The 56,432-nt window shown below is 38.4% G+C and overlaps 11 protein-coding genes across 21 annotated transcripts; 6 read left to right on the forward strand and 5 right to left on the reverse strand.

The window, feature by feature from the left end:
* Positions 1 to 1,031: 1,031 nt before the first annotated feature.
* LOC125203672 (PLASMODESMATA CALLOSE-BINDING PROTEIN 4-like) lies at positions 1,032 to 1,949 on the reverse strand. Its single transcript, XM_048102074.2, has 4 exons — positions 1,838 to 1,949; positions 1,518 to 1,760; positions 1,391 to 1,418; positions 1,032 to 1,253 (listed from the first exon to the last, which is right to left on the reverse strand). Exons 1-4 carry the CDS (start codon positions 1,893 to 1,895, stop codon positions 1,109 to 1,111), a joined length of 474 nt encoding a protein of 157 aa, XP_047958031.1. The 5' UTR covers positions 1,896 to 1,949; the 3' UTR covers positions 1,032 to 1,108.
* Positions 1,950 to 7,836: 5,887 nt separating this feature from the next.
* On the forward strand, positions 7,837 to 11,827 carry LOC125205951 (pentatricopeptide repeat-containing protein At1g26460, mitochondrial-like). The gene is made up of 7 exons (XM_048105175.2): positions 7,837 to 8,638; positions 9,165 to 9,396; positions 9,490 to 9,972; positions 10,206 to 10,412; positions 10,800 to 10,937; positions 11,048 to 11,238; positions 11,433 to 11,827. The coding sequence occupies exons 1-7, from the start codon at positions 8,040 to 8,042 to the stop codon at positions 11,452 to 11,454; spliced, it is 1,872 nt and encodes a 623-aa protein (XP_047961132.1). The 5' UTR covers positions 7,837 to 8,039; the 3' UTR covers positions 11,455 to 11,827.
* A 436-nt stretch (positions 11,828 to 12,263) lies between these two features.
* On the reverse strand, positions 12,264 to 14,679 carry GRF12 (general regulatory factor 12). Its single transcript, XM_048105181.2, has 9 exons — positions 14,548 to 14,679; positions 14,290 to 14,402; positions 14,077 to 14,167; positions 13,498 to 13,804; positions 13,273 to 13,360; positions 13,088 to 13,197; positions 12,847 to 12,995; positions 12,718 to 12,764; positions 12,264 to 12,636 (listed from the first exon to the last, which is right to left on the reverse strand). Exons 3-9 carry the CDS (start codon positions 14,147 to 14,149, stop codon positions 12,631 to 12,633), a joined length of 780 nt encoding a protein of 259 aa, XP_047961138.1. The 5' UTR covers positions 14,150 to 14,167; positions 14,290 to 14,402; positions 14,548 to 14,679; the 3' UTR covers positions 12,264 to 12,630.
* Positions 14,446 to 19,716, reverse strand: LOC125205952 (putative methyltransferase PMT5). Of its 3 annotated transcripts, none has more exons than XM_048105176.2 (9): positions 19,495 to 19,716; positions 18,531 to 19,156; positions 18,320 to 18,455; positions 17,920 to 18,160; positions 17,276 to 17,501; positions 17,009 to 17,151; positions 16,636 to 16,939; positions 16,414 to 16,546; positions 14,446 to 16,333 (listed from the first exon to the last, which is right to left on the reverse strand). In XM_048105176.2, the coding sequence occupies exons 2-9, from the start codon at positions 19,061 to 19,063 to the stop codon at positions 16,184 to 16,186; spliced, it is 1,866 nt and encodes a 621-aa protein (XP_047961133.1). In that variant the 5' UTR covers positions 19,064 to 19,156; positions 19,495 to 19,716; the 3' UTR covers positions 14,446 to 16,183. The 3 variants fall into 3 exon arrangements, with proteins under 3 accessions (XP_047961133.1, XP_047961134.1, XP_088916687.1); XM_048105177.2 differs by having other exon boundaries at positions 18,531 to 19,159; XM_089060561.1 differs by having other exon boundaries at positions 19,247 to 19,716.
* On the forward strand, positions 14,600 to 17,743 carry LOC125205953 (Pentatricopeptide repeat (PPR) superfamily protein). Of its 3 annotated transcripts, none has more exons than XM_048105178.2 (2): positions 14,600 to 16,538; positions 16,620 to 17,743. In XM_048105178.2, exon 1 carries the CDS (start codon positions 14,600 to 14,602, stop codon positions 16,160 to 16,162), a length of 1,563 nt encoding a protein of 520 aa, XP_047961135.1. In that variant the 3' UTR covers positions 16,163 to 16,538; positions 16,620 to 17,743. The 3 variants fall into 3 exon arrangements, with proteins under 3 accessions (XP_047961135.1, XP_047961137.1, XP_047961136.1); XM_048105180.2 differs by having other exon boundaries at positions 14,600 to 16,528; XM_048105179.2 differs by having other exon boundaries at positions 14,600 to 16,479.
* A 2,403-nt stretch (positions 19,717 to 22,119) lies between the features above and the next one.
* LOC125199667 (Cobalamin biosynthesis CobW-like protein) lies at positions 22,120 to 24,962 on the reverse strand. The gene is made up of 9 exons (XM_048097608.2): positions 24,687 to 24,962; positions 24,082 to 24,299; positions 23,544 to 23,658; positions 23,364 to 23,453; positions 23,055 to 23,228; positions 22,831 to 22,950; positions 22,521 to 22,631; positions 22,352 to 22,433; positions 22,120 to 22,252 (listed from the first exon to the last, which is right to left on the reverse strand). The coding sequence occupies exons 1-9, from the start codon at positions 24,927 to 24,929 to the stop codon at positions 22,191 to 22,193; spliced, it is 1,215 nt and encodes a 404-aa protein (XP_047953565.1). The 5' UTR covers positions 24,930 to 24,962; the 3' UTR covers positions 22,120 to 22,190.
* A 1,179-nt stretch (positions 24,963 to 26,141) lies between these two features.
* On the forward strand, positions 26,142 to 28,462 carry LOC125208237 (ELM2 domain protein). Of its 4 annotated transcripts, none has more exons than XM_048107820.2 (3): positions 26,142 to 26,611; positions 26,699 to 26,839; positions 27,139 to 28,462. In XM_048107820.2, exons 2-3 carry the CDS (start codon positions 26,707 to 26,709, stop codon positions 28,221 to 28,223), a joined length of 1,218 nt encoding a protein of 405 aa, XP_047963777.1. In that variant the 5' UTR covers positions 26,142 to 26,611; positions 26,699 to 26,706; the 3' UTR covers positions 28,224 to 28,462. The 4 variants fall into 4 exon arrangements, with proteins under 4 accessions (XP_047963777.1, XP_047963775.1, XP_047963778.1 ...); XM_048107821.2 differs by having other exon boundaries at positions 26,144 to 26,611; positions 26,732 to 26,839; XM_048107818.2 differs by having other exon boundaries at positions 26,142 to 26,839.
* Positions 28,463 to 33,600: 5,138 nt separating this feature from the next.
* Positions 33,601 to 36,330, forward strand: LOC125207587 (uncharacterized). The gene has a single exon (XM_048106987.2). It carries the CDS (start codon positions 34,339 to 34,341, stop codon positions 35,902 to 35,904), a length of 1,566 nt encoding a protein of 521 aa, XP_047962944.1. The 5' UTR covers positions 33,601 to 34,338; the 3' UTR covers positions 35,905 to 36,330.
* Positions 36,331 to 38,164: 1,834 nt separating this feature from the next.
* On the forward strand, positions 38,165 to 40,784 carry LOC125207588 (heparanase-like protein 2). The gene is made up of 9 exons (XM_048106988.2): positions 38,165 to 38,407; positions 38,541 to 38,577; positions 38,773 to 38,959; positions 39,041 to 39,198; positions 39,293 to 39,526; positions 39,596 to 39,785; positions 39,868 to 39,993; positions 40,076 to 40,175; positions 40,262 to 40,784. The coding sequence occupies exons 1-9, from the start codon at positions 38,201 to 38,203 to the stop codon at positions 40,583 to 40,585; spliced, it is 1,563 nt and encodes a 520-aa protein (XP_047962945.1). The 5' UTR covers positions 38,165 to 38,200; the 3' UTR covers positions 40,586 to 40,784.
* A 4,247-nt stretch (positions 40,785 to 45,031) lies between these two features.
* LOC125207470 (appr-1-p processing enzyme family protein) lies at positions 45,032 to 50,578 on the forward strand. Of its 3 annotated transcripts, none has more exons than XM_048106835.2 (15): positions 45,032 to 45,190; positions 45,627 to 45,982; positions 46,526 to 46,603; positions 47,143 to 47,198; positions 47,513 to 47,632; positions 47,738 to 47,808; positions 47,965 to 48,058; positions 48,151 to 48,360; positions 48,714 to 48,965; positions 49,191 to 49,299; positions 49,444 to 49,511; positions 49,628 to 49,697; positions 49,791 to 49,865; positions 49,976 to 50,067; positions 50,291 to 50,578. In XM_048106835.2, exons 2-15 carry the CDS (start codon positions 45,671 to 45,673, stop codon positions 50,364 to 50,366), a joined length of 1,683 nt encoding a protein of 560 aa, XP_047962792.1. In that variant the 5' UTR covers positions 45,032 to 45,190; positions 45,627 to 45,670; the 3' UTR covers positions 50,367 to 50,578. The 3 variants fall into 3 exon arrangements, with proteins under 3 accessions (XP_047962792.1, XP_088916116.1, XP_088916115.1); XM_089059990.1 differs by having other exon boundaries at positions 50,218 to 50,350; XM_089059989.1 differs by lacking the exon at positions 45,032 to 45,190 and adding an exon at positions 45,236 to 45,309.
* A 538-nt stretch (positions 50,579 to 51,116) lies between these two features.
* On the reverse strand, positions 51,117 to 55,899 carry LOC125205745 (uncharacterized). 2 transcript variants are annotated; one of them, XM_048104843.2, is made up of 5 exons: positions 55,760 to 55,899; positions 55,521 to 55,620; positions 54,793 to 54,959; positions 53,842 to 54,673; positions 51,117 to 53,387 (listed from the first exon to the last, which is right to left on the reverse strand). In XM_048104843.2, the coding sequence occupies exons 3-5, from the start codon at positions 54,955 to 54,957 to the stop codon at positions 51,322 to 51,324; spliced, it is 3,063 nt and encodes a 1,020-aa protein (XP_047960800.1). In that variant the 5' UTR covers positions 54,958 to 54,959; positions 55,521 to 55,620; positions 55,760 to 55,899; the 3' UTR covers positions 51,117 to 51,321. The 2 variants fall into 2 exon arrangements, with proteins under 2 accessions (XP_047960800.1, XP_047960799.1); XM_048104842.2 differs by having other exon boundaries at positions 55,521 to 55,881.
* Positions 55,900 to 56,432: the final 533 nt, after the last annotated feature.

The raw sequence follows: 56,432 nt of genomic DNA on the forward strand, positions 1-56,432 counted from the left end.
TGACATAGCTTGATGACTTACTTACATAGCATTATCAGACGTCAACCAAAGTGGCGTAACATTATATGCAACGAAGCGACATTGTATTAGACTAAATTAATTTTTTTGCTAAATTAATATCTATATTAAAAAAGAATGAGATTGAATGGAGAGATTGAGAAACATGATGGGAGAAAGTTCAAAAAATGAATTATAATTAAGCATAACACGGCTTTGTTTTGCAATTTACAATATGACATTGTTTTGGTTGACGTCCGATAGTGTCACATAAGTAATCCATCAAACAATAGTAGTGTCAGAATTTTGATTGATTGCAAAATCAGAATAAATTAAGTTTGATGATTTACAAATAAATTTTTAAGTTGATACGTAGATATTTTGGCGAAAGTTTAGAAATTTATAGACAAATCCCCCACCTTTTCAAAACCATGTACTCCATATTGTTATAATTTACTTTCTCTAGAAAATAAACTTTCCATTGCCCCTATTACATTGAGAGGTGGAGTAGATTAATAATTTGTTTTAAAGTGCAATAGACATTGCATTTTCAAGCTAAATCAACTTACTTAGAGATTTATTAAAACGAAAGCATTCTTATCATTAAATCACTACAAAAGGACATAAAAATTGATATGCAACTACTAGCATTTGAATTTTTTTAAAATAATCATAATTTGAAACGCAAAAGAAAGTGTCCCTCAGTTGAAGGCAATTAATTTATCTTAATCTTTTGCTTTTTCAGACGCTTTTATTTGTGTCCCATAACTTTAGCTGAGACACTAACAATAAAGACAATTTATAAAGTGTTGGTTGTATAATTTGACACACAAATTAGCATTTTTAATAGCATTAAAAAGTGTCGTTATCCCATTTTTTTTTCCAGTGAATCTTTCATCAAAATTGGATCTTATGCCTAATGTATTTTACCAAAAATGACATTTTATTACTACTGCATTCAATCACGATACACAACCAATATAAATACAACACCACATTTAGTATTATTCTATTTAAATAAAACTGTACACCGGGTCATTATTAAACGAAAATAATTGAAAAAACGTAAAATGGTCCAAACTCTTACAAATTTTGCTGCTTAGAATCTTGGCTAAATAACCCTAGATATTTCAAGAGATAGGAAGAGAGACACAACAAGCATTATTCCTGAACTTATGAGTGTCACACTATTATTCTTGGGAGTATATGCATATACCACACCGGCCCCCGGGTCAAATCCCCCGCCGCCACCCGTGCTGCACAATATTTGAACAAAGAGGAGTGAGAAATGTGACATTTTAACAGCAAAATTGCATAACCAAAACTAAATTCAATAATGATGCTGAAGGACTAGATATGAGTATCAATTAAGGTGAAAATGTGAAGTTCAAACCTTGGAGTAGCCTGGGACCCACATGCACCTGCAAATATATATATATTACAAAAATAAATAAATAAATCAATTAAACAAAAAAAAAGTACTATACTAGTATATAATTTTGATGAAAATGGGGAATTACTAAAGGGGGCAGATTGAGAAGGTGCAGCAGCTCCTTGAAAATCACAAGTTGCACCAAGTTGCAATTTCAGCTGATAATAGCTATTAACAGCATAACTGCAGTGATCTTGGAGGGTGTTTGGATTGAAACACCTCCCAGTTGGGAGGATTGCCGAGCAATCAGCTCCGTTTCCGCAAGCGTAATCGAGGGTTTTCTGCAGCACGCTGTCGCTCAGCCCTGATTTGCACACGCAATAGGCTGCAACTGCAAGACAAGAGAGATGATGAATTGAAGAAGAAGATTCATTTCAAAGTTAACAAAAACTTTTACTTTGTTTTTACCTGAAGAGGCAGCAAAGGCTGAGAAAATCACAAAGCTAAACACAAAAGCAGCCATCATTATTCTCTAATATAAATTAAACAAGCTCAAAAGATATTTTCTACTAGTAAAAAATCTTGAACCGATGTGCATGGGAAAAAGATAGTGGTATTGTCCGTATTTATAAGTGTGTGAAGTTGGACTTATTTGGGTTACTAGCTATCTTTTTGCATTTTATTTAATTTACTTTATATTTCTTCTATATTTTGGTAATTTGTCTACGGATAAATCTGACGTACCTTATTTTTGGACATAATATCATAGAAACAAACGAAATTATCATTATAATTATATTTTTTAATAATTTGTATGGTAGGAGTTTTCTTTGCTGACGTTAGAACACGAATTGAAGTGTAATGAATCTAATTTCATATTTACTGGATTATATATATTTTTTTTATTGTAGTGATGTTGCTAGTATGACATTTGAACTATCGCATTCCAAATTGTTGGTTGGGTTAGAATTTGCATTCAGATTTGGGTAATTATATCGCTCTAGATTTTCGTTTAGTTCGAATTTTGGTAACTATATAAACGTCGATAGTTGGATTATTATTAGATTGACATGATCGCGATCTGAATTGTTAATGCCAAACTTGAACACGATTTATTGAGGAAATTTTTAATCTGAATAGGAATTCGACCGGATATATTCAAATCAAAACACGATCCGCACACGAAACAAAGCCGTTAGCGACACATCCTATTTGTGCTGACACGACATGATATGTAGTAATTACACGAACTTGACAACTAGACGAAACGTGTCAAACAAGGGAAGAGAATCACACACAGAAGGAAAGATGTATATATTATAGAATGTCATGACTTGGAGAGAATAAGAAGAAATACATAACTCAATAACCTTCTCCAATTCTATGTTCATATTCAAGTAGATAGTATCAAAGCACATTCGATCACATGGAACGATTGTTGCCTAGGTGCAAACAAAAAGTCCCAACAAATCTAACCATGGAGGACAAACGAAAATATAGTTTTAAATCCTGATTGAACATGTCTCAAGCCTATTCGAACTATGCACATCAAACACGGGAATCGAAAAATCGGAGTCACATTCACCTCCCTCTGATGCAACGACTGGAGACGCTACTCAAAGTGCAGCGCCATTGCCCGAGACTTGGCACCAAAGATACTCTCCCCCGCTACAAGAGACGATGGAGCACAAAGCCGAAGAGTTACTGAATCGTGTGGAGGAAGAGAGACTGACGACATGAGAACAAATCTTCGACAAGAAAAAAGAGGCAATGCTGTCAATGTCACGACCAAACCTTCTAAGGATGGCAAGGTCTGTGGAATCGCGACTAGGTGCGGTAATTAAGAAGATGAAAAAAAGAAAGAGGAATAAAATCAAGAATCGAACAATAATTCATTTTAGATATGTCAAATGATACAACTTAGGATAAATTTAGTAAATCATGAAGACTGAAGCCGGATGTCAGTACTCCTTTAAATTATCGGAGTCTGTACACTGTTAAATAATTATCGGAGGTCGCGGTCCATTGTGTACTCTAGTCAGAGTAGGGTTTATTACCCTAGGACCTGTCAATTCATAACATTTTGTCATAGCCAAATAGATAAACATCATAAAAAAAATTATTTACGACAAACAATATCCTTTAAATAAACAATACGTGTTCGGTTTTTGAGAAATGTCATATAAAAAAGTTCACCTCGTTCTTTTTCCACAATTTCCCGATAACAATTCTCCATCTTTGATGCTACCTTCTTCACGATTTCTCTTTGGAAGAAAAAGTAATAATCTATTTAGCTTTGAAAAATATGCTAAAACTTCGTTATTTGCACTTATCCTATTGCGCATATGCATTTTATATTTCGATTCGGCTTCTTCCAAGCGTTTAACTTTTTTGCGTCAACTAAATCAAAAGATTTAATTTATTATATAATTAATCTGAATATTAATTTCGTAAGGTTCGTATTCAACTCAAAAGATTCACCCATCCTCAACCTTCTTGATTTGGAGATTGGGCTCTCTCTAATTAAATCGAAAGAATTTATTTACTTGGAATTATAAATTCATACCATTAAGGAATAAATTAATTCCAAGCAAGGCTTTTCTTTAAACTAAACCGGATTAAATCTTATACCTCTTAAATTAATGACGATTAATTCCTCTTGTGGTCCAAAATTTAATTTTGATTATGCATTTAAAATTGGTCTAGTATTGATCACAATTCTATGTATATATATACAGACATTACATTCTTCAAACTCAATCAGCTTATATAGCCATTGCATTATTCAAACTAAATCAGCTTACTTTAGAAAAAAATAGCTAAATGCAAGCATTCTTATCAATAAATCTTTGGATTGTAAATATGGATCTTATTAATAGCACACAAAACAAATAATATAAATTCAATACCACATTTAGAATATCATTCTATTTTATTTTTAAAACAATTGTAATTCGAAGGTAACAATGTACGTAGAACTGATCAGAAGTCAGAACCACTCCCTACCCAACATGGACGACATGCTCTCATATAGATATATAGGAAAATGATTCAATCATAAATCAACCGCTTCCCCAAAAATAATTACTACTATAAACGAAAATGAATGAAAATAAAAAAAGGGTCCAAATTCTTAAAATTTAGCTGCTTCGAATCTTGGCTAAATAACCCAAGACATTACAAGAAATTGGAAGAGAGACGCAGCAACAAGCATTATTGAACTTATGAGTGTCACACTACTAGCACTTTTATCATTGACGCCGGTATATATCATATGGGCTGTCGGGCCAAGGCTCCCGCCAGGGATGGTGGTGGCTTGGCCCTCGCTGGGGGTGGTACCCGCCGCAAGGCCAGGGCTCCCGCCAGGGATGGTACCCACTGGCGGACCAAGGCTCCTACCCGGAGTGGAGGTGCCTTGGCCCCCGCCGGGAGTGGTACCAGCTGGCGGGCCAAGGCTCCTTCCTGGGATGGTGGTGCCTTGGCCCCCGCCGGGGGTGGTGGTGTTGCCGCCATCCGCGCTGCATAATATTTCAACAAATTAAAAGGTGTGAGAATGACATTTTTAAGAGCAAAATTGCATAACCAAACCCAAATTCAATAATGATGTTGAAGGACGAGAATATTGATTGAGGTTTATAAAAAATATTTTCTCTAATTACAAATAAATTAAAATAACTATTTTCTAATTAAGGTTTCTACACATTGTTTTAGTAGCTACGTTAAAACAATTACTACCTCCGTCCTTGAAAATTTGACCCAGTTTACCATTTCGATCCGTCCCTGAAAGTTTAAAAGTAGAAACCACATCCCACCAACTTTTTCAACTCACTTTTCATTACATTTCTTAAAACTCGTGTCTGGTCAAAGTGTGTCAATATTTGTGGGACGAAGATAGTATTGATTTACTGCACATCACAATATATATGTTGGTTTATCTGATAATCATATACGTAAATCCATTGAATGTAGAGGGAAACATGATGAGCATTTAAGTGAATGATCACAACATCTATGGAAAAAAAAGTCATATATATGAAATAGATCAGAATTGGTTTCGACTTAGGAGGTAATAGAAACATGTTCTACCAATGAATTTCATTCATAAAAAGTCATTAGCGAGTAGTAGAATTTTGTTTCCCTAAAGAAATACTACTAAAAAACCTTGTATGTATTCCAACAAAGCTTCTGCAAATATTAAAAATCCACAAAATCAAACTCTGAATAAGGAAAAAGTGAAGTTGAAACCTGGGAGTAGACTGGTAGACACATGCACCGAGCATAGCTGCAAATATTAATAAAAATCAAATAAACCAAAAAAACAAAAGAAATTTGATGAAGATAGGAAGTTACCATTGGTGATATTTTGAGAGAGAGCAGCAGCTCCTTGGAAATTACAAGTTGTACCAAGGTGAGATTTCTTATGATATAAACTATTAACAACGTAATTGCAGTGATCTTGGAGGGTGTTTGGATTGTAACAGTTCCCACTTTGGCTGATTTCTGAGCAATCAGCTCCGTTTCTGCAAGCGTAATCGATGGTTTTCTGCAGCACGATGTCGCCCAGCCCTGAGTTGCACAAGCAAAAGGTTGCATCTGCAAGAGAAGACAGCTGTTTTAATAAGTTGAAGAAGATATATTAAAACTAGTAGTACATAGTTTTTACCTGAAGAGGCAGCCAAGGCTGAGAAAATCACTAAGCTAATCACAAAAGCAGACATCATCATTATTCTCTAATGAATTTAACAAGCTCAAACCAAAATTTTTTACTAGGAAAAATTCTTGGACCAACAGGAGAAGAGATAGTGGAATTGTGCGTGTATATAAGTGTACATGTGTGAAGTTGGAGTCAGGCTCAGCATTATTATTTGGGTTACTATCTTCTTACATTTTACTTACTATTTAATTTACTCTATTTTCTTTTCTTTTTTTTTTGGAAAAAATACTATGATGATTTTCCTTATTTTTGGACATAATATCGTACCAACTAACTAAATAATCAATTTGAAACACCAATTGAAGTTCGGCGAGTCTTATTTCATATTTACTGCATACTATATTTTCTTATTGCAGTGATGTTACTAAAATGACATTTAAACTATCGCATTTTCGTAATTGGTTGGTTGGATCATGGATGATCAGGATTTGCGTTCATATATGGGTAACTATAGCACTCAGGATTTTCTTTTAATTAACGCGACGGGTTGGGTTATTATTGAATTGATATAATAACGATCATAATTGTTAAAATTAAACGTAAACGTGATTTGTTAAGAAAATTCTTAATTCGAACATAAACCTGACCTGCTACATTTAAACTTGAATACGATGGGCACACGACAAGAATGCGTTAGTGAAATGTAGTAGTATTTGTTTAGACACAACATGAGAACAGTATATAACAACGACACGGACTCCGCATCACACAATTAACATAATATTTTGGAGAAAAAATATCGCAAAATAGTCATATGTTTAAGATATAGAAATGTAAGATTATCATATGCTTAAGACAACAAAAATAGACTTTAGTCTAATGTTTAAGTGCTTAATTAATACTCCGTCCCTCCGCTATTTAAAGTTCCATTTTGACTTGACACAGATCTAAAGAAATTGTTTGAATTTGTAAAATGAAATGCATGAAAAAAGTTAATAAAATATGAATTTTATATATTAATTTTATAATAAAATATAATTATACTGATGTAATGGAGTTTTAGGCTCACTTACCAAAACTAAAAATAAGTAAATGAGAATTTTAATTGCAGACGTACTGAAATAACAAAATGAGATATTATTTCATAAACGAAGGAATAATATTTAATTTATTAATCAGGTCAAAATTGCTTTCACCGTTGAATTTAACAACACTGTCATTTTAGAACTAAATATTCTAATTCATAATGTTAAGAACTCGAAGCTATCAAACAGTGAAGCTGAAAATTAAAAAGGAAAAAAAAAAAAAAAAACTTGAACCTATCAAACAAATACTTCCTCCGTCCCACAAAGATTATCCCATTTTTCCATTTCCGTCTGTCCCACAAAGTTTCCGTCTGTCTCATTTCACTTTTACCGTTTTTTGGTAGTAGACCTCATATTCCACTAACTCATTCCTACTCACATTTTATTATAAAACTAATACTTTAAAAATATGACCCACATCCCATCAACCTTTTCAACTCACTTTTCATTACATTTTTTAAAACTCGTGCCGGATCAAAGTGGGATTATCTTTGTGGGATGAAGGGAGTAATAAAATGATTATATATAAATCAGACAAAATATTTCAATTTTATGTGAAGACATATTTTAAACCCCAAAGAGGAAAAAGAATCCAAATACCGGTTATACTGGATCGAAAGCCCATTAACTTATGTAACGCTAAAGCCCAAATTAACTTCCAGAAATGACCCTAACAATATGGATAATCTCGGACAACCCAGTTTTAAATTCCTAAATTGACCCTTCTCTTTTCAGATCCATGAACAGAATCCACAGTCGATTCGTACAGCAAATCCATTCATAAACCCTAAATCCCCACTGAAATCCTACTCTTCTTTTACTATTTTTTCAAAAATTAGCTCTCATTTCGTTTACAAATAACAAAATTCCAAATCGCATGAAATTGAATTTATAGATACAATTTCCATACGTAATTCTGTATCCATCCGCCATGGCGCCGATCGCGTTTCTGGCGAAGTCGCGGCCTTACCTCCACCGCCAGAACCTCAAATTCATATCCACATTTGTTCACCTCCAGGCGGAGCCGCAGCTGGCGGATTCGCCGGCCTCGATTCCGCCGCCGCTCCCGCCGAATCCTGCTTCCGGCAGTCCTCGCTACAGTGAGAACTGGCGGAATCCTTCCGCAGCGATGGGGGGAGACGGTGCGCTCGTCCCAATCGGGTTAGGGATTCTGCAGCAGACGCAGGGATCGCGGATGCAGATGCTCTCGCAATCGCTTGATGCGGAGAGTCTGATGAATAAGTTCGCGGATTGGATGACGACGCAGCGGTGGGAGGACATGAAGCAGCTCTTTGAGTTCTGGATTAAGTCGTTGGATAAGAATGGGAAGCCTAACACGCCTGATGTTAATCTGTGTAATCATTATTTGCGTGCAAATGTGATGATTGGGGCATCCGTTGAGGAATTGCTTGATATTGTGGCGCGGATGGATGATTTTGCCGTCGTGCCTAATGCTGCTTCGTATAATCTTGTGCTTAAAGCGATGCAGAGGAATGGTGAAGCACTCGCTGCTGTGAAATTGATTGAAAGGTTGGATATTTATCTGAAAATTAAGGGTGAACAATAAATATGCTGCTTCTGTTATATCGCAAAATCTGTATGAAATGTATGTTAGTCTGTTGGTAAATTCTGGGAGGGAGAAATTTTTTATAGGGCAATTGGTATGATATCTAGAGGTTCTTGCAGAATTTCCATGAAATGTATGTTACTTATGATGGAAAGCTATTTCCTCTTGTAGTAATACACCATGTAACGGTTCTGTTTGTACTTGTTCGTAAGCTTCTTTAGTTCTTCAATTTTGGTGCTTTATGGTTTTGTATTTGTCTATCTTATTATATGGTAGTAAATTTATCTACAAGCATGGACGTTGTGTACTTTTTTCTCAATTTCTCAGTTCTGGCCATGGTCGAGGCTATAGGTAGTGGGAAGGAATAAAGGGGTGTGTGGATTGACTAACATCATTGGACCGTATTGGTATCTTTTCTGTTTGAGGGTTCTGGGGGCACAAAATTCAGTCTACTGTTTGATGGTTAACTCTTTATCTTGTTGACATCAGGATGCTGGAGATGGGAAAAATACATAAGGAATCTTTGCCCGATGGCGAATCATTTGACTTAGTTATTGAGATTCTACTCTCAAAAAATAAAATTGATTCTGCCCTGAAGTATGTAGATCTAACATTGAAATCTGGCTATATGTTATCTATGAAAGCATTTGTGGACTGCGTGCAACGTTGTGTTAGTAACCAGAGGCTGGATACGTTGGTCTCAATTATTGAGAGATGCAAGGTGCACACTTTTGCTGGCTATTTGACGTTTGATATGATGTAGAGTTCTTTCATGTACTTCGACTACTGACTCTTGTCTTATGGATGGCATCAGAAAATGGATCAAAACAAATCCTTATGTCCTCCTTGGCGCGTATGCATGTCTATTGCTAATGTCGCAATGCAATCGGATAACAGTGAGCTAACTTATTATGCTCTCGAGTTCATGGCTAAATGGATTGCACGAGGGGAGGTTGCGAGGCCTCCTATGTATCTTTCTGTAGAAGAAGGATTAGTTGTGACAGCCCTAGGCACAGCTGGTAGAACTTTCAATTCTAGACTCCTGGATGGTGCATGGGCTATCCTTAAGCGCTCATTACGCCAAAATAGCCTTCCCAATCCTGAATCATACCTTGCGAAAATATATGGACTTGCTAATTTGGGAAACCTGCCAAAGGCTTTTGGTACTCTTCGTGAGTTTGAGGCAGCTTATGGAAATGCGGACCGTGAAGATACTGAGGATCTGTTCTCTCCTTTCCATTCTCTAGAGCCTCTAGTTAGGGCATGCTGCAAGGATGGTTTTACGAGTCTAGATTCAGTAAGTTTTTTTTATGCATTTTCTTTCCAATTGATCTTATGATGTGTGAAATTTGATGAAATTTCTATACATCAAAATGATGCTTCCTTTGATAATTTGATTTAATAGTAGTATTTATCTTTACATGATACTCAGCGTGCATGTAATTTCCTTATGTGTTGGCTTGTTGAAGTGTATAGTGCTGCAGTTGCAATTTCGTGTGGTTGATTTGTACTTTTGAAGTGTTTTCTCAGGTTTATTTTCAGCTGGAGAATTTAAGCAAAGCTGACCCTCCATACAAGTCTATTGCTGCTCTCAATTGTGTTATTCTTGGCTGTGCAAATATATGGGATGTTGATCGTGCCTATCAGACATTTAGTGCCATTGAAGAATCTTTTGGACTTAGCCCAGATGTTCATTCATACAATGCCCTGATTTGTGCTTTTGGGAAGCTTGGCAAGGTAACTCAGTTGCATAGACCTTTCTTTCTTTCCCTTTCTTTGAAATATGCAATTACTAATAACTATTCCCAGTAAATATATCCGAACCTCATAGTTTTGTTGCTCAAACCTATGAAGTTTTAGTGTCCACATACCCATATCAAATTGCTTCTGTATGCCGGTCCTTCTATCTACTTGATAAAAGCCATGTACACATAAGTCGCCGACGTGTAGTCTTCATGAAGGTGCAGAGGTGTGATGTTCAATGGAACTGCTTAATTAGTTACTCACAGAAGAGCTTCCTGTATATTGATGGTTTTTAAGGGATTGTCTTTCAGTGCAGCAAACGTGCAAGTCTTTCTTTTTGCATACTTCTGCCACATAATAAAAGACTGTTTTCTGTGGCAGAGAGATGAAGCGGTAAAAGTATTTGAGCACTTTGTTGGAAAAGGTCTGAAACCAAATGCTACCACATATTCACTGCTTATTGATGCTCATCTTGTTAAGCGGGATCCTAAAGCTGCGCTCTCTGTGGTGGATGAAATGGTATATATTAATGTGTCCCCTTATTAAATTTCAGTATGTTTGACCATTATGTTTGTCACTTTCCAGACTCATGCAGTCTGGCTAAACCTGAAATTTGACTTCTTGAGCAGGTCATTGCAGGGTATAAACCATCCAAGGATATACTACAAAAGGTTCGAAGGCGTTGTTTCCGGGAGCTGGATTATGAATCTGATGACAAGGTGGAAGCCATTACAAAACAGCTCAAAATTAGAATGAGAACGGCAAATGATATTCGCAGAAATATGCTCTTCAATCTCCAATACAGAGAGAACGCCCAACCGTAAGTTCTCTAGTACCATCAACACATTTCATCCATCCGCAATTATTTTTGTTATTCTTTCAGTATATAGTTGAGGTCAACTTATTGTTTTGAGAATCACACTTAAACACATAATTTCATGTGGAATCTCTGCAGTGCTCTGTGTTTTGCAGTTTGTCAAATCTTAACTCTTGCTATTACTCATGTCTGAGCAGGATAAATGGACAACAAATGTAGCTTTTTTCATGCTACTTACTTATGTGTCTTGACCCCAATCTACAAAAGAGCTTCAGAGGGTCAGTTGCTGATTCGAAACATCGTGATGATGGGGCTCAACACTTACCAGAAATAAATAAAAAAGTTTGGCTGTAGCTTTACATTTTTGGTCACATCTCCTACATGTTCCTTGCTTCGATTTCATTAGGTTTCTTGCCTACCTGTATTCTGGTTCTGGATTTACAGGATAATATGATTTGTTACTATTGATTTTGAGTTGGGAGATGGTACAGCTTCCACAACATTTACCCAAGGTGGATATGGCCTTGGTCTTATCTTGGAGCTGATTGTATTTATTAACAGTGTTTTAATCATCAGTTTTTAGCTTCAGAAATCTGAGTTGTTTCACCTTATAATTTAGGAAAATGTTAGCAAATTTTGGGGAATTTGTTTGGATGCAGGTGCTGAATGCTTCCTATTTCTCTTTTTGGCATTTTTTGATTTGATGTAATAGCTCGCTTTTGTTAATGAGTGCGAATAGAGCAAAACAAACCTGTTTATTATAAGTATATGCTTTATGTGTTAAAATCCCAAAAATTACTGTGGAAGAGACTGAATGATGCGCAAACAAAAGGAGGCAAAATGGATTGTTGCTTAGTTTGCTAAAAAGTGAAATTATTCATCATTACAAAATAACCTTTCATTACATTATTACATGAATACTTTCTTTACTCAAAAAATACTACTACTACTACTTCTATAAGAGTATAATTTTTGTTTGCAAAACAATCCTGCTAGTGTTATTGAAATGAACTCCACGGAACAAAACATGACAAAAAGATACGACATCTACGCCATAAATTTCTTAAGAAAAAAAGAAGCCATGTTTGCGAATACACAGAACTCATAACAAAAGCCTCGGTACACAATCCAGACGAGGGCGACGAGATAACCATCGTAGCCTTAGTCTGCTAACAACTTACAATAACGAAAAACTAATGGGGTGTGAGAAACACAGCGGGCAGAGACTAATCCCACAGATCTCATCTTTGTTTTTGTTTCTTGATGACAATAACTTGGCACTGCAAACTATCTCAAGCTGCCAACAGCCTTGCTCTGTGCGGAAGCTTCTTTCAATGACAACAACATCCTCGAACCAACATCTACCTGCGTTGCTTGGATACTGTCGCCCCGTTGTTACTCCTGCAAAAAAAAAACCAAACACACTAGTCGTTAGTGTCTGAAAACGACGTTGGTGCAGGAGAAAAACTTCAGCTTTTCCACCTCTGCCTTTTCTTCCTTTGCCTCCTCGCCCTTGGAGCTCTCCTCTCCTGCACACACAAAGGAAAACACTGTCTCATTAGAAGTCGAGAGCATGAGCTTAAACCCTCAGAATGACTCGATTTTGTTTACCTCCATCTTCAGGCAAATCAGAGGTCCAGAGAGTGAGGTTGTCCCGCAACAGCTGCATAATCAAGGTGCTGTCTTTGTAAGACTCCTCGCTCAATGTATCCAGCTCCGAGATGGCCTCATCAAAAGCTTGCTTCGCCAAATGGCAGGCCCTGCCCATCATCATTAAACAGCCATGTACCTTTTTCTTATCTGGATCCAAAATGTTCGACAAAAAAAGTAAAGGATCGTGCAAAACTAGTACCTCTCAGGGGAATTCATAATCTCGTAGAAGAACACCGAGAAGTTCAAAGCTAGACCAAGGCGAATCGGGTGGGTTGAGGGGAGCTCAGTACTTGCTGTGGCTGATGCCGCCTACATAAACACGGAAAAATTGATTAATAGGAAGATATGACTGGAATTTTCGAGCTGGGATGTCAAAAAACTTGCCTCATAGCCCTTAAGCGACTGCTCAGCTGTCTCTTTTCGTTCCTCGTCTGTCTTAAACTCAGCAAGGTAACGGTAGTAGTCGCCTTTCCTGCATCCAAAAGAACCAAAAAACTCCATTACACCAGAATGAATGACAACTATGCATTATCTTCTCAATCAAACAAACTTTTTTCAGACATTCATATTTTTTGTATATAACCAACAACAGATCTTGATTAGTCTTACATCTTGTAGTAGAAAACTGTAGCTTCACCGGAGCCAGATGAGGGGATGAGATGCTTGTCGATGACAGAGAGAATGTCTTGGCAGATTTTGGCAAGCTCGTCCTCCACCTTCTGGCGATAGCCCTTGATCAGCTTCACGTTGTTCTCGTTCCCCTTGGACTCCTCCTTCTGCTCGATCGAGGACATGATCCTCCATGAAGCTCTACGGGCGCCAATCACGTTCTTGTAACCAACCGAAAGGAGGTTTCTCTCGTCCACCGACAGCTCAACATCTAGTTTCGCCACTTGCTTCATACATTCAACCATCTCTGAGAAATGAAAAAACACAATGTGGATCACAAAAAACATCATTTTTTCATCATGTAATGATGCAATGATGATAAATGGAAAATTCATAACACAGAGATGTTATTTTAACGTATTTCTAATAGATTTGAAAAAAATATTCACGAAATTTAACACGACGAATGAATCCAACACACCTTCTCAAAAATACACATCGGTGTGTTGAAAATTTGCGAATTCCAAACATACACATTACGAGTAATTCCAGAAAATAAAAACATGAAAAAGATGATACCATCATAACGCTCGGCTTGTTCTGAAAGCTTAGCCATGTAAACATGAGTCTCTCTCTCCTTCTCCGTCGACATTTTCTACTCTCTCCTTTTCTGAAAAATCAAATTTTGTCGAAAATTATAAAAAGGTAAGTTGTTGTTGTGTTGGTGAAAATTTCGCGGAGCTTGAATGAATGAGGGAGATGGTTATTATGTAGGAGAGATAAGGGAGGCACCATGTAATCTAAGCCGTTGAATTCATGGGAGTTGAGCCGCAATTTATGGAATTTGAACAACTCGTCATTACACACGTGTGTCAAGTTGTTCAATCTCTTCCATCGTTCACTCGCTACACATGATTATGTAAGATAAACTACTGATTAAAATTAATATTTTAATCTAAAAAATATAATCAAAATAGTTAAAATGTTAAATGATTGGTATCAAAGTTAAATAAGTCCCCATATAAAAAAACGATTATTTAAATATAAAACCTAGTTTAAACTAGCAGATTGCGTTCCCATATTCCTTCAACAAATCAGAGCAATGCTTCGAGTTCGACCTACAAAATTCACCAGACCTTCCCTAGCCCTCCTCCACTTCCACTTCCACTTCCAGTCCTTAACCACCACCACCGCCGCCGCCGCCGCCGCTGTTGCGCCGCCAAATACTCGAACCCAGATCGACGAAGCCCACCTCCTTCGAGTCTGCACAATCCTCTACCAACAGCAAAATTCTCCCGACGCAAAGCTGCACACCAATCTCAACAAAACCCAATTCCATCTAACCCACGAATTCTTTCTTCAAGTCTGCAACAAGTTCCCATATTCATGGCGGCCCGTCTACAAATTCCACCAATTTTCCACCTCCCACCCGCACTTCGCCCACACCGCCACCACCTTCAACAAGATCCTCGACGTCGTCGGAAAATCAAGAAACCTCGATCTCTTCTGGCCCCTCTGCAGAGAAGCCGGCGAGCGCCGCCTCGTCAATGTCAAGACCTACATAATCGCGCTGCGCACTTTAGCCGCCGCGAGGGAGTTGAAGAAATGCGTCGAGTTCTTCCATTTGATGAATGGTTTTGGGTATGAGTATAAAGTCGAGATCTTTAACGCTGTGATCGAGGTTTTGTGTAGGAACAAGCTTGCTGATGAGGCAAAGCATGTTGTGGTGAAGTTGAGGGATTGGATTAGGCCGGATTCGGATACCTATAGGTGGTTGATTCATGGGTTTTGTGACGTGGGAGATTTGATTGAGGCGTCGAAGCTGTGGAATTCGATGGTGGAGGAGGGTTTGGAGCCTTGTGTTGAAGTGGTAGAGTTGATGTTGGAGGGTTTGTTCAAGAGCAATAAGTTTGGTGAAGGGTTGAAGCTTTTTCAATCGATGAGGGTGAGGAGGGTGGAGAGTTTGGGGCTGTCGACGTATCGCCTTGTGATTGAGTGGCTGTGTAGGAAGGGGAAAATGGGGGAGAGTTATGTGGTTTTTGAGGAGATGAAGACGAGGGGGATTGAGCCAGACAATGAGATACTAGGATGGATAGTGTATGGGCTTATGAGTAGGGGGAGAGTGAGGGAGGCTTATGGAGTGTATCAAAGTGTGGAGAATGGGGATGTGTGTGTGTACCATGGGATGATCAAGGGGCTGTTGAAGTTGAAGAAGGCGGGGGAGGCGACAGAGGTGTTTAGGGAGATGGTGAGGCGGGGGTGTGAGCCCACGATGCACACCTACGTGATGCTGCTGCAGGGGCATTTGGGGAGGCGGGGGCGGAGAGGGGAGGATCCATTGGTGAACTTTGATACAATCTTCGTTGGGGGGTTAATCAAAGCAGGGAAATCATTGGAGGCGACTAAGTATGTGGAGAGAGCTATTAATAGAGGTGTTGAGGTTCCGAGGTTTGATTACAACAAGTTCTTGCATTACTTCTCTAATGAGGAAGGTGCAGCGATGTTTGAGGCTATGGCTGTGAAGTTGAGGGAAGTTGGCTTGTTTGATTTGGCTGATATATTAGCTAGGTATGGGGAGAAGATGGCCACGAGAGATCGAAGAAGGAACAGAGCAAATCAGTCTGTTGAAGAAGACCTTTCAATTGCATCATCTTCTCCTCAGTAATATTAATGGTACGAAAATGTGTCAGTTTGTGAAGAATGGTTTTTGGCAGAGGAGTAGGCGCTGGTCGGTCCCGTTATCTACGTCGATAACCCTTGCTTCCCAGTGAAGACGAGCAGCAACAGTTCTTGCCTTCTCTATCAGATCGATCTTGTCGGAAATGACAACCCACCCCTGTCACGATTATCACCAGATTTAATTAAAAAAAAATTTGAATGTGAATATTTGAAGCATATAAAACTCTTACACATTACCTCAGGCCGGAGAATTCGATCCATGTCGAAGATCAGATCGGTAATGCTGCACTTATCTGAAGCCAGGTGGGATAACAGACCCTTTGCATGAAGCATATCGTATGTCCGAGAATATGTAGGGAAAGGTTCACACCTTTGTCACAAGTAGTAATATTTTATTTCAGTATCGCCACATTTTAAGGAGACGTTATGTTTTTGGGTGACAGAAGCATTGGATCTTACCAGTTATGTACAACACCTGCAAAGCCTTGATCAAGAATGAAAGGGAGGGTGCTGCTTTCACCCATAGGAACAACATTCATCACCCACACTGAGTGCCCACCTTCCAGTAGGGCAGCGTTCAAGCCTCCGTAGTTCGCGTTCATGTCCATCACATTCCGGACCATGTTGTGAGGCGGGACCGGGTCTTCATCACTGGGCCTCTTGGGGTGGTCTGAGAAGATCAAAGGAGATAGCAATGGCCAGTAGTTTCTCAGAGAGGATCTCCAGAACTCCAGATCTTGAGAAAATTCTTGAGGATGAATTCCTGTAAAGCAAAGTTAAATAATGTATTGATATGATGTGATTTAAGCAACTAATTTATGGCATTACATACCATGGATTTGAAAGTCCAGAGAAGCAGAAGATCTGTTCTGAATTGGTGTCCAATGTTTGCTGGTGGTTCCACTTATGCATTTCACAAGTGGTTTGTAGTATGATAGGCCATCCTCTCTCTCACATAGAGGGAAAAGATCCTTGCTAATAATTGGGAATCAAAATCACAAATAATCAAGTACAGTACTATTTGATTTCATTTGGGAGAGTGAAACAGGAGGGATGAGAGAGAATGGGGGTAGACATTGCATAAGAGGAGATAGATTACATGGAAGCATAGCAATGAGAATCTGTAGTTTTCTGCCAGATGAAAGTCCCGTCTTGCTCAGACAAAAGATTCCAACAAAGCGTTTTGATGAATTGTTCAAAAGGACTTGAAGCACTTCCCCTTTTGGAGCCCGGAGAACTTCTGCGTCCTCTGCTCCGAGGCGAGGTCAAAACAAGGTAGCCTCCAGGCTTAAGTACTCTGTCAACTTCAATAAGAAACATGCCATCTGATGACAGACAAACTTATCATGAGTCCAAAGAAAGTATCTACTCAAAATCCGATTTGCATGCTTCAAGGAGAATGAGGTAGCGAGTGTGTCTTTGTGTATCCATTGTCTATTTACAGTTTTTAAACGAGATATGATGTAATAAAGGTGTCATTTTGTTGGGAGAACTGTCAACTGCAAGCCGCAAAAAGGTCTGTAACTGATAACTACTTCTAAATATAGCATTAAGTTATTTTGCTTTCTTTTCCACAAATATAAGTACTTCTGATTTCCTTTTCACCTGTAACAACTCCAAACAGTCTCCAATCGTTTCACAGTGCTAAAAGCCACCATGACTAAACACAGCCTTTGATTTTTTTTCTTAGATTATAACTTAAGGGCATATCACAATATCTTAGAGCAAACATTGATATAGTACCTTTGTCATCCCAGAAAATGCCACACTGGGCACAGTGAACCATATCATATGATAAAGACGGAAAAGGTAGCTGTCTCGAGAAGAAGTTGCCAATAATTGCTGGGAGACCTCTCTCGAGAGCTAGCTGAACTTGGCTTCCAGTTGATTCATATGCCGCCATACAAACAGCCATCAATTTAAGTGAAAGCAGATGCGCACCAAAGCTACCAAACCCACAGCCAATGTCTAAAACATTGCGCACCTGTAATTGATCAGACCAAAAAAAGAAAGACAGACTTCAAATACCACAATATGAAGTTATAAAATGCACTAGCTAACTGCAGAACGAATTTGACAACCTATGGATTCAGCTGAAAATTACATGCTACGATAAAACTGTTTATTGCAAGGGAAATCTTACACCAGCTTGATGAAACTCATTGTCACTCCCCAGTCCTATCATCTTGGCAATCTGGTTAGAATAATCTCTGACATCATCAGCAGTCATTCCATCATTTGAATGAAAAGCAATTTGGTTCTCTTCTAGCAACATAAGTCTGATAGAAGTTGCAAAAAATGAGCAAGTTATGCTAAAATAACACACCAAAAATGTCATTTAAAATCAAGAATACCTTTTCATCTTGCTTCCAGACGAAAGGAACTGATCCTTGCTCAGCTTCACATTTCCGCTCCATATAACATCTCTACCACCAGGCCAGGTCAATGGGATCTTATAATCCTTAGGCGAACGAGTCAGACAATGCTGCGTGTTTCTCAATACTTCACAATGACGATCAAACTCCTCGCCATCTTTGAAACCAGCTAGCAAATTGGCAGATACATTGTAGCAAGGAACACCATTCTCCATTTCCTTCCCACACGGACCGTAGTCATTCACACGATTAGCTCCCAAATTTCTCAACTCCAAATAATTATTCACTGCTTGTGCTCTCAACCTTCTATAACTTGAATAAATATTAGGTCTCGCTGAGGCAGTAGCAGAATCAAATTTACCATACAAATAAGATCTGGAGAGGGCAATCAAGCCAAAGACGGTGATTACACACAACATTAACCAGTTAATCTGCGGTCTCTGGCTCATAACAAATGGTAGGTTATTGTGCGAAGAAGTTCTCATCTCCAATTTCTGCCTTGTCTTCAACATCAAATCACAGAACTTATCTCTGCTCTAATTTTCCATTCAAGCATCTAGCGCACCATGAAATCTAGCAATTTCTTCAACATAGGATCCACAATTCTGCTGAAAACAACCAAAATACCAGATCATGAAAATCCACCAGCTGAAATTAGCACTAATACTGTAATACATCGACTGGCGCAACAGTACCAATTGAACCAACAATGCCTTCTACTTAAATGAACAATAACGAACTGAACTCATATCAATTACTCTGCCGATGAATCAAAGTGCACAGCTCAAACTTGAACTGTTCACCAAAAAAATAAATAAAAGGAAGAGCGATCCATGAAAGAATAATGATCAAAATTGAGTGTATAGTAGTGAAAAAACAGTAAATGAAGATGCAAGCACAGATCTGATCCAAAACGCACGAAAATTATAATGGAACTGTTTACCGGCACATTAAAGAAGCAGTGTGAAAGAGGTATGGGTGCAGACAGTGGAGGTTGAGTAGCAGAGTAATTCACCACTGGATTCAAGAGAGAGAAATTCTGAGCAGCCTTTTATTGTGTAAATTTATAGTATTTAGTGAGTGATTGTGTGTGTGCACTGTGCACTGACAGAGATAGAGTCGTGGGAGCGGGAATCAAGAGTTAAAGATAGAATATTTGTTCCTGGAAGGAGGAGTAGTTTTACTCAAAGTAGCACCCCTCACCCGTTCATTATGTTTTAACTTAAATTTTAATTTTTTGAATTTCTTGATATTTGGCTGATAAATAATGTGACCCTCAACTAATTAGCTCCTTCAAGCCTAAAACGGTATAAGAGCATCTCCAATGGTCGGCTAGCGACCGGCTAGCCGAACCATTGAAGTCGGTGAGCGTGAAATCGGCCAGCGGACCGGCGTGGGCTGGCCGATCGGCTAGTCGCCATTGTGGCGGCCCGATCGGCCAGCGCCGATTTTTGTTTTTTTTTTTGTTTTTTTTTAAAAAACCTATATAAACGCGATTTTCGTTTCATTTTCATTTGCACCACTTGTTTTAACGAGTTTTCTCTCTCTCTACCTTTCTGTACAAAAGCATCATCGAGCGATGGATCACAACAACGAGTCCAATCCAGCGACGAGTGGATCTCAGATTCCCACGGTACCTGTGGGATCTGGATGGGGGCAGATGGGCCCGGGGTTTAACATCCCTTAGAATCAGATGATGGGGATGATGGCCGGTGCGCCGGGGGGGGTGCAGGGGGGGAACCCGGGGGGATGCCAGGCGGGGGGCAGGGGAGCGGCGGGCAGTCAGCGCCTGGGTGGGGGGTATGCCCCAGATGCAGCAGCAGATGATGCTGCAACAGATGATGGGGATGATGTGGCAGGGCGGGATGCAGGGGTCACCGGGAGGGGACACGGTATATCGTCCCTCGCTTGATTTTTTGACGGCTTCGTCTCACACGTCGACCCCAGTGGAGACGCAGTTCACTGGCGATGACCTTCTGTCATTGCATGATATGGGGATCGATCTCGGGGATCCGGATACTCCCGTTCCGGCGAGGCGCGCCGCGCCGAAGAAGAAGACGGGGGGAAGGCCAAGGCGGTCGGCGAGTCATCGCAGCCCGCTGTTGACGACACCCCTGGCCGGAGGAAGTGGACGGAGGATGAGTACGCCGGGGTGGCCAGGGGGTGGTTGGAGGTGTGCGACGATCCGCTGGTTGCGAACAACCAGCGGGTCGTCAACATGTGGGCGAAGATCAGAGCTGCCTATAGGAGGCACTGCCCGCACGGGAAGGACTTCAGCGGGGAGGAGGTCCGGAAGGGGTGGGAGTGCACCAGGGCCGCGGTGGGCCGTTTTGCGAATTTGTACGCCAACGCCCTCCGTCAGCTCAGTAGTGGGCAGAATGAGGACGACGCCCGGAGGATAGCCGAGAGTCAGTTCCCCTTGCAGGGGAAGTATAAGGAGTTCACCTTCTGGGAGTGCTTCTTGTTGCTGAAGGACTCCGAGAAGTTCCGGGCGGGGTGCGACGCTGGGTGGCCGAAGAAGCAGCGACTGAACTATAGCGGCGACTACAGCGGCAGCAGCGGCGGATCCCACGACCTCCCCCCGGATGCTGAGAAGTTTCCATCCCCTCCTTCATTTACTGGTCGCCCCCGCCCGGTTGGACAGAAGCGGGCGCAACGGGCTGCGAGGCCCTATCGCCCCGCGAGGTCCAGTCCTCCGCCCTCCCACCCGCCCCACTCGAGTACACTCTCCATTCGCGTAACCATACGCGGGATCAGACGTACAAGGTCTTGCAAGAGTGGAGGGCCGCCACTGACCCCACGGAGAAGATGTTTCTTCACGAGATGCTCGAGAGCATGCGGGTTGATTTGAAAATCGCGAGGGCACGGCTAGCGGGTTCCGACGTGGGCTCAGATACCACGGGTGGCGGCGGCAGCGGCGACGGCGATGAGGAGTAGAGAGTGGCGACGGCGACGGCGATGCGGGGCTCGTGTGTTGAAGCCCTTTTTTTAAAAAAAAAAATCATGTATTTTTTTTTAAAAATCTTTGTATTTTTTTTAATGGAATGGATTATTTTTCCCGTATATGTCTCGTAAATTTAATTCCGTATTTTAATCGTAATTTTAATTCCGTAAATGTAGTATATTTTGAATTATTTTTATTGCGGCTGGCCTATGGCTGGCCTAAATCTGATGTGGCAGATGAATTTTTTAGTGTTGCTGACGTGGCAGGGGAGAGAATGGCTGGCCTATTGCTGGCCTATGCACCATTGGAGATGCTCTAATGTAAAATGGGCTGGAAACTCCCATCTCTCATTAATTATGGTTGGATTTTCAAACACTTACATTGATAAATCAAATTTAGGGACTTAGCTCTTTAGTTCTTTAAAAAGATTGCAACTTAAATTTACAGGAATAATACTAGTAGTATATAATTTCTCAGAAGTAAAGAATACTTCAGATTACTTTATTAAAATAATTTTACCGTGCATGTCACTGTAAAGTCTCTTTTTCTAAAAAGCTTATTCTTCGGGTTTGTGAATTCCTCTATTTCCAGAAGTATTTCTATCTGCCGAATACCATGTGTGTCTGTGATGTAATACCAAAAACTCAAATTGGAAATGGGGAATATAATTGATCTTGTTACAAGAAAGATGGGCACTACGGATTACAGAGAGCAGCTTTGATGGTATTAACTAGAATCTCTTCATTTAAAGATCGACCTGAAAAAAAAAAAAAAAAAAAAAAAAAAAAAACATTTTCATCTGCACTGCATCCATTTATGTTCTCTCTAAAATGGCTTGATTTGGGAAAATGCATACCTATAAAAACAATTTTGTTCACTCTGTCATCTTCATTTCTCCAGTTTCGAGTTGGAACAATCTCATATACTTCCCTCACAGCCTGCAAATGTACCAGTGGACAGGTTGCAGTTGCAATCTTATATGTCGATCATAAGTAATTTTATCATAAAAATACTGCATGCTTCACCTGTAGGGTATGCAGCTGATCTGAATTTGCAATATTCAAAACCCCTTTGCATCGATAAACGTCCATTCCATATTTTTTGTCCCAAAGGAGCTCCTCTATCCACACCCTGGCCTGGAAAATGAGTGCATGAACGTTTGTGGAGTGATGGAAAAGAGAGCCGAGATCCATGGATAGAATATCAGACGGCATGATTATTCACCACCAGAATACACAAAATATGTGGTTTTTATGACATTAGTGAAAAATGATGTTAACAAAAGAATTACGAGATGTTATAGTTGTTATGACTACTATCAAATTTAATATGTACCTTCTCTAGATGTAGTTCCTTAGGCTCAGAAATGCACAAGGTTCTAACACCACTGTCGTGAAGATCACTAGTAGATAGATTTTGATTCTCTCTCAATAGTGCTTCCAAATGAGTGGCATGCTGAAATGAAAAGTGCAAATATATTGTTTATTTTTCCTTAATCACAAACAAGAATGCCACGACACACAGTCAAAAGCGAAGATGATTTTGACAAAGAAACTTACTGTGGCGTCATATGCTCGGCGGTCCAGTATCATGGACAAGTCAACTTGGCAGCGAACAGAACGGATAATAGTAGCAAGGGAATTAATGTTATGAATGTCCTTTTCAAGACCTTCAAGAGCTACTCCGGAATCATCAGATGACACTAGATCAACCTTATTAAGAATCACAACATCCTGTAGAAACAGAAAGAAACAAACGTCGCAATGGATTTGACCCGACATTGCTAGAATTACTGGATGAAGCAGCAAATAGGTTTCATATTTGGACCTATGAAGTGGAGAACAATCACAACCAAATGAAACAATTACCGCAAATGCTATTTGATTGTAAGCTTCAGGAAATGACGATGAGTTGTGATTTGCTTCAAGCTGATAACGGAGGTTTTTAGCATCTACAACCTTAAAAGAAACAATATTCATTGGATGGGGACTGGAAAATATTTTTTGATGAGAAATCTAAAATTAGGTGACAATGAGAAGGAAGCTCACAGTGATAATAGAATCGAGCCTGACATCTGACTCCAGTTGATCATCCAACCAGAGCACAGATGCCAGAGGTGCAGGGTTTGCCAGCCCTGTAGTCTCAAGTAGTATATGATCAAGCCTGTGTGTAACAGAAACTTTAATCAAATAATCCAGACATATCTCATCATATAAGATAAATATACCTAAAAGTTCAAGAGGAATTTTGTATCATGTAGTTAAAATTACACAAGTTTCCACTACGAATCATCAAGCATATTGCATGATTCTTAAAAGCTTATGGAACCTTATAGAAGGTTTAAAGGTTCACATGCTGATATACCCTGACATAGCGAAACATTTGTTTACCTATCAAGATACTTGCAAGGTTAGCTATTCATCCTTGCTATTCAAAGTTTCAAACTACAATCAAACTTTGCCGATACGAAAAAATGCCTTTAAAGCCAAGCGCATGGTGCTTAACAATAAAATCAGCATCTTAAAATATAAGAGTGGTCAATTTGTCACGCATTTTCATCCAAACAATACTGCATTTAGATCTAACCTTTCTTTCCTCTCTATAAGTTGCTCCAGTGCCTGAACCAAGCTGTGCTTAACAGTACAACATATGCATCCATTCGCAAGTTCAACCCACTCCTCCACTAATGCTCCACCTTCTCCTTCATTAATCATTGCTCTCTCCACTCCTATCTCTTCCCCAAACTCATTCAATATTACAGCTATTTTCTTCCCATGTTGTCCATTCAATATAGAACTCACCAACTACACAGATAAAAAAAACCTCATTTGCTAGATCTTTACAAGAAAAACTATCAAACGACTGCATTTTTACATAATCACTGAATTTGAAAAACAATTATAAGTGCACTTTTTTTTATACAATCATGCACAGGCAACTCAACTAGCCTCCAACTAAAGAGTTTATGCAGGTTTACATAATCGGCTTTTCAATTTTAAAATTTCGAGTAAACGAAACTTATTACACTTCATTTCAGCTCAGACTTCCGCCAAATTCTCTGAAAATTCACACATTCATCTAAAAATCACATTCAGCAAAATTCACTCTAACTCCGGGAAATTTGGCTAAAGCAAACCAATCAGTATACAGAAGCAAACTGAAGCTGCGAATTTATTATAATCGTTTCTTACCGTCGATTTCCCTGCACCGAGATATCCTGTGATGACGGTGACGCCAACCGGCTGAGCTTCTGGAAGATCTGGCTGTAGATTATCACGCTGCTCGACGAGTGAAGGCAGCGGAGTCTTATCTTCAACGATGTCGTCGATTGCGATGGCCATCGGCGGTTCTTCGTCGTCGTAGGGTTCCATTTTCGCTTCGGTCGGGTTTCTCCTGTGAGGTTTTTCCAGCTGAAAGAGTGATTCGCATACCATTGAGAGTTGAATTTCAGATTAAAAGTAGGATACTAGGATTCCTTTCAAAAATGGATTAAAATATTGAAAATTGTTATTTATATATTAGGGTAAAAATTGCAGCAAATGTGAAATGTCATTGTTTAACTTTTTTAATTTTTTCCATGAATTTCAAATGGATTAAAATATTGAAAATTGTTATTTATATATTAGGGTAAAAATTGCAGTGAAATGTCATTGTTTAACTTTTTAAATTTTTTCCATGAATTTCAAATGTTGTGCCGAATGTCAAAAACTCTTTTGGCTTGGTTTGTGATGATTAATATCGGGTTAATTACATGCTATATACAAAATGTTTCACCAATATTTCAAATTAATAAAAAAAAATTATGTTTACATATTTCATAACAAAAGTTTATTTATTATTTCAAATTAATACATTCCATCAAATCCCTCTAACACTGTTAATTGCCATTTTTTAATACATTTTTTTCTTTCTATTTACTCCCAAATCTCCATCCATTTTAATATTAGAATCAGAATTCCCCAAATCTTCCTCCATTTTATATCTATAAACAAAAAAGGCAAAAAAGTACAACCATGTTCAAGGCTCAATATCTTTTTTTTATAATAGAAAAGTAGTACTCCCCGAATATATAGTATGAAAACTCTATTCCTCTAGTGTGTGAAAAGTACTACTACTAATTATACAAGATATTCGTATAAAAAGCACTCTATCATAACATTTTTGCCATTTGCACTATCACTACAACACTCCCTCCTCTATTGCTCACTCACATACAATCCAATCTCTACCTCTCCATTTTTTCCAGACAAAATATTTAATCACACCTAATTAAGTTTTTGCACAGCTTTTGTAAATTTTTTATAACTATGCATTAACAGATGGTGCGCAATAAAAAGAAAGGGAAGAATCATGAGTCCAGAGAGAGAAAAGAATGATATTGAGTTATTCGGAGTGATTTCTAGCAATATACAGTTAATCTTCTTCTTCTGGCTCCTCACATTGATAATTTACAGTAAAATCCTAATTTCTTAATTTGGGAATGAATAGGGGAAAAAAACTAAAAAAAACTCGTAATATATTAATTTTGTACGTAACATTTAATTACCCCGATTAATGTCATATGACAAAAAGCAAAAGTTATCGCAAATAAAAGGGGAGTTCTAATTCAGCTACAGAGCACATGTTATTAACACCTCTTTTACGTGCGGGTTAAAACCCGGACCATCTTATTTGGATCCTCATTATCTGATTCATCTTTACAAAAAAACGCGGTTCATATCAAAATTTTCTCCCAATTTCCTGCAATTCCATTCACTCTCATTATTGTGGGAGTCTCCAAATTTGTTTTAGTTTTGTGTTTGATATTCAATTTCGATATTTTTTTTCCATTCAATTTGTTCTTTTCTCTTTCGATTGACCTCTCTCTCCGAAAATCTGTTAATTCCTAAAATTCTAGGTTTTCCTGTTAATCCTGAGATCCATTAGATATATTCATCGATTTTATTTTTAGTTTTATAATTTATTATTTAGATATTTTCTTTCTTGTTTCCTCTTTGTAAATTGATTTGAAACCCTAATATTTTTCTGGAGATCTTTGGACACCTAGGGTTTGCATATTTGTGGTGATTGCTCAATCTCAAGGCTCATCGGATCTGTGAATTGATTTAGGATTTTGGTACGTCTATTTCCAAGCTTCCAAGATTACTTGTGTATCTTCTTTCTTTGATATGAATTAAAATATCTATTATATTTATCCTTATAGTACATATAATGGGAATGAAACGTCCTTTGGAAGAGGGAGATTTTCTTGATTTCAGGCAACCTAAACAACGGGAATACCATGGGAAGTTAACCTTAAATGCAAAAGAATATCTCATAACGACTCTTGCAGTTCAATCTCCTGGTAATATTTGTGTTTGGTCCACTATGTATTTATGAATGTGTGGGGTTATCTATATGTTTTGTGCATTGATGAGCTCTTTGATACTCATTAATGTGATGCATGGTGTAGAAAAAGTTGATTTAACTACATATGTGATTTATCTTTACATTGTACAATGTCACACATATAATGTTGCTTATTTAATTAAAAAGATGGAGATTGAAAGCAACTCATCATGCATGTGCTATTTTGTTACATATTGCACAATCTCTGGTCAATTTGGCATTGTTCCCCCAATTGATACAAGTATTTTATTTCAGGTGAACCAAAGAACAGTTTTCAGTTACATTTTGAGCAGCTTGAAGATGGTGAGGCTGATAATGCTTCTGTACCTGACGAAGAAGGGGAAGCAAATGCACCCATGTCTTTGGTCACTAGCAGAACTGAGGATTATTCTGTTATTGGGGCAACCTCTGACTGGTCTTGTTTTCCTGAATATATTGATATTAATATTCCAAGCCCTCTCATGAATCAAATTGAAGAGCCCTACATGGATTTGTTTAACTCTCCTCCTAGGAAAGAAGTTCCACTTGGATCAGATCATCAAGTCGAAGTCCCACTGTGGGATCCAAATACCATTTACTTTTGTGATGATTTTAGGGAGGAAAGACTAACCGGGACCTGCATCATTGCAATGCCTAACTTAAACAATTCAACAATGGAAGGAGTTGGAGTTGGGCGTGGCAGAACAGATTGTTGTTGCCTGGATATGGGATCCATGAGATGTGTGCAACAACATGTGAATGAAGCAAGAGAAAAACTACAAGAGACTATTGGGTATGAGAATTTTTTGGACTTGGGTTTCTGTAATATGGGTCATGAGGTTGCATATCAATGGACCCCTCATGAGGAAGAAGTCTTTCATGACATTGTTTACTCTAATCCTGAATCACATGGTAGAAAATTTTGGAAGCACTTAAATTTTGCGTTCCCGACCCGAACCAAAAACGAACTTGTCAGCTACTATTTTAATGTCTTCATGCTCCGGAGACGGGCTGTTCAAAATAGATCTTATTTGTTGGAGATAGACAGTGATGATGATGAGGAGCTGAGAGGTGTTCATGGAGGCTCCCATCAGGAGAGATTTTATTCGTCTGATCAAGAAACTGATATTGAAGATCATCAAGGTCACAAGGGGCAGTTCTATCTTGTCGAAGGAGAAGAAGAGGAATCCACCGTCTATTCCTTCGGCGACCAAGATTTAGATACAAGTTGGGTGGACAGCTTCTGGTCCGAGCCTCAAAATAGCAGCGAAGGACATGAGGTGAGCAATATAAAGGACGATGTATCTGATGGTCAAGTTGAGAAGCTAGATGTTGTCGAGATGAAATCCCTGAGAAGATGATGAGATGTTGCCTGATGCCCCAGGTTGTATACTCAATTTTTTTCTGGCCTTGAAATTTGTTGTACAAAAACATAGATATCGATAGGGGCAGAGGATAGTAAAGGCTAAAGTATTGTTTGGCCTCGACGCCCAATATAATTAATTGAACCTATTTATTTACATAGAAAAATCTCTCGCTGTAATTTTAATAACGATTATTTATCTGATTACAATTAAGTAATCAGTATTTAATTTGGCTACATGAATGTTAGATTAGTTTGGAATATACAATCTTCTTGTTTATCAGGCTTTGTGAGCGTTGCAATTTGCAAAATTTGGCCATGTTAAATTGTGGAGTAGTATTTTATTCTTTGTAATCTTCAAAAGGCCAACAACTACAACTGCAAAGATTAGGACAATAGAGTCCTAAATCGACTGTTGTGGTTGTGAAGAAACACGACCGAAACTTTTAGGCAAGATAATTGTACATAGTATAATGGAGTGATAATGGCTTCTAGAATACATTTTAAATCCCTAGAAATACTATATAAAAATGAGCATGAACTTAATCTAGAATAGAAATAAAATCAATTTGAACTAAACAATAAAGATCAGAATACCTAAACTGAAGAAAACCATTAACCGCTGCAACACACTAAAGCGAGCCTGGTGAAGCAAGCGAACAGCAGCAGTGCGCAAAGAAATCTGGCGACGCAGGCGAGCGGCAATGGGACAAGGTATAGCGGTGGAGTAGCGAGAAAGGCTGATAATAAGGTGGTGAGACAGGGAAAGAGGGGTGGAGGTGCGGCAAGAGAGACAATCTTTATAACTTTGAAGTGGTAGCATACATTTGAGTGATAAACCTTCTTAAATTTATATGCTTTTGGAAACCTACTTAATCTACAATTTTTATTTTTTATATTTGAAAAAATCAATAAAGGTTCCCTGTTTATTTTCGTGATCACTTGAGATCCTAACCTATTTGATTGATATCAACTGAGTTGCGCTTCGTCGTATGGAATGTGTTAAAATAAATAATATATCTAATTTTTATAATTAAAAATTGAAGATAATTTATAATTTAAATATCGAGGAATAAATAGAATATATAAGAAAAACGGTAGAGAATTCTAGAAGAGAAACAAGTAGGATGAAAACTTTAGAACAAATACATAGGTAGTCTATATATATGCCTTCTATAAAGGTTTTTTAAAATGTTAAGTTTTGCAAGCATAGTATTTTTTAATTTTCAAATTCAAATAATGATAAAGTGATATATTAAATTAGTTTTCGTAAAATTAATTGCACGGGAGCAGATACTAGTTTCTAACTAAATTCCAAGTATAAAGGGGAGGAAATATTCCGATTCACATTGGAATAACAACCATAATTTGAAAGGTTGACATAGACATGGTGGCTTAATTCAATGAGCTTACCCAGACGACTATCTTTTATTTTCCACTACTATCTATAATTGTGTAATTTTTGTAAATAAATAAATAACAATATAAAAATATTTCAAACATTTTATCTGATAAATAAGAAATATGTTCCTTAGTTTTACTTTAATTTTATCATATTAGTTCATGCATTTTTAGTAATCTGAACTTGTTTTAGGCTGATTGGTTATTCAAAAACTAACACTCTCAAAACAGTAATTTTATACGGTTGGACGCGTAGCTTTTGAAAGTAAAAATTGCCTAAATTCCTAAAAGCCAAGTTAAAGTTTTTCTATATGGGATTAGTAATTAATTACACATAATTTATTTTTTCAACTCTAGTTAAATTCGAATTATTATTATCTGAGCTGTATATGGTTCGTTTGTAGAGCAACCACAAAGGTGCTCGCTGCTAATGCGGGCCACCGTGCCGCTGAGCAAGCTGACGTGGCGTGTTTTGATTGGCCAACGGCAAAGCCGTTGGAAAAAAGGAAAATGCGAAATATATTTTAAAAATCGATTTTAAATAAAAAAAAATCCCCAATTTCCAATAAAATATATCCGTTTTTTCTCCATTTTTAATTTATTTTTAATTATTTTTATCCCAAAATTCACATTTTCATCTATAAATACCCCTATTTCCACACAAAAAAATTTACACCACACTACACAAAATACTTCTCTCATCAATTCTCTCTAAATTCTCTCTTCAATTGTCATCCAAATTCCCACTCTTTCACTATTGCAAAAAATGTCCGGCTCCGACGATCACCCCTCCGACTCCCACGGATGGAACCATGAATGGTTCGACTCATTGCCATTCCCTAATCCGGATACGGATTTCTCGCCCTTTCCTCAAACCCCAGGTTTGCATATTCCGGGTGGCTACCGGCCTTACCCGGTGGACGAGCCAGATGCCGAGGGGCACGGGTAGGCTCCCGAAACTGGCACAGGTGGGATCGCCCCGACACCACCAGAGGGCGGTTCCGGTGCTTCTCCTCGTCCTCGTAGTGACCGTGTTCGTGCTCGTGGCAGTACCAAAGGTGACACCAACATCCGCACCTCGTATACTCCGGGGAAGATGCAGAAGTTATTCAAAGTCTACTTGGAAATCTCCGAAGATGCAGAAACCGGCACGAACCAAACAGGGGAAAGGTTTTGATGGTGCGTCTCTCGCCGGTACAATTGATAAACTCGTAGTTTAGCAAGTGTTTTGGTTGTTTGAAAGTGCATAATTGAGTATTTCGTAGCACATTACTTGAGTTTTCATCTATGATCCCCTACTTTAGTGTTTTGATGAGTTTGTCGAGTTTTTGTAGTCACAACAGGTGGAAACGGACGAAAATGGCACCAAACCGGAGGTCGGGCGTTTCACTACAGCCAGTCGGGCGTTTCTACACACGAGACTTGAGCCTTTTGTTTTAAGAATGATACCTAATTAGGATTGATAAAAGAATGAACTAACACCTAGATAATTTGCATTCGAAAGAAGGAATTCTAGAGTGAGGGCTTGAGCCTTTTGTTTTAAGGAGTTAATTGTTAAGTACTCCCTCTGTCCCATTAGAAATGAAACATTTTTCTTTTTAGTTTGTCCCATTAAAAATGAAACATTTCCTAAAATGAAAACATACCTATCTCTACTTTTTCATCTCTCTTACTTTACTCTCTCTTCATTAACTCACAAAACAACACTACATAAAAACTTGTGCCGATTCCTAAATGTTGCATATTTAATGGGACGGAGGGAGTATTAGAAGGAGATTTCAATATTAATGATTAATCAACTAGTTGAGTGCACTCGAGAGAGGGCTTAGCCTAAACTAGTGGCTTTCCTAGTAATCCTAGAGACTTTAATTGGGTAATCGAAGTTGTTGAATTGTTCGCATCGTGTTCGTTGTAGTTGGATCCAAGGCTCTACCGTGTTCTCTTATTTGAAACTTTTCTTTGTTGCGTGATTTTAGCTTGTTTATGTTTATTTGTTTTTCAAAATCAAAACCAACCTTTCCGAATTCTCTAGATAGTAGTCAAAATCGATTCGTGGTACTTGAGTTGCACAATTTGTCTCTGTGGATACGATACTCTTGACTTGCCTATACTATGATAGCCCCGTACACTTGCGGGTAATTCTCGTGTTTAAAATAAATCGAGTCAAGTTTTTGATGCCAACCGACCGGATGACACCATCAAACGCAACGAGACTATGGTGCGCAATACCATTGGAAGAGTCAACGAAGAAATCCAAAAGTTCCAGGGGTATTACCTCCAAGAACAACGGTCGGCAGGGAGCGGCACGAGGGAGGTCGACATCATCACAGCTGCCATGTCGACCTACCATTCAGTTCAGTACAAACCATTCAAGTATCTCGACGCTTGGCAGGAGGTGCGTACTCATCCGAAGTATAAGGGAGGCGTCGCATCCTCCTCCAGCAAGCGGTCGAGGTCGGCATCCCTATTCGAGGCCAGCAAGGATGAGGTGGCTAGCCAGCTTGCCGGTGCTCACTTGGGTAGCCGCGACACCGGCCCGAGCAGTTCCCAACGCCGGTAGCAAGGAAGGAAACAGGCGACGGCCAACCGCCGTCGCACCGCGACCTCCCGCTCCCTTTGTGCCGCCTCCACCCCACACCAACTCGTTGTGGGTCCTTTTGGGTCAAATCAATATGGCCGATATGTCTCGGATGACTCCCGAGCAACTTGACTCACATCACGCAATGATACGAGCTCTCCGAGCTCAATTGGGGATACCGCTGTCGGGCTAGTCTTCTTTAAATTTCCACGGATATATTTTTTAGGATTTAATTATGTAATTTTTAATTTGTAGGATTTTAATTATGTAATTTTTTTTTAAGATTTTAATTATGTAATTTTTAACTTTTTGGTATTTTGTAATAGTATTTCGGATATTTTTGAATTGTGAAAATGTTATTTAAATTGAATAATAGAATTGTTAGACCATTAAGCATGCTCTTGCATAAAAGCATGGATATGGATGTTGTGCTCTTACAAAATAACAAATAGTAAAAAAATGAATAAATGGGAGTTATGCTCTTACTCTTATTTTATGGAGTATATTGATTAATTAATTTAGTATAAAGCTCATCGATTATAATAACCGAAGTGAGCCTAAACTCAAGTTGCTTTTCACACCAACTTTTTAAACTCATTAGCACTAAAATCCAGACAACTAATTTTTTTTAATGTTGGTGGTGGGTGCTAATTATCATTTGCTTTTTTACTTCACTAGATCATCGTAGAAAGACAAAACAAATAAAAAGGAAAAGCTTTTTACATTGAAATGTTTTTGTACCATAAAACGTTACCAAATTTGTCGAATATTTTCTATTAATATGTTTTTTATAATATGTGCCAATAATTCTCTATTGTGTTTTCTTCAATTAATTTCTTCAACCTCATTCCATATAAACTTAGAAAAATAATGTGTAAAATCACTTCTTACGGCAACTAAATTTCTAACTAGAGAAATTTGATTATGGCTTTAGATTATTAATATACGGGTGAAACCGTGAAACAAAAAACAATTAAACATGATATGAATTGATAAGATACGATACTCAAAGATTAGTGCAACTAACATTCAAATCAACTCTTTTATTTACATGGCTGCCTTTTTTAGTTATGCACCGAAAAAATTCCTTTTTTAAAAAGAAGGTTGAAGATGTGATTTATGTCACGCTTAATAAATTCTGCAATGTGTAACGCTTACTGTGTGCGAATTGTTATTGAGCTAAGATTTGATGTTAGCTTTCATTTTTATTTATTTCGAAATTTTGAATATCTAACTCCCGAATTAATATTAATTAATTTTGTTTGGGACAAAATGGGTATTTCGATAACGGCTGGGGACCTGTTTTTTCAGAAGGTGTGACATTTGAGGAAAGACAAAACGCAGCATAGTGAAATTGTGAAACTGAAAACGCAATTCGTGTAGAAATCGGTATTTTGGTATTACCCTTTTCGATGAAAAGATCCACACCGTCCGATTCTGCAGCAACCAACTCTCCTCGCAGCTACACGTGCACCCCCTTTCATTCTCTCTCATGCCTTTGCTTCCATGCATGTAATTCTCCACCTTACTACAAACATATTGTAGATGTGGATGTAGAGAGAGATGTATGTGCGTGTGTTGTGGGAGAAAAATAGGGAAGAAAGAGTCTGGGTTCTGTTTCTATTGCTTAATCTTGATAGGCTGTGGCTACTTCAAGCCCATCATTAGCGACCCATCTGTTCAAAACTTTGATTTTTTCCACATTAATTTCTTCTAAATCTTGCAACATTAATATAGGACTGGTGCTGTCATTTATATGCCTTTTTCTTCTCTTTGTTGTGTGTGTGTGTGGAAATTTCATCGATTTGGGATTCCAAGAGTGTTGATCCACTTCTCTTCTCTTTAATTTTTGTGTTGTGGGTACTGTCACATCTCACCACTGTGGTTTGATCCTGTTTTTCTCACTAAAGGTATAGTCTTTGTGATCTATGCCCAGCCAATAATTCCTGATTTTGCCTTTTTTCATGTTTGGGAGTTTGTTTTGCACTTTGATGTTGCTAGATCAGGGAAATGTTGCATTTTTGTAGAAATCTAAGTCGAGTTTGAGGGTTGCTGAATCTTGATTGTGTGGTTTTTGGGGGAATTTCTGTCTGTTTCTTGTTTAAGTAATTGGATTGGAGGTGTTTGAACTAGGATGGATGAGGATCAAGAATTGAGGTTTGTTTGTAGGTTTTGCTTCAAGAAATACCCTTGTGGGAAGTCTCTAGGAGGCCATATGAGGTCATGTGTAGTTGCAAATTCTGCTGAATCTGATGATAAACTACTTGATCCCAACATTAAGAAATTCCCATCATTTGTAGTTGTTGGTGTTGGTGGTGGAGGTAGTGGTGGGATTCAAAGCACAATGAGTGATCCAAGAATTGTTGATTTAGGAAATGGGCAGTCTAGCTATGGCCTAAGAGAGAATCCTAGAAAGAGTTGGAGGGCTGTGGGTTCAAGCTCCCCTCTACCACAAGAGAAGTTTTGCAAGCAATGTGGCAAAGGGTTTCAGTCATCGAAGGCATTGTGTGGGCACATGGCTTGCCACTCTGACAAGGATAGGGGCATGAAAGATGATCATTCTTGGACTAGTGAGATCCAGAAACTAGTGATGGATAGCCATTCGGATATGGAGGATGAGGACCGGGCAATCAAGACTAGGTCCTTGAAGAGCAAGAGGTTTAGGAAGATCGTAGTGAACTCCCCCTTCCCCGATGGCTCTTCGTCTGTCTCTGAGATTGATGGGGAGGAGCAGGAGGAAGTGGCCATGTGTTTGATGATGTTGTCTAGGGATAACGGGAGTAAAGGTGGGGTGAATTCTCTAGTGGAGAGTTCTGATAACAACTCTGTGATCTTGGAGACTAAGTCTTCTTCCATTGATATGAAGAGTGTGAGAAAAAAGTGTGATGTTATCAAGAATGGTTATGATCAAGATGAGAAGAAAGGTGGGGATGCTGTTGTTAAGGCAGAGAATTCTGACTCGGGGTATTTCTTGGATGAATGTTCCAAGGCGGAGGAGTCTGATGTGTCCATGGATGGATTACGCAGGAGCATTGGTGTGAATGTGTATGAGGAGTTTAGGCAGAGCTTGAACAGAAGCCGGATCTATAGAGCTGAGGTGAAGAAAGCACTGGCAAAGGAAAATGAGTATGATCATGATCACGGTAGCAATGGTAATAGTATAGCAGCTAAGATCGAGCAATCAAGAAAGAGGAGATATGCTGTTGAGAATTCTGATCTGTATAATGACTATGATGAACATAGGATCAAGACGGTCGACCCCCCTAGCGCTGAGAAGAGGCTGAAGTACGAGTGCTTCAACTGCAAGAAGACGTTCAAGTCCTACCAGGCTCTTGGGGGCCACAGGCCGTGCCACAAGAAGAGCAACGCATTATATGAGTCAAGATATGAGAGTGGGGAGAATAGCCTAGATGATGAGTTCGCGGCTAGAGGGAAGATGGTGGAGTCCACTAGCAATAGGAAGCCGGTGCCTGACAAGAAAATGAAGGCTAAGAAGAGCAAAGGCCATGTCTGCCCCTTCTGCAACAGGGTGTTCAAGAATGGGCAGGCGTTGGGCGGCCACAAGAGGTCACATTTCATCGGTGGCCATGAGGTGAACACGAACCCTAGCCCGGTCGCCAAGCTGGACTTGCTTGACCTCAATCTGCCCGCTCCTCAGGATGATGAGGATGATGGGGACGACCAGTACTCGCCTTGGTAGGGGCGGAGATGGAGAGAGCAACTCGAGTATATACATTTATATCGGTGGACAGCAAACCACATTATGCTCCTTTCTTGCTTGCTTCAATGGCAGTCATAGTTTGATGACTGTAAGCGGCTAGCCTCCTCGTATAAAGAAAGAAGGAAAAATGACAAAAGAGAAAGAAGAAAACCTTATGCATGTTCCATGAATATGCACAAATTTTGCAGACTTAAGATTTTATTTTTGTCTTCCAATTTGAAGCATCTACATTATTGTGTCTGAAAATGAAAAAAATTGTTGTTCTTTGTTATATAATACTCCATATAAGAGAAGCAGCTCTGTTTCTTCCAAGTGTTTGCATATGATGCTTTATTCACTATTTGTAAGTCATTTGATATTTGGATTAGGAGGCAAGGAAAAGTTGGACTATTTATTCCCACAAAACCTTTTTAATTCATGAGAATAGCTGTCTTTAATTAATTGTTAGTTTCCTTGAATTGTAGTGATGGTTAAAGATGAGGTTTGAAGAGGTATGATCCATCACTATCACAGCACAACCTACCTTAAATACTCAAGCACACATTTGAGTATTTAATGTCTCCTACTTTTTACTTGAGAGGAAAAACAGATCCATTCCTAGTTGTGTTAGCCCGGCACTCGTGTATACTGATGATGTTATTTTATACACGCTTTCTGCGCGTCTTCTAAAATCGAGTCTTGCTTCATAGTCTGTCTTCGTGCCTTTAACTTTACTATGTGTAAAAAACTTTATTTTGGATCCCATTTTCTTTCTTATTTTTCTTGTGGATACTAAATCTCATGATTGTTGTGCATGTAGCGAGTATATAAAATAAAAAGAAGACTAGTTAAAGCAGAAAAAGGTAAAAATTATAGATCGAGACGACGCTGTAGTACAAAAATTAGTTATGTCCAAAACATAGGTGGGCCCATTATATACTACTTCAATTTCTGGACCCGATTGTGGGCCCAACTACTAAAAGTGCAGTCAAATTCGGCTTCAATAAATTCGTTTAAATAAAAAGTTTAGTTGATTCTGGAAAATTCAACTTAGAGAATTACTAATAATTAATGCAGCAGCCCACGTTTATCTAATAAATCTGTAAGTTCTATCTCTGAGGATTAATTTTATAAATTATTGATGCAAATAAAGGATAGCTTTGTGTGGCTATCGCAGATAGCTAAGACTGCTTCTAACCATATTTATTCATTTGGTGGGGGGATATCACATATGGAATGAATGAATTCTGTAAAATGAAGACATTTATGTCATGCTTATCAACAGCCTACGATCATAATGTTCATTTATCCTCGATATTATTCACACTGTCATAATATCTAACCAAATATAAGCACACATTTCCCAAGTTTGACTACCTACTAGGCTACTACGGTAATATAATTGAAATGAGACACAAATTAGGACAAAGTAAAGGCAATTTATCAACCACTTACTTTGTCCCATTAAAATATAACTAGTATATAAATAAACAATTAACCACTTTACTCGTCTTCGAAGTCCACGTAAATTTGGGTGTATCATCCAAAACTCGCAACCCAAAAGTTAGTGGGAAATTAAATGTGAGTTATAAGTTATACCTGCGTCCAATTGCACATAAAATTCAGTTACGATATAGTAATCCATTATCAAATCGATTTTTTTCCTAATAAAACCGACGTAATTAGAATTGTCATTCTTTATATAATATGGAATTAAAATTGAATAAAAAATGTTGTGATATTGAAAAGGGGTATTATGTCACACAGCATGATATATTGCCGACATTTATTGAGCCATTGCCATCAAAATAAATAAAATACTAATACTAAGCCTTTAGGGACCCAAACCCCAGCACCTTAAATTTCACGCAAATATGTATGGTTGGATTTGATTCCGAGCAACGGTCAAATAATGGTGCAATAAATATTTGGTAGTAGTTTCATAAACATAAATCAATTCTTCCAAGACAAACATAGAATATTTTAAGTTATTTTATTTTACCGAATTTACGGAAACTTACATTTCTTTCCTACTTTCTTCTTTGAAAAAAAATCACCTGAAAGGAATGGACATATGCACTATCTGGATTACTTCAAGAATAATTCACAATGAAAAAGTGGAAATATATGTTACTCCTAAGTCCTAAAACAAGAATTTGAAGATAAGAATGATGTAACAAAAAGATGTGTCCACATGCAAGGACAAATGTAGTGTGGACAATTTTTTAATATTATATATTCCCAGAGCCCACATTATAATTATTATCCACAACGAACTTGATAGCTTTAGCACGAGATGGGATCAAATATTTTCATCATCTGGTGCCTCATAACACTGTCTTGCTTGTGTTGTGATGCTCAAGTAGTGAAGCTGGTAGTGAAAGGATCGAAATCCATAGCAAAAACTGATGAAGATTTCATCTGTGCCACTCTTGATTGGTGGCCTGAAACCAAATGCAACTACAATCAGTGCCCCTGGGGCAAAGCTGGCATTCTCAATCTGGTATTCCCATCCACTTTTTAATAGTGAGAGATATGAGTTTAGCAGAAATTGAGGTTAATTACATTTTTTCTGCTGAAGGGGGTTAGTAGAAACTGAGGTTAATTACATTTTCTGTTGTATGTATTGTGTGTAGGATTTGAAGAACAAGATTCTTGCAAATGCCATCAGAGGTTAGTTAACTAGTACTACTCCATCAGTTACTGAGTTGATGTTTCTTGATCTGTTTTTTTACTTAATTAAGTGGTTAAGATTGTTGTTTCTTGCTTTTTTTTAGTTAATTTAAGTGGTTAAGAATGTTGTGATTGCTGTTTCTTGGGTTTTTTTAGTTGATTTAAGTGGTTAAGAACGTTGTTAAAATGAAACAGCATTTAGCAGCCTGAGGATTAGGATAGGAGGTTCTTTGCAAGATCAGGTGGTGTACGATGTTGTTGGGGCATCGCTTCGAAAATGCCCTCATTTCAAGAGAACGGAGAGTGGGTTGTTTGGATTCTCTAAAGGGTGTCTGCCTAAGGAGAGATGGGATCAAATCAACAACTTCTTTCATGAAATGGGGTATGCATTATCTACATTGTATAGCTAGCTTCCTCTTCAACCTCTTAGAAAGCACATTTTGATGTATGTGTGCGCGAGCAGGGTTAGGTTGACATTCGGCTTGAATGCCTTGGTGGGGAGGAGGAAGGGTGGAGGACCCGATGATTCCCTCATGGTAGGCCAATGGGACTCAAAAAACGCGTATGATTTGATCAACTACACAGCCTCCAAAGGGTACAAGATTGATTCATATGAACTTGGTAAAACTGAACTACTATGTTGCAAGTGATCCATTTCATTGTGTTGTTGTTTGGTGTATTTTTGACACCCCAAAATGCACGATTCTTCGCCTAGGAAACGAGTTGTGTGGGAGCGGTGTGTCTGCAAGAGTTGGGGCAGTGCAGTATGCAAAGGACACCTTAGCACTCAAGAAAATAGTAGCTAAGTTTTACTCAAATCCTGCCACTAGGCCAAAGGTGCTAGGCCCTGCAGGGTTCTACGACAAGCAGTGGTTCGATGCATTTCTTGACGCGACGGGACCTAATGTCGTTGATGGTGTCACGCACCACATCTACAACCTCGGTGCAGGTTAATATTCTTCCCAAGGAAATCGAAAAGATTTTATATCAGCAAGTTTAATTTAGTGTGTTTGTGTAGGTGTTGATCCCACCCTCATCAACAAGATTCAAGATCCGAGCTTTCTTGATCAGATAGCGGAGACATACAGGGATGTTGCAGCCACGATCGAGCGACACAGCCCGTGGGCAGGGGCGTGGGTCGGGGAGGCCGGTGGCGCTTACAATAGTGGTGGCAGATATGTCTCACACTCCTTTGTTGATGGATTCTGGTTTGTGGCTTTCTACAATGCCTATTTCTCTTGCACACCGTTTTCGTTAACCGATCTAATCTTGTCTGAAAAATTAAAATAGGTACTTAGATCAATTGGGAATGACGGCAAAATTCAACCATAAGGTCTTCTGCAGACAATCCTTAATAGGAGGAAACTATGGTTTGCTCAACAGAAACACATTCATACCAAATCCAGATTACTATGGGTATAACTAACTGAAATAACTAACAAACTACATTTCTTGAAATTTGTTGAATTCTCAAACCTTGTAGTTGGTTTCTTTGCAGTGCTCTCTTGTGGCACCGGTTGATGGGGACGAGCGTGCTCTCCGCCTCCCACACCGGATCCTCCTACCTGCGCGCCTACTCACATTGCTCGAAGAAAACAGTGAGCTAGCCCGCGAATCTTTCGTGTCAGTACACCACAAACTATACAGGTTCATTTTTTGGTCTGAATTTGTGTTTGTGATTCAGACAGGCATTGCAGTACTAGTGATCAATATGTCCAAATATACAGCCTTTGAAGTTTATGTTGAAGATTATGCAAAGCTATATGAATATGACCAAGAAGGTTATGTTAATGCATATGAGAGAGAAGAGTACCATTTGACCCCAAAAGATGGCAACATTTTGAGTGATGTTTTGCTGCTGAATGGAGTGGCTTTGAAGCTCACCGGAGCTTCTGGCATACCGGCAATGGAACCACGCATGATTGATGCTTCGTTGCCTATGAAGATCGCGCCTCGTTCCATAGTTTTCGCGGTGCTGAAAGGCTTCAAGGCCACAGCTTGTGCCTAGAGTTTCTCTAGTGAAGCCTTCCCGATGCGAATCCTTCGTTGCTGGGACATTCGTGACGGAATGAACGAAGAAAATACCGTTGTTAACTTGTATGGAGAGAAAGAGAAGTGTCTTTCTTCTATAAAATTATTCGTATGGAATAAAAACGATATATATTGGTCATATTCATAAATGGAAAAAGAGTTGTTGATTTATTAGATTTACTAGAAATAAATGTGTGTGATCTTAGCTTCCGCCTTGGATTTTTTTTTTTCGGGAATAGACTTAATTCTCAATCTATTAGTTGGAGAGTAAACTGTTTAGTAATTGAGCTATGCTTCAACTTTTAATCTATTAATTGAAGAGGAAACGTCATACTAATTGAGCTATGTTTCGTTGTTAAGTTTTGGATTCTTGGATAGTTATTATTTAGGCAAACTGGCAACTTTGTTTGTTTATAAAATGACTGGTTCCCTAAGTCAACCATCAAACATCAATACAACGTTAACATCATTTTGATAAATGGCAGGGGTAGTTTTATTAAAATAAAATCCAGATGTAAACTTAATAAACATAAATCACATTTTGTGTTTCCTTGCAAGTTTAGAGAAATGTTGTTTGCGAAACACATTTAGACCCTCAGAATAATTATCTATGTATTCAAACGACATCAAGCGCACCATATATGACTAAAAAAACAATTCAAGTGGAATGGAAACGTTTTGGCAAACAATAGTAAAATTAACAAACTAGACAACATATATAAATATAGTTTCCCCAAAAAAATTGCAAAAGAAAATATTTGTGATTTTTTATTAAGGGTAGCCGTAGCAAATTGCATGAGCTGCGTTCTTATTGCGGCAAAGGCGACTTTGCCGATTTCGTCGCCTTGGCGTCACCCACACTCCGGCCCGACATCATGTGAGGGAGTTCAATCAAGATACGCAGTAGCCAATTAAGTGAGTTGTATTCTTATTGAATCATCATGAGTACGTGATTATGACTTAGTGCAATAAGGTATAACCTGAATTCGACTAATTAAGAAAATTTTCAATCCGAACGCGAATCCGACATGCCGCCTTCAAACCCGAGCACGACGACGTGAACTCATTAACAGCACGATATAACATATAGGTTGACATGACAAGGGCGGAACTAGGATTTCAATTCAATGGGAGTATTAGGGGTGTCGAAACGGGTACCCGCACCCGATTTCGACCGAAATTGTTGTCCCGATACCCGCCCCGCACTATGTCGGGTATTACCTGATACCCGAGTCGGGTATCCCGCACCCGACATGACGGGTACCCGACCCGACCCGATTTTTTTGAAAAAAACTTTTTAATTCATTATTTGCATTATCATCAACTTGTTGATCGTCTTCCATACTAATATACTCCCTCCGTCCGCCAATAGTAGTCCCATTCCTTGGCGGCACTGATTTTAAGAAATGTTAAGAAAAGTGAGTGGAAAAAAGTTAGTGAAATAAGGGTCCCACTTGTATATATTAGTTTTAAATGAAATGTGAGTGAAATGAGTTAGTGGAAGGTGGAACCCTATTACCATTTATGGTAAAAGTGAACCAGGACTCTTATTCGCGGACGATCTAAAATGGAAAAACGGGACTCCTATTTGCAGACAGAGGAAGTAGTATTTTAATGCATCCTAAAAACACATAAAAGAGTCCACAGATCATTAGACAGTGAAGTAAGTATACTGTGTATATGCTTCTGCATATATAATGACTGTGTAGCATATGCTACTATATACATTATGCTATTGTATATAATATTGGGTGCTCTTAATAGAGGAAAAATAGATAAAAATATTATATATTGAAATCTGAGTGTGATCGGGATAATTTAAAAATTATATTAATATTAAAAATTACAAAACACTAACTAAAATCGGGTAATTTTCAGGATTATCGGGTATTCCGAGAGCGTATCGGGTATACACGATACCCGCAAAACCGAAAATATTATTACCCGATCCGACCTGTTACCCGTTTCCGTCGGGTAGCGGGTACCCAATACCCGACGCACCCGACGCGTATCAGGTCGGGTGTGCGGGTACCCAGTACCCGCTATCCGTTTTGACACCCCTACGGAGTATATAAGAAGAAATTTTAAAAATTTGAGGTGGGGCATTTATAAAGGAAATAATTTTGTTTTTCAAATTATATAACAAAATAGTACTACATGAAATATATTGAGGGGCAAATGCCCCTTGTCTTCCCCTACTAGATTCGTACTAGATCCGTCCCAGTAACATGACACGATAACAACATAATAAAAGATTAACAATCTGAATCCGGTGTACACAATTATAAAATAATATTCACGATAGTAACGGTCCAAACTTATTTTATATGATTACAACTTGATATTACAAGATAAATTAAATTTGATTTACACTAAATAAAATATAAAATTTTTAATAAAAATAAAGAGTAAACGCCAAAACTGGTCATGAACATATGCTTATTTTATGATTTTGGTTCTAAACATTATCTTTTGAATTTTTAGATCTCAAACATTTCAACTTGGATCACAATTGGTCCAAAGGTAACTTTTCCGTCAAATTTTAACGGTCAACGTTTTTAATCTCGATTTTGACCAAATTAAGCTGTTAAATATGATTACTAATTCCCTAATTATATCCTTAATTATTTTAATAAGTTATCATTTATAATATAAAACAAATAATATTAAAAAAAAATATTCAAAATCAACCAGCATCTCCTCCGATCATTTCCGCCTCCACCCCCGCAATTGTAATCGTCGCCGCCGGAGAGCTCATCTGCCTCCCCCTCCCCGCAACCGCCTCCGAAGCACTCCAATCCCTAAATTCCTCCTTCCTCTGCAGCTTTGACAGCCTCTACTTCGACCACTTCATCCCGCCTCTTTCCCCCGCCGACCGCCTCGACGCTGCGAGATCTACTTCGCCTTCCCCAAAATGATAAGTCGAGGCGGTTGGCGGGGGAGAGCGGCGAGATGAAGTGGTCTAAGTAGAGGCGGTTGGAGCTGCAGAGGAATGAGGAATTTAGGGATTTGAGCGCTTCGGAGGCAGTTGCGGGGAGGGGGAGGCAAATGAGCTCTCCGGCGGTGACGATTACAATTGCGGAGGGGGTGGAGGCGGAAATGATCGGAGGAGATGCTGGTTGATTTTGAAATTTTCTTTTTTAATATTATTCATTTTAAATAATAACTTATTAAAATAATTATGGATATAATTAGGGAATTAGTAATCATATTTAACAGCTTAATTTAGTCAAAATCGAGATTTAAAACGTTGACCGTTAAAATTTGACGGAAAAGTTAACTTTGGACCAATTGTAATCTAAGTTGAAATATTTGGGATCTAAAAAATTCAAAAAATAATGTTTAAGACCAAAATCATAAAATTGGCATATGTTCAAGACCAGTTTTGGCCTTTACTTAAAAATAAAAAATAATTTAAATAATAATGATATTATTTTTAATGAGTTTATCCAAACATAACCCAACCCAACTAAAAATTATCGAGTCCTAATGAGCCAATTAGATAAAGACTCCAATCCAATAAGATTTTATTCAATCCCATTAATTTTGTTACTGGATTTTGGTATTGAAAATTATCAATCCAACTTTTTATAGGCAGAGTGGTAAAATGTGAAATATAATAAAGATGAAGGGCAGTTATGATAAGAGCATCTCCAGTGCAATTCGGCTAGCCATAGGCTAACCACTTTCTCTCTCTGCCACGTCAGCAGCACTAAAAAACCACATGTCACATCAAATTTAGGCCAGCCATAGGCCAGCCGCAATAAAAAAAATTCAAAAACAACTACATTTACGGAATAAACACAAAATACGGAACTAAATTTACGACACATATACGGGAAAAATTCGTTAATTTTATTTAAATAAAAAAAGTACATTAACTAAAAATCAAAAAAATTAAAAAATACATTAAAAAATGTTAGTATGCCTTGAATCCGTTATAGTTTGCCGCGGGTCAGCGAGTCAGGGGGTCAAGGGGGGCGACGCCCCCTTGCCATGGGGTCTGGGGGCGCGGAGAGGCCCCCGGCCCGACGCTATGACATGTTTCTATTTTAGGTCTTAATTTTGTATTGGACCTAGTTGTTGTTGTTCATCGCTAGATGTTGCTCTTGTACAGAAATTTAGAGAGAGAGAAAATCGCGTTTATATAGTTTTTCAAAAATTAAAAAAAAAAAAAGAAAAAAAAATTGTGCTGGCCGATCGGCACGCCACAATGGCGGCCAGCGCATCGGCCAGCGCGTCGCGATCGACCAGCCCACGCCGAAATTTTGGCCGTTTTCCCGCTGGCTGCCTCCAATGGTTCGGCTAGCCGATCGGCCAGCGCCGCGAATCGGCTAGCCGGTCGCTCGCCGACCATTGGAGATGCTCTAATAGCAGAAAAAACATTTTGTTCACAAAAAAAAATGATTAATAATTATCATGATGAAATTCTAAAATAGAAAATCCACCGCAAACTCAAGAGTCAATACTGTGACCCCATCGATCGGCTGCCTCAAATTCCATCTATTCATTGGGTCCAGCTTCAAGGTTTCTACGCTGATCCTCAAATCGCACATCAGCTCAAATTATACGTTTTTTTGAGGTAATTTTGCTAATTTACTTGTTTATAGAGAAATCGTGACGCTTATCTGTGAAAATGTTACTGAATTTCGCTTAGCTTCGCCTCTCGTTGCAAATTATGGAGTGTGTCTCAGTTCCAGGGTTTGTTTTATGTGTTTATATGTATAATTAATGTGGTTGTGCTCTTAATTTAGTTTGTAGCTGAGCGAATTGTGAATTCATGATGATTGTTGCTACTCTTGGATTTCGGTTAGTTTGGTAATGATGCGAAAGCTTTGGAAGCTTAAGTGGTTTTTCATCTGAATTGACGTTTCGTTCCTTCGCTGTTAGTTTGGAAATTGTGTATTTGAAGTTGATGGAGAATAATATTTGCATTTTTGTTTGATCTTTGATGATTGCGCATTACTAGAATTTCCTCTACTGTTGGTAATAACTGAAGGATATGTCTTCTGTGGTAGTGGGAGGGTAGAGGAGGTGAAGATTTGATCTTGGAGCGTAAATTATGTACCGGTGTGGGGCCGCAACCACTAACCGAGGTGGAATGCCAACAGATAGTGGGGACTCTGTTGTGACCCTAGATCAAGTCCCGTGTTGGAGCGATTCAGACTTTAGGTACTCATATGGGAATGAAGATTCGGGGTTCCAGAATCTGCATTTTCCAGACCCATTGACTGCAGCATCTGAAGGGGAGAATGGTGGAAATGGAATGGTATCGAAGTTTCCCATGGATCGTGAAATTAACTCGAAAATATATCTTTGGAGGGGCAACCCGTGGAATCTTGAGGTGGATGCTGTTGTAAATTCAACAAATGAGGTGAGTAGGTCATTCATTGTTATACCCAGATAATCATCTACTTGAAACGAACTTTTGTAACAGTTCCAGCTTATGCTGACATTTCAAATCTCTATTGCTTGTCTCTATTATCCATACTTTTTCCTCTAGAATTAGGAATTACAGTATCAAAAGCCTATCCTAATCTCATACTTCTCCATGTTATACTATAAGACATTCTGAATCCCCCAGCTCTGATTCTACTTGCTCAAAAGCTCTAGTACATCTTTCAATCTTTGGAACATCCTTTTTTATACGTACATGTTCCATATGCATGTATTTAGTATTTACACAGCTTTTTGTGGTATCTTGGACACAAATGTCTCGTAATTTAATTTCTTCAATACAATCACAAAAATATTTCTTCTGCCTAATCGCCCATAATATTAGTAGGCTTGAGAAATTGCAAACTCCACTGAGCTCTAGCTGTCCAGTTGAGCAAACTCTAGAGCTTAAGTTGGCAAATTTCTATTTTCACTTGAATGGTTGTTCAGAAAATCTCATGTTATTTCGGTTGTTTGACAGAACTTAGATGAAGCTCATAGTAGTCCTGGTTTGCATGCTGCAGCAGGACCGGGCCTTGCAGAAGAATGTTCAACCCTGGTGAGCTATAACTTTAGTCTAATTAAACAGGGTCCTCGATATTCTTCACTAGATTGCAATTATATTTGTCATCTTTAAGAGTGCAATGTCATAAAGAATCTTGTTTTACTTTTGTAGTTAGTCGATGTGGATGTGAATGTATGACCAAATCTGAATGGCAGACACAATTTCATCAAATTCAAGGTTCCTTGAGATTGGCAACAAAGTTAATATCATATAGGAGGCTATGATCTAATATACCATTTATGTTGCAATGTGCTAACAGCCTAACACTATATGCTAGACATATCAGGGTAAGGATAGTGAAGAAAGGATGGGTTTGCATGAATTAACATTTAATAGGACACAATGTTGACACTGTAATAACTTATAAGCTACAGTATATTTCCTTAAAATTTTCACAAATTTGATCTTAGCAAATTATAAATAGGATAGTCCTCATTGTCATTATGTAGAAACGCATACTAATGGCCTTTTAAATTATGTACAAACTTGTAAGGTTGAGATGATGTGGTGATTTGTGTTTTATCATTTTGTAGGGTGGCTGTCGAACAGGAATGGCAAAAGTTACTAATGCTTATGATCTTCCAGCAAGGTGGTTATCCCAAAACATGCTTATAGTTATTATTCAGTTGTTTAGCTGTTCAGTTGCTGTACTGGGAAATCCATATACTTTTGTGCATTTTCAGTTTGTATCTTTACATCAAACCACTTGACTTGTGAAGAAGATATGTCCGAACTTAAATTAAGAGTTGGCACAGTAGTTTTAAGATTTGCTCTACTTATTTATATAGTCTTTGGTGAATATATTGGTCTTCAGGTTCTGTAACTGAGCAGTAAAAATTAGGATGCATTGTCTATGTTCTCCCTAACTTTTATTCAAAAAATAAGATTTCTTGTACTTTTCAGGAGGGTCATACATACTGTAGGTCCCAAATATGCTGTAAAGTATCACACCGCTGCAGAGAATGCACTCAGTCATTGTTATCGATCTTGCCTTGAACTTCTCATTGATAATGGACTGCGCAGGTGGGTTCAGTGACCTGATGTCTTTACTAGCTGTTAATTCTTCATTGTGTCATTCCTCTAATAAGTAAAATAGTGGGATTGAGCTCTTTTGAAAATTGATTACAGCATTGCTATGGGTTGTGTATACACAGAAGCCAAAAACTATCCACGAGAACCAGCTGCACATGTGGCCATAAGTAAGTAGTTCCCTTACGGTTTTCTATCTATAATAAATTTCAATTTTCCTGAATTGAAACCCATGCCCTCTCCATTTTGTTTACTAGAATGCTTTTACAATTTTAGTACATACCTGTGTATTATGTCATGAAACCCAATGTGTATCTTTCCTTTAGGAACCGTGAGGCGATTTCTTGAGAAACAAAAGGATAAAATACATGCAGTCGTTTTCTGTACCACAACATCATCTGATACAGAGATATACAAAAGGTTTGTTCACTGAAACTACCCATCATTAGATCTAGTGATGCATATGAAACATGACTATTACTTTGTCATACATTTGTTTCTTCTTGCTACAGATTGCTTCCGCTTTACTTTCCGCGTGATAAACTTGAAGAGGAGATGGCTGTTTCGAAGCTTCCTGCTGATGTTGGAGATGAAAATGGTGAGACGGTCATAGATGAGCGCAAAATAAGGATACAACCTTTACCCAAATTGAAAAAAACCGCCCCAAGACCTCCACTGGCCTCTACTGATCTGGCAGACAGCAATATATCATTAGCAAGACGGTTCGTGGCTCGTCATACTTTTCTAAGTCCTTTTAAGTCATATATGATTTCACGTAAAAAGCTTAAGGTTTTAACCCTTATCTGGTTAACTATATGTGTAATGTGTATTTGTTGTTTTGTACTAGTTCTAAACTTGTTCAAACTTGTTTTGTTGACATACATACGTAGTAGCACCGGACATATTTTTCTTGTAATTGTTAACATCTTCCAAATGATACTTGCTTATGAGATATTCATCTTTGTTTCTGGTTCAGATGGTTTACTTTTCTGTTTAATGAGACCAAAACTCGTACAATTTGGGAGCTGTTTCCCTGCATTGACTGATATCAAAGCATTTCTTCTTTTTCAAACAGGGACTCATCGTACTTGGAGTCTTATCTGGATCCTGCATTCATGTCCCTGATCAAAGATCCAGATCAGAGACGCAGAGAACAATGGGAAAAATCCGCTCAGGCTCGAAATGGTTGGAGTTTTGCTAAAATGCTTGGATATGGAGACATTGGCAGTCCTCCTTTATCAGCTGCTGAAGAATACTCGCTCCATTCTCGATACCTTGCTAAAGCAAATTCACTTAATCTTTCTGATATTGCTGAAATGAAAATTGTGTAAGGCACTGTTAGCTTTCTATTTTAATTGATGTTATGCATTTAAGAGGGATCCCTCCCTACAAATGATTCATATCTAGCTTGACTCGGATTTATCACTGAACTGTTACTCAGATCAAAAAATTTGTAGACCATCTCTTTGTTATTATCAGACTAAACTTTAATAGTAGGATTTTCCCTGTATGGGCATCCTAATTAATACACAGCCTCTTGTCTTCATTTTAGTTATCGGGGTGGGGTTGATAGTGAAGGTCGTCCGGTGATGGTGGTGGTTGGAGCACACTTTCTCCTAAGATGTCTTGATCTGGAGCGGTTTGTGCTTTACATAGTGAAGGTAAATGACCACATTTCAGTAATTTAATTTATTGGACCACTGCGTCATGGCCCAAAATATTATATTTAATGGCATCTATCTACTACTTTTTTGAATCCTTACTTGCCTTATTTGCTAGATGACTACTTATTATTCTGTTTTCAGGAGTTTGAGCCCTTGATACAGAAGCCTTACACAATAGTTTATTTCCACTCTGCTGCATCATTGCAGATGTGAGTATTTTCTCAGACAGATTATTCTCTTAGTGCCATTTCACTGTTTGCTTTAAATTCCCTATAAAATGTTAATGAGCCAACTGCAGCATCTAATTAAAATTCCTATTCAACAGACAACCAGATCTGGGGTGGATGAAAAGGTTAGAGCAAATACTTGGTCGGAAACACCAACGCAATCTCCATGTATGATAATTCTCTTTAAAAGCTCCTATATCAACGCTGACAGACATTTTCTCTTCACATGCTCTTCTCACCGGTCTTAGCTTTATAATGTAGGCAATATACATTCTCCATCCAACCTTTGGTCTGAAGACTGCAATATTAGGATTGCAGATGCTTGTAGATAATGTGGTATGTGTGATCTCAGTTTATCCCGTTACACAACAAGGATGAATCCCCCAAATTTCAGATACCATGTCTCTCTTTTCCTGAAACTCAAGAAATTCTAATCCAATCTTCAGGTCTGGAAGAAGGTGGTCTACGTTGACCTTCTTCTGCAGCTATTCAAATACGTCCCTCGTGAACAACTGACTATTCCAGACTTCGTATTCCAGTGAGTTGCTGTGCCTTCCAATCATCACTTTCTTTATCAGCCTCATATAATCAATCCATGTTAATATGAACACTGTCTCAACTCCCATGATTGTTTAAAGTCCTAAATGATTACATTATTATAACCCCATATTTATTTTGGCTCATGTAGATCTTATTGATTCATATAAAGTTTGTCTAGAAGAAAATAGAGAAATTTAAGTATCATAAAATCGCGGTTGCAGGCACGACATAGAGGTCAATGGAGGGAAGGGCTTACTCGTGGATCCAAGAACAAAATATGTATATACAAGACCGTAGCAGCAGATTCAGACTCCAGCGTTTGTGACTTTTTCATAGTCTCATCATTTCATTCATTTATGGGTTAGGTTGTATTGTAACGAAGTACTACTAATATTTTCTTTGCTTGCATATGTACTATGATCCCTCTTCTCACTCTACAGTGTATTTATAATCTTGAATCTGTGTAGGGCAATAAAATTTTATGAGTCTGCAAATTTACATTTCTGAAACGTTGGGTAGTATAGAATCTAACTTCAGTCATATTCATGCTACAAGTAAGTATTTAAATTTCATATCTACTCTAGACATTCTATAGAATTATTACTTGATAATTTCTAATAAAAACACGCAATTTTTATTTTATTTATATATTGTACTTATGCCCCCTCATTTTAGGGTACTGGAAATGTGTATAATTTCCTTTTGGAATCTCATATTTCCTTTGTTATTGCTGAAATATACAAGTGTACTACATAAGTAATGTTGCAAAAGGCATGCATGTTGATTCAGGCAAGTCAATTTGTGATTTGAGTCAAGTGAAGAATAGTGATTTCTTTCAGCAACAACTCAAAATACTAGATTGGTGACCAAATCAACATTTGTCGAAACAAATAACGTGTGCACGAGTTCATAATCAGTTTGATCATTTTTCATGATTTGGTATAAATTTTCACGTTACCACAGTTAATTAATTAATCTCTCTCTACCAAGAACTGTATTCATGTTGCATCTCATATTCCAGTATTAGAGGAACACAAACTCCCAGTATTTGACATTGAAAACAAGGATGTGTATATATGTAGATATGAATGGGGCCACATTATTTCTGAATCAAAGGGCATAAATCACGACCACTACATTTACAAAGACAATTAACCAACATCACTCCCAAAAAAAAGTACACTACTTTATGTTGGGACATTAATCTATAGAACTCCGATTCAAGAATGCAATGCCTCTCTTTTCCATTGTACTATGTTAGCACCACAGTATGAGGATTACCTGCAGGGCATCTCTGCCGGCGGGGACGTCTCGTCGTTTTGCCCCATCCTGTTAGGCTTCTGTCCTCCAAACCGGCTTCGATGCTACTGAGTTGCTGTATCAACGGAGCGCAGACCGCGCTTGCAATGGCAGGCGGGACGCTTTCAACCACTGCTCGTCTCCTTCCCCGAGCACCCCCGTTTCTGGTGCCATTTCTTCTTGCTGGCCCCGAGTTCCAAGTATGGCCCGTGGCTCTCATCATCCCTCCAAATATTTGGAGATCTTCTGTCACCTCATGCCTTGCCAGTGATGCTAAACCAGGAAGAACGTCTCTTTGGAAATCCCTCCACTGCCTTCCTCTCCTTGCATGACCCCTACGAGTTCTGGTCTGAGGAGGCCGAGCTCGTGTCTCTTCGACTTTCTGAGGTTCAGGAATAAAAGGTGTAGGCATGTAGTCTTCTGCTTTCGTCTCGACTAGTTGCAACGCCCTAGCCTCAAAATCATCTATCCCCTGGGATGAATCCACCTTTGGTGGTTCATCCTTGACTGATGTGTTCACAACTTCATTAGAATCTGAAGATAATGCATTGGCCAACACAAGTAACGCTTCTCCCAATGAATCTTCAGAAGGAAGAGCAACAATATCCTCTGTATCGACCTGTTGAAATGATGAGATGCCAACTAGAGTTTCGGCTGCATCTCTAAGAACCTCATTCTGAACTTCCTTATTTTCAAACGGCTGCGAGGACACCTCGTTCAGCATTTTTCTTTTCGGCTCAATGCTATCATCCTCGCTCTCCTCAAGGATCGGAACTTCCAGATCTATCTCCAAAGTCATCTTGACTCTGGGATCACTCCGTTCATAACAGGGCGATGAAGGATCTTCAGAGTCACTAACACAACAATTCAAATCAATGTGGTCCTTAATATGAGTGCCCTTTTTTTGGTTTTGTTTCTCCATAATTGGCTCATCAGCAGCAATTTGTTCATCAGGCTCACATGCTACGTTTATATCAATTATCCCATTCTTTCTTCCATCACCCGTGGTCTTCCTTCCTTCAGGGTTACAATTGACATCCACTGAGATGGACTCAGGGCATGACCTCTCATTGTCGCGTACATCTGTCTCAAAAATGGGAAAGCCGAGAATTTTCTTAACGGCTTGAGGTTGACCTGCTGCTTCCTTCACTCTTAGAGTCACAGAATCACATGAAGTAGACATACGTTGTGAGGAAAACAGTTGATTAAGATCTCTAACTGTTCCATTATTGCTAGACAATTCATTGGAAGAATCAAGACGGTAGCCTAGTTCTCTCGATACTTCTGATCTTCTCGTATCCATAACCCGATCAACATGCACAGGCTTAGGTCTAAGCCATGGCAAAGCCAGATGATTGTCTTCAGGCTTGCTCTTCCCATCTGCCATATTAAGATCCTGCATGATCACATTCTCATTTGCGAGGCTTTTGGGAAGCTCTTCATTCAAGTTAATATCCATAGCAGGCTTTGGATCAGCATGATACGGACCCTTAAGAAAACTCGCAAAGCCATGATTAGTCGATGAAGATGAATGGTGGAATCCATTTGATTTTAGCTCACTACCCAAACCTCCATTAACATGCCACTTTTGGCCAAAAGATTGCTGGCATGGAGCAGGAGGCTGCAAATGTTTACCAATTGCTTCTACTGGATTTCTAGAAGTTTCTGGTGTTGTTACCTTGGGAGTAAAACTACTTGATGGATGTGCCCAAGATGAGACAGTCTGAAACCATGAACTGGCAAAAGAAGACGACAAATTAAAGAATGGATAAGAGCCGGGAGCATGAGAAGCTATAGATTCGAACTGGCTATTATTGGAGTGACTATAACATCTATCAGAAGATTCTAAACCATGCTGGAATCCCTCTCTCCATTTCTCTTCCCTATTGTAATTACTTGAATACATTCCGGGAGGATGATGAACCAGGTTAATGGTCCCTTGCCCCGGATGGGAAGATAAATGTGACTTATCTGGTTGACAACCTTGCATGGCAGAACTTAGGTTACCCTTCCGGGATCCTGAAAATACAAGAAATTAATGCTACATTAAAAAAATTAAGCAATAGTGCAAGATAAATATTCAGTTTATAACCAAATCGAACATGTCAAAGAATACAACTTCGACAGCACATGCTGATTTTTAGCATAACATTATTGGTTGAATTTCAAAAGTTATTCATAACATAACTGGTGTTTCTTCCTTCTCTCTCTGGCCACCATACTACCACTCTTAGGATAAACTATTGCATGGATGTGTTGATGCTTGATAGAAGAAAAATTTGACATACCATAACCAGCAAAATGTAAAACAGGCTGAAGGCATTATAATACAGTTACAGTATAGATGTGAATTATTATCACACTCCATATTTTTAGTTCAAGTAACCCTAGTGTTTAGCTTATTTGATATCATGACAGCGAGAGAAATCAGAAATGGAGCAAAGAACTATGAAAGTTCATTAAAAATCATTACCTGCTCTGTTAGCATGGGGAAACCATCCCCTGTCATTAACCTGACTATCAACAGACGAATTTATTGAAATTCCATCACGCACATGCACGGGATCTCCAGCTACACTTAAAAAACTAGCAGTTGATTTGGCATGCTGGTGTATGGTTTTAGCCTCTCCATTTTGTGAAGTATGACCTAGGAAATCAATTGATGATGGAGCTGTTGCTTCTTCAATTTGAATGGGTTCATTTAAATCAGCCAAACCAACAGAACTCCTTAAACAGGCAGCAGAAGCTGAAGCTGAAGCTGAAGCTGAAGCATCCACTGGGCAATCAGTTCTTTTAACTGCATGACTACCAATGAATGACTTCATAACATTTTCAGGCCCATTGTTCAGATCACCGTTACGACAAGAACTTGATACACCAGATTTTTGGTACCCCTGCAAATTGTCCTCTTCTTCGGGGTCTACGTACTCATCAGCTGGCAGTTGTAGATCAAATAACTTCTTTCTTACTTTCAGTGGTCGTGAGTCTAATGCTTCAGAGTTTATTGTGGTGCACCCATTTGGGAAAGGAAGCCGACCTGGCTGTATAGGGTTCCCTTTTGTGCAAGTTGTGGGAGAACTAAGATTTTCAACAGCAGCAACAGATGTTCTACCATAACCAGAATTCGACAAAGGAAAACCTGCCATATGCCATTTTCGAGCTTCATCTGAAGGCACTTGAGGTCCTGGAAGACTTGATGATGATGCTGGTTCCACTGATGCTCGATCACCATTATGTGGTTCACTCTTTTTGAACTCTTCCATCATGTCCCTTTGTATTCTATAAAGACGATGGAGTTCCAAAACCTGTATGCCCAAAGTTATTCATTGAATTACAAGGATATAGACTGCCCCAGTTTGAGACCAAATTAACCAGCAAATGATCTTCGAATGAGCAACATAATGACAAAAGAGATCCAAAGTACCTGATTCTTAAATACTGCCTCGTGTTCAAGCATTTTTTGTTTCAAGGAGTCTTTCTCATGCCCCGGGTAACCATTTTCTAGAGTCCTACTGCTAGAATCATCATTAACGTCCCTCATCGTGTACAATCCTGGGAAGTAGCTTTTGCAATGCATCTTCGTTCCCATTCCTGTAGGAAATAGGAAACATTAATTTGCCAAGTCCATGGAGAAATATGGTAATATGTCTCCTTTTAATATGCTTAGTTTCCAGCATTTGCATTACCAAACCTAGGATATCACTGAACTTGAATCTACTGCATAGATGATATGCTACCCAGAACACAACTTAGAAACAGCAAAGATTGACACAATTAACACTATGTAATATCAACTCTGCAAGTAAGTATGCATTGAAAGCAGATCCTATTTGCACGATCACACATAAAAATACAAGCACCAATCCAATATCAATCCAAAACCCTAAACACGACAGCAGATATTCTTCAAAAGCAAATGGGCAATCCGAAATTCCAGCAAATGAAACCACTCATCTCCATAATTTCCAATTCAGGTTACAATCATGAATCTACTCCAAATAGGATCATCAGTCACATAGAAAAACTATTTACAAGCCAGTGGATAAACACTACCTCCGATTTTCCGTGTTTTCTGTCACAGTCAAACACGGGTAAACCTTAATTGAAAAAAAAAATGGAAGAGTAAAAAAAAAAAAAAAAGAGGGAAATTACCTCATAACCACATCCTGAGACCACTTCTCTCCTCAGCAATACCAAATCATAGAGCAGTGTTTCCGATAATTAAGGAAGGCGGAATTCAGAGGGTTTCATACTGTAAAAGACGAAGCCAACAGAATAGGAAAATAAAAAAAAGTAGAAAATAAAAGCTAAAGTGGCAGCAGTAATTATGGGGAAATGGAGGAAAGAAGTTAGCGTTTTGGTAACCCCATTGAAGAAGCTTAGATCCTCACCAAATTCTAACTAAATATTGGGAGATTTCGATCTGCTGGGTCTCTCTCTGTGTGTGAGAGAGAAGAAATTAAAGGTAGCAAATTTAGAAAGAGAGAGAGAATGAGAAGAAATGAAATAAGAAAGTGAGAATTTTATGCAACTGTATATATTTAATTATTATATATACTAAGTATTTAATTAATATGGATTTTGTAGAGAGAGAGAGAGAGAGAGATCCCAGATAAGAAATCTTAACAAAAACAAACGACCTTCTAAGAACAGTGACATAAAATTTGTCAACATCCGGTCTCTTTTTATTCTCTCTAAAATCTCTCTCTCTCTAAAACCTCTCTCTATAGAAAAACACTACTTCCATCTATGTTTATATGTGAACAGATTTAATGGATTTATGGTGAATTGCAACCTACAATTTCATCTTGAGCTCATAATATTTATTTTCGTAAATAAGGGTTAGGTATTTAATTGTTATCCAAACAAGTGTAGTTACGTGTGACATCTCTTAAAACAGAAGATAATCAATGTATATACTCGTCCATTCTATTAGATCTTTTACACACATTAAGAAAAACATTTACTGTTTTTGAAAATGTACAATATACGTATAATTATTCTATTTTGTCTTATCTATTGCTACACATATTATCTTCATAAACATTATAGAATATTATATTA

The sequence above is a fragment of the Salvia hispanica genome, chromosome 6 (assembly GCF_029641045.1).
Source record: "Salvia hispanica isolate PSC_SH4W2 chromosome 6, Shi_PSC_v1, whole genome shotgun sequence".
Lineage (NCBI taxonomy): Eukaryota > Viridiplantae > Streptophyta > Magnoliopsida > Lamiales > Lamiaceae > Salvia > Salvia hispanica.

Excerpts from the sequence above, each read along its gene's own strand:
- LOC125205745 (XM_048104843.2), bottom strand. The coding sequence starts at position 54,957 with ATGGGAACGAAGATGCATTGCAAAAGCTACTTCCCAGGATTGTACACG. Across the intron at positions 54,674-54,792 it reads AGGCAGTATTTAAGAATCAG|GTTTTGGAACTCCATCGTCT; the intron begins GTACTTTGGATC and ends TTGGGCATACAG. Across the intron at positions 53,388-53,841 it reads TCCCCATGCTAACAGAGCAG|GATCCCGGAAGGGTAACCTA; the intron begins GTAATGATTTTT and ends TTGTATTTTCAG.
- LOC125205952 (XM_048105176.2), bottom strand. The coding sequence starts at position 19,063 with ATGTTGAAGACAAGGCAGAAATTGGAGATGAGAACTTCTTCGCACAAT. Across the intron at positions 18,161-18,319 it reads ATGAGTTTCATCAAGCTGGT|GTGCGCAATGTTTTAGACAT; the intron begins GTAAGATTTCCC and ends GATCAATTACAG. Across the intron at positions 16,940-17,008 it reads TCTGGACTTTCAAATCCATG|GAATTCATCCTCAAGAATTT; the intron begins GTATGTAATGCC and ends TTTGCTTTACAG.
- LOC125199667 (XM_048097608.2), bottom strand. The coding sequence starts at position 24,929 with ATGGTATGCGAATCACTCTTTCAGCTGGAAAAACCTCACAGGAGAAAC. Across the intron at positions 22,951-23,054 it reads GCCGAGCATATGACGCCACA|CATGCCACTCATTTGGAAGC; the intron begins GTAAGTTTCTTT and ends TTTTCATTTCAG. Across the intron at positions 22,253-22,351 it reads GAACAAAATTGTTTTTATAG|GTCGATCTTTAAATGAAGAG; the intron begins GTATGCATTTTC and ends TTTTTTTTTCAG.
- LOC125207588 (XM_048106988.2), top strand. The coding sequence starts at position 38,201 with ATGGGATCAAATATTTTCATCATCTGGTGCCTCATAACACTGTCTTGC. Across the intron at positions 38,960-39,040 it reads AACTTCTTTCATGAAATGGG|GGTTAGGTTGACATTCGGCT; the intron begins GTATGCATTATC and ends GTGCGCGAGCAG. Across the intron at positions 40,176-40,261 it reads CACATTGCTCGAAGAAAACA|ACAGGCATTGCAGTACTAGT; the intron begins GTGAGCTAGCCC and ends TTTGTGATTCAG.
- LOC125207587 (XM_048106987.2), top strand. The coding sequence starts at position 34,339 with ATGGATGAGGATCAAGAATTGAGGTTTGTTTGTAGGTTTTGCTTCAAG.
- LOC125207470 (XM_048106835.2), top strand. The coding sequence starts at position 45,671 with ATGTACCGGTGTGGGGCCGCAACCACTAACCGAGGTGGAATGCCAACA. Across the intron at positions 45,983-46,525 it reads TTGTAAATTCAACAAATGAG|AACTTAGATGAAGCTCATAG; the intron begins GTGAGTAGGTCA and ends GTTGTTTGACAG. Across the intron at positions 49,300-49,443 it reads TTGTGCTTTACATAGTGAAG|GAGTTTGAGCCCTTGATACA; the intron begins GTAAATGACCAC and ends TTCTGTTTTCAG.
- GRF12 (XM_048105181.2), bottom strand. The coding sequence starts at position 14,149 with ATGTCGACGGAGAAGGAGAGAGAGACTCATGTTTACATGGCTAAGCTT. Across the intron at positions 13,805-14,076 it reads ACAAGCCGAGCGTTATGATG|AGATGGTTGAATGTATGAAG; the intron begins GTATCATCTTTT and ends TTCATTTCTCAG. Across the intron at positions 13,198-13,272 it reads AGTCGCTTAAGGGCTATGAG|GCGGCATCAGCCACAGCAAG; the intron begins GCAAGTTTTTTG and ends GTGTTTATGTAG.
- LOC125205951 (XM_048105175.2), top strand. The coding sequence starts at position 8,040 with ATGGCGCCGATCGCGTTTCTGGCGAAGTCGCGGCCTTACCTCCACCGC. Across the intron at positions 9,397-9,489 it reads CAATTATTGAGAGATGCAAG|AAAATGGATCAAAACAAATC; the intron begins GTGCACACTTTT and ends GGATGGCATCAG. Across the intron at positions 10,938-11,047 it reads TCTCTGTGGTGGATGAAATG|GTCATTGCAGGGTATAAACC; the intron begins GTATATATTAAT and ends CTTCTTGAGCAG.
- LOC125208237 (XM_048107818.2), top strand. The coding sequence starts at position 26,707 with ATGGGAATGAAACGTCCTTTGGAAGAGGGAGATTTTCTTGATTTCAGG. Across the intron at positions 26,840-27,138 it reads TCTTGCAGTTCAATCTCCTG|GTGAACCAAAGAACAGTTTT; the intron begins GTAATATTTGTG and ends ATTTTATTTCAG.
- LOC125205953 (XM_048105178.2), top strand. The coding sequence starts at position 14,600 with ATGCTTCGAGTTCGACCTACAAAATTCACCAGACCTTCCCTAGCCCTC.
- LOC125203672 (XM_048102074.2), bottom strand. The coding sequence starts at position 1,895 with ATGATGGCTGCTTTTGTGTTTAGCTTTGTGATTTTCTCAGCCTTTGCT. Across the intron at positions 1,761-1,837 it reads AGCCTTTGCTGCCTCTTCAG|TTGCAGCCTATTGCGTGTGC; the intron begins GTAAAAACAAAG and ends CTTGTCTTGCAG. Across the intron at positions 1,419-1,517 it reads TTCTCAATCTGCCCCCTTTA|GTGCATGTGGGTCCCAGGCT; the intron begins GTAATTCCCCAT and ends ATATATTTGCAG.